The sequence below is a fragment of the Nyctibius grandis genome, chromosome 6 (assembly GCF_013368605.1).
Source record: "Nyctibius grandis isolate bNycGra1 chromosome 6, bNycGra1.pri, whole genome shotgun sequence".
In the NCBI taxonomy this organism is placed as follows: Eukaryota; Metazoa; Chordata; class Aves; order Nyctibiiformes; family Nyctibiidae; genus Nyctibius; species Nyctibius grandis.
Window position 1 is genome coordinate 31217215 of NC_090663.1, and position 71168 is coordinate 31288382.

The window sequence follows — 71168 nt, forward strand, 5'->3', positions numbered from 1 at the left end:
GAGGTAGACTGAAAACTGGCTGAATGGCAGGGTCCAGAGGGTGGTGGTCAGCAGTGCAAAGTCTAGCTGGAGGCCAGTGGCTAGCGGTGTACCCCGGGGTCAATGCTGGGTCCAGTCCTGTTCAACATCTTCAATAACGACCTGGATGATGGGGCAGAGTGTACCCTTGGCAAGTTTCTTGATGACAACAAACTAGGAGTGGCTGATACACCAGAGGGTTGTGCTGCCATTCAGAGGGACCTCGACAGTCTGGAGAAATGGGCTAACAGGAACTTCATGAACCAGGACAAGTGCAAAGTTCTGCACATGGGGAGGAACAACCCCATCCACCAGTATATGCTGGGGGCCACCCAGCTGGAAAGCAACTTGGCAGAAAAGGGACTGGGGTTCCTGGTGGACACCAAGCTGAAGATGAGCCAGCAACGTACACTTGCCACAAAGAAGGCAAATGGTACCCTGGGCTGCGTTAGACAAAAAATTGCCAGCAGGTCAAGGGAGGTGATCCTTCCCCTTTGCTCAGCACGGGTGAGGCCACACCTCGAGTACTGTGTCTTATTCTGAGCTTCCTAGTACCAGAGACACCTGGCCATACTGGAGAGAGCCCAGCAAAGGGCCATGAAGATGATGAAGGGACTGGAGTTCCTCTCCTATAAGGAAAGGCTGAGAGCTGTGACTGTTCAGCCTGGAGAAGAGAAGGTGCTGGGGGGATCTTCCTAATGTATATAAATATCTGAAGGGAGAGTGTAAAGAAGATAGAGCTAGACTCTTTTCAGCAGTGCCCAGTGAGAGGACCAGAGCTAGTGGGCAGAAATTGAAACACAGGAGGGTCCATCTGAACATCAGGAGACACTTTTTGGCTGTGAGGGTGACCGAGCAGTAGCACAGGTTGCCCAGGGATGTTGTGGAGTCTCCATCCTTGGAGATACTCAAAAGGTCCTGGTCCTGGGCAACTGGCTCTTGGTGGCCTTCCCTGAGCAGGGAGGTTGGACTAGGTGACTTCCAGAGGTCACTTCCAACCTCAACCCTTTTGTGATTCTGGGATTTCTAAAAGCATATGCTAAAGAAAATTCTGTAAGTGACTCATGTAATGCTGGAAGAGAAGACCAGCCTAGTAGTATTTAAATGTGGTGATATTTTGATCTGAGGGTCTATTCATGACTGTAAACACTTGTGTTTTTCTTACTTTTTAGAAGAGTGTTTCAATTATTTGACTTGTAATGAGCTGTCTTGTTGATCTTTTTAAAGCAATAGTGATAGTATCTAAGCAGAGCAGTAGAAAAGCTGCTAGCAATAAGACATGAAAATTACAGCCTGAATGTCCATAATGCAGTCACAAATGTAGTTTTTAAAGGAGCCGCTAGTTAATCTTACTGCTTTGTATTGCTTGAAGAGTTACAAATCTGCTTTTGAATCGGAAACAGACTTGAAAGCTGACAAAGAGAATAAAGAACACATGTAGGAGATTGCACAATAAATTTTTTTTAATATTTTGCACTATTTGAGCTACCAGTCCTAAGGCTCTTGACTTACATTCAGCTTTAAATAATATTTTATTTACGTTACAATTAGAATATTATAATGTAGAGCCCATTCTAGAGAAGCAGTTCGTCATTACGTTCATGTTGGTGATGAAGGCTGGGATTGTCTTCGCCAGTTCTCAGAGTGTAGCCTGCTGCTTGTATTTATCAGAGAGGGTGAGTCACAGTCTTCTGTACCATGAAAACTTTAATACTATCCAAATAGTTTCTGATGTTAATTATATGTAGGTTAAATGTGAATGTCTTTATATTCAGGAGTTATTTTCCAGCCCAGTTATCAGTGTACTCTGGAAAGATGGAAATGCTTTGTACCTACAGCAAACAACTTGATAATGACCAAAGTATCATAAATACGTGTTTGAAAATGAGAGCTTTGTTTCATTCCGATTACTGTATCTGAAGTTCTCGATCTGCTCAAGACTTCAGTATTTTTTCCTGTACTGATTCACTGTATGAGGAATACTGTGTCCTGTCAACCCCGGAGCTCAGCACGCTGTTGCCCCCTGAGAAGGGTGTGCCCAGACTATTGCCAACATCCTCTTGGCTGCCTCCATATGCTTCATTTATGAACTCATACAGCATACGCTCAGCCACCTTTTTTTATTGAGCCTATTCTGTGACTTGGTCTGTTTACCTGCTATAAACTGTGATAGTAACAGAAGTCTTACCTGAACATGAGTTTTGCTACCTGAAGTTACTGATGAAGCTAAAGAAGTTTCAGCTGCTCAACAAGAGCAGCTGAAGTTATGCCTCTCTGCAACTGTAACTTATATGTAGGGTAAAAAAAAAAAAAAGGTGGTGTCTGTATAATGTACACTTATGCCCCTATAACTGCAACTGGTTTTGTACTAGTATAGGTATTGTAGAAAATTCTCAGTGACCAAACCATCTAAACTAGTGAAGTTTTCAGTGCAAACAAGATATAGTGGATTGGTATCAACTGAAATGTAAAGAAAAGTGAGTGGATAGAATCTCCGAGGGAGTTGGTGAGTGGGAGACTGTGTAGCTATTGTATACAGAGGGTGTGGAGAAAGAGGATGGATGGGGAGGAGCAGTGTGAAGAGTACTGCTTGGAAGCCACAGAAAATACAAAAGGTTTTCTATTAACTTTAAGAGCGATTGCTAATGAAGTGAGGAATTAATATGGAGAAGCAGCTGAGTGTGTGGGTTTGAATGAACAAGTGATAATAAGAGTGTCTGGAGTGATCAGTAGCAAAGGAAAGGTGCAAAATCAGGCAGAAATCTGAAGGTAAGTTTGAGACAGAACATCAACAATATTCTGACAGTAGAATGAAGTACTTTGTCACATGTTAAAAATCCCTTGATGAAGGAGCAAATTTATTTTCTCCGATGAGAACAGCAGATAACCTTTTTCTGTAACTTTATGGCATAAAGGGAGGCTTAGAAAACTCGCAGCTTCTCACGAGCAGTGTATTGTCTGCTTTGCCACTGCAGCATTCCCATGGTCAGAAAAAAGATGAGAAAATTATTTTCCAATATATGTTTTGAAAGTCTGCTGAACTGTAGCAGAAGCAAATGACAAAACATTGCTGTGTATGAGACACCAGTAGAGCCACTCAATTTTTTTTTTTTTTTCCTCATGATCCACGAAGTTGGCTTGCTTATGTAGTTAGATTTCTTGACTTGTTAGCAGCTGGTACCCAAAAGGTGGCAGACCACAGAGAGGTCTGTCAACACAGGGCTTGAAGAATCATACGTGCCATGAAGAGCAAGTCTGCGCTTTTTTATGTATTCCATTTTTAAAGTTGCTTTGGCCACAAGTGGCTTCTGTGTATAGTGAGCTTTACTGAAAGCTGATTACGGGTGCTAAGAAAAGCGCTGGTGGTGAGGAAATACTGTTCTGTTTCCTGCTCCTAGTGGCTATCTAGCTGTTTCTACAAGGAACCACTCTCAAATTACCTGGTTCTTTGCTTTTAGACAGCCTCTAAAAACACAGTTGGTCTTTATGTCACACACTGTTCTCTGAGAACAACAGCCTTAAATTCAATAGAAGCCAAGGCATTACGTGGGTATTGAGACTATAGGGATTAGGGGAGAAAAATCACAGCAGAACAGGGTATTACATTTGCAGATGTTTATATAATCAGGGAATGAGTTGTACTGGGAAACGTACTTTATTTTAGAGTTACTGTATTTTTCACGTTTCTGGGAATGCTGTGATTTTTGCAGATTTGAGTGTTTTGTCATTTAGTTCTGTGTACTCAGACTGTACAAACAATTTGGGACAGTTAAATGTGTAAAACTTTCCTGTGTTTGAACAACAGAAAACAAAATCAGACCCTTAAACTGATGAGTAATTTGATGACAAATTATCAATTTCTTCAGAAGATTATTCCATCCTTGGTTCCTGAGCAGACTCCTACCAAAGGAATGAAGCCAGTACCTGCTTTTAAAAAAACTTCTTAGTTTAGATGTCACTAAGTCCTGGAGCAAAAAGAACAGAAATCTTCCAAGAACTAATTGGAAAGCAAGAAGAGCTGTGTGAATGACAGCAGATTCATCGCTTGTAATTGAATTACAGATGTTACTGAGTGCAGTTATATGCAAATACGGCTGTGACCTAAATCAAATCCATGCAACACCTGCCCATAACTACCATATAATCTATGCTGATCTATTCTGAGTTATGTTAGAGATTTTGAGAAAATCAGCCAGAAAAAAAACCAAAACAAACCAATAGGAGATCTAAGCGTAGGTGACTTGGCTCAGTAAATATATAACTGATAATTGCGATGGTAGATGTGTAACAATTATTTAAAAGGAACTCAAGGCCCTAAAGAAAATATTTTTCAAAAGATCAAATAATATCACTACTGGTCTCCTTCAGTTGCTTTTACTTGCCGCTTAAGTATTTTGCAATACTTTTTTTTTTTAGTTCCAAGTACGTGAAGCTAACATAAATTATTAGCGTCTGTCAGCATCTCCTTGTTCTTTCCTAGCTTTCTCTTTAAAGATTGTTCCAAAGATGTACTGTGCCATTGGACTTACTCCTCATCTGATGGAACTGAAATGTGTTCCTTCTGTTCGGAGTTTATTAGTGAATTAATTGTGTCTTCGTAACAGAGTTTTCCCAGAGTTGCTGGCCAGCCTCCTGCATTTTCTGGGAACTTGGGGCTGTTCCCCTTTGTGATGACATTCCCCTTCAAGGACTACATCAATACTACTGTGTATGTTAAAAGGGCCTTGGGCCATATTCAGAGAAAACTTTCTCTTACATTTGTTATCTTTTGGCTTAGAAAAAGTTACTGTATATCAAGCTATTGATATTGTAATACAGCAGTTTTGAGCTGCTCTTGATTTGCCCCTTTCAGTAAAATTCTGAAGTGGGTATAGGATCCTTTTTTATAGGGAATTATAGCTTGGTAATAGTAGGTTGTCTTTTTGTCAATTACCCTGCCTGTGTCATTACATTTGCAAACTAGAGGTGATGTCCCATCAGTAGCTAGATCTCCATAACTGACTTTTCTGCAAGGTTTGAATTCTATTCTGTTTCTTTGAGAAAGAAGGGTTTCATTACTCTCGGTCTTGCCAAGATAAAAGTAATTTTTTAGAAGTAATTGAATACTGTTTGGACTTTATGTATCTTTGCAAAACCGTGGGAATTCAGAGATACTTAATCCACAAATGTGGTTCAAAAAGCAGAAGACAGTAATATGTACTATTTCACTGTATAGGGTGAGTCCCACAGGAAAACACAATAATAGTAATAATGTAATGATAATTTCAGTGTTACATTTATTTTGGACAAAGAGAACAAAGCAGTGCATATCGGAGGCAAATTCTAAGGGAAACTAGTATCTTAGTACCAGCAATAATGAGAAAGTAAATATGTATTACTATAACTCAGCAAAAGCTTTATTATCAATTATAACTACTGAGTAGTTTACTCATTTGAGTATCCTGGAGTTGTTTTTCATAAAATCTGTTCTTGTTTTTTTACAAGTATCCTTCTAAACAAAAGTCGATGGCTTCTGGTCTGAATAACCCTTTGAAATTACCATGTTTTTAAATTGGATGGATCCAGGCTTTATAGATCTCATTGTCAAGTCTAGTTCAATAACTTGGGTTTCTGAAATTAAAGACAGATAGTTGTACTGAGGGGGAAAAAGAAAACCAAAACCAACTCATGATATTTAACAGTTATTAAAAGCTACACACTTCATTTTAAGCCACAATCATTTTTGCACCTACTATATGACATAAACACCGTGGGAGCTTAGTGTTACACTTCTGTGTCTCAACTGTTGAAGTTTGTTCTCCTGCTTTGCAAAACATTAGCAAATCCATCAAATGCTCTTTTCTTCTGAACAATAAAACAGCCCTGTCCTAAACTGCTCTGACTTTTTTGACTGGGTTTTTCACTTGAATTTTGGAGGTTGACAGCTGTTGTAGAATTGTTCTCCAGTCCTGTCAAAGTAGCATCATCCTCTGTCTTGCTGGAATCAGTGCTTTCAGAGGTTATATTTCCTGTAGTTTTTTGTGGGAATGAACATGAACTGTATGGTGTGCTTTCACTGAAGAAGCCTTGTGGGACTGAGAAGGAATATACATTCTCATCGCTCTGATCCAGTTGGAATTGATCGTCTGTGTTGAAGACTGATTGTGTTTTCCCAGAAGAGTGAAGATGCAGCAAATCTGCCGTAAGATTGCAAGACTGTGTTTCTTCGGGCAGACTGCAGTTGTGGGGATCCTGTAATTCTGTGTATTCTTCACAGTTTTTCCCATTAAAACCTCTTTGCATTTTATCTGCACAAGCCTTAGTTGTGTTCACCTGCTTCCCCTGTGGTAGCAAATCTTCTTTCTCTGTAATAACCGTAAAATGTTTTTCAGCCGTGTGTTCAGGCAGAGATTGAAGAGGTGATTCGTTGTTGGAATGCAGCAGTGATGTTCTTTTAACAATTTCATTCAAAGTAATATCAATGGGAGCAAAAAGAAAATCATTGTCCTCAGATGTACTCGTGTTTCTTCTTAATGTGATATCCCCTTCACCATGGTTCTTGTCAGAGGAGTTCCTCTCTCTGTGCTCATCTGTACTTCCCTCTGGTGCATTTTGTTTTAGTTCAGTGGGACTGAAGCTGAGGGAATGCTGTGGTTCAATGGGAAGCTGATAGAGCTGCAATTCAGTCTCTTCAGGGGTGTTTTCTGTATCTGTGTCGTACGTGGGAGAATGTTTTAACGAAAGTAATGTATTACCAAAATCTTTACTTCGATTGTGGAGAGAATCAGAAATTGAGTTCTGTGCTGTTGACTCCGTGTTTGTAAAATAATCAAATGTATCAGGAACTTCTTGACTTGAGGAACTAATTGTGTCTGAATCAGGCATGCTTACACAGTCACTACATTTATCAGCGTATGGTGATGCTGTTTCAGGCATGATGGTATCTGCTCCATAATTAATAGTGGTTTCAAAATACATGTTGTTCTCCTCTTCATTTTCCCCAATATGCTGAAGTTCAGGAGCGATGTTTGGAGGCTCTGGCAGCATTGAGAACTTCTCAGTTCCACTGTTTGTATCGGCTTCCTCTAGTGACGACTGACAGACTGGCAGGTTGTCACTAATATCAGGTTGTTCCAGGTCAAAGTCTGCTAAAGAACTACAGTCACTCATTGTGAATGGAGTCCCTTCATCTGAAGAACTATCGCCAAATATATCTGCTGAAGCATCTTTTTCATTTGTACATTCCGTTTTACTGTCGTACTCTATGAGAGGAGAGTTTTCTATTGTTTGGTAGACACTTAAGTTCTCAATATTTGTATCTCTCTTGCAGCTACTGGGTAAAATAAAATCTCCCACATCACTGGTTATATTTATGTTCCCATTTAGACCAAGTTGTTCATCACAGCTTTGCCTTCCAGGCATAAATTTTATAGTGCTCATGGGTTCATTATGTGAAACGATACCTTTTCTTTCAGGAGAATCTAATGTAGCCTTTGTGATTTCAGACTGCAGCAGACCAGAGTTGTTGCTTACCTTGCTGTTCCTAGAATCTTGTGCAACTGTACGTGTTTGTATTGTGGAAAATGGAAAGCCAGTTTCTCCCCTTAAAGATAAATCTGGGTCTGAAGAGTCAGTGTGATTTGAGTAAGAGTCAGCATTCAGCCTCCTAGGTATGGGACGGAACCTGCTCTTCTCTGAGTCTTCATTATTTGCATATTTTGAATCTTTGCATAATGAAATGTTGTTACTCATTAATTTTCTTGGTGTTATTTCATTGCTGTTCTTGTCATCTGTCCTTACAGAAAATAGTCCATTATCATCAACATTTATATTTTCATAATTGTCATTACTAGTTTTGATGTCTGAAAACACTGGTTTGTTCTTCACATTGATCTCATTATTACTTTGTTTCTGGTACTCTTCTTCAGTATTTGGTGCATGTACACTGCCACCAATGACATTTTCATGCAAAGTATAAGTTTCTGTGGGAAAAATGCATGTGTTTCTTGAAGAATTCTCATCACAAATGAACAAATTACGCTGCGTATTTCTTGGTTTGCTTGCAAGGCTGTCTCTGCTCAAGGTTCCATCTGAAAAAGCTTGATTAGAGTATGTATGTTCTGAACCTGAATTTTTGTTCCTGCGAATGAGTCTCCACAGGCTCACAAGGTAGGGTCTAGCAAAAGCACCCAGACAAAAAGCGCAAACAAACGTAATGAGCACTGAGAGGCAGAGAGCCAATGCAAAGTCTTGCTCTGTTCTTCCTTGTCTAAAAACAGTGTTAGTGTCCCGGGCTTTTCTAACCAAAAATGTTGAAACCCTTTCTTTCATCTGTATATTGTAGATGAGATATTTCTTCTTTGTTGTATTAAAAATACACAAATATAACCCTTCAGCAGTTTCCTCAGCATTGTGTATCACTAAATTATTCTCTTTATCCAGTGTCATATGAGGAAGACTATTATCTTTTGAAATTCTGCCTTTAGGTGTCCACCAAGAGACTCCATTACCTGAAATAAAAGAAAATACAAATGAAATCTTTCTTGAAAGTATAGGATACTTGGTTTGCAGGGTCAAGTTAGTTCTATGAGAACATACTCTGACCAGTCTTTGATAATTTTAACTCTTTATAATAAAATCAATTTTCTTTTTATCCATCCATAGTCATTTTACATGGTACCCAGTATCTGTTAAACCATCCTATATTTCCCCCCCACATGTAAAACACAGTACGTATGGGGTCCTAATAGCAGACTTTACAAGAAAAATGGCATGGGTGAGGGAGGAGGTCACTGAAATGATTGAAGTATGTTCTGGGTCATAACTAGAAACACCTGCTAATCTCCCTCGTGGAAGATCCCTATTTATAGCCAGCCATTCTCCAGCGTGGCTATGGTCACTGCATGCAGCTATGAGATAAAACTTCAATAGTTAACTGTCAATGTTTCAACCACTGTGCTTTTCCTGCCATTACTGCTTTGACTGCAGCAAAAGGTTTGAAAACCAAGGATGTTTGTATGTACCGAACAATTGTTCCAACCTTTAGCTAGGGTAGGCCATGGCTGGTTGTTGGTGTTTGGCATTTGTTTCAAGGCTGTATGTACGCCTTTGCCTTTGGATCTGCTTGCGTTCCCAGTCGAGTTTTTGTGCAATCCAGTGTGTTGATTTGAATCCCATGATTAGAGTTTCTGTGACTTTCCTTATTAGTAGACAAAGCAGGTGGCATTTCTGATAGACCCTGCGTATTTTCATTTGGGGGTAAAAAAGCCTTACCACCTCAAAGTGCTATTAGTCCATTAGAGTTAAACCATTTTGCCTTATGGCACATGATAAATACATCTTCTACTCTAACATGCATCTTCTACTCTTAGTTTTCCTTCTGCATGAGAGGTCTTAGCTCTGTAGATTTTGTCACTTGTACTTCAAGTGTTCTGAAATGCTGAATTCATTTCCTAAGTAAACTGTGTGCTACAGTAGCTGTACTTTTTTAGAAGAGAGATAAATCCTTTCCCTTGCAAATAAACTTTCATTTCATTTTGCTATAACTGAATATTAGAAACAGTATTGTATGCTTCTCGTTTTTTTACATGCCCCAGAAGTGTCACCCCACCATTCCGTTCTTTGTTTGCATTCCAAAATTAACTGATAATTTTGCAACATACTAATTGAAATTTATTTGTGTATAATTTGGCATCACTTATTAGTTTAGTGTAAGGAAGGAGATGAAGACTTGTTTTGGGAAACATGACTTTCAAATATTCTAACCAGTATACTACTTTATAATGAAATAGTTTGCATGTTAAATTGCTGTTCAGTTATTTTTAAACAGTATCTTTATAAATCCACTTTTTAAACCACATTTCTTTGATCATTCAGCATGCATCTGGATTTTAGCAGCGTATGGATAGAGTCCCTGTTTTACATACCCCTTGTGTTGTCCAAGTCACAGTTCAGCACTGATGTCTTCCCTGTTGGGATTACAGCACTCTTGAGCAGAACACTCTCGCTGCAGTTTAAATGCAAACTTGAAAGATACAGCAGAGGTTTCTGTGAGTTGTTGGCAGATTTACTGTATGAAATACTCAATTGTTTCCTCGTGGAGTCAAAACCAAAATGAAATAAATGTTTGAAAGCATTTAGTCTGCAGTTAAATATCCAGGCATTATTTGACAAACCCACTTCAAGTTGAAAGAAGTTCAGACCGATTAAGATCTGTGGTAAAGGGGTCACCAGAGCATTTTCACGGAGATCCACGACCTATTTGGAAATAATTCAGAAGTAATTTGATAAGCCTTACAATGGAATCCTAACTGCAATATCAACAATAACATTTATTTTAGTATACAAGCACTTTTGCAGTTATGGGAACAATACATCTGGTTAGGATTTCAAGAATATTGTTCTAAGCTTTTTAATTTAAATGAAAAGTTTAAATCATGGTGTATTTAGAATTCTCCTGTTGTAGACTGCCTCTGTGTGAATGGGAAGCCGCAGGGCTCTCGCCATGGAAGGGATAGGGGCAGAAAAGGACATGTGTGTGTTTAAGCCAGTTATGGATTGGTTTGTGGCATAGATAAATGGTGAATTTATGGTTGTATTTTATATATTTACAAGTGTGTGTGTTTTCCTATATATGAAAAGCAAATATATATTATATAAAAATGATTATTTTCACCCATTGCTTTAGATTTTATAATTGTATACTAATATAATAATCAAAGACCAATATAATAATGCTGAATAGTTGATAATTAATATCTTTAATGGTGATTAACATAAAACATTGAAGCATTTGTAATATTGCTTTACAACCTGTAATTTGTTGAGATCCCTGAAGGCGTCTGGATGAATTTTAGTTATCTTGTTGTTTAGCAAGTCGATGTCCTTCAGCTGTGAACAGTTTTGAAAATCATTCAGATCTATCTGCTGTATGCCATTGGATGACAAGCGGACAGTCTGTAAAGATTGCAGCAGGCCTAGTCCTAGGAAGAACAAAACTATTTTACATTTCATGTGCTTGTTTTCCCAGTTGCGTCAGGTGGCTTTTTACAATTCTTTGCAACAAAATTCCTTCCATTCCTGTCTATTGCAAGGAGTGGCTGCAGGCTTTGAGTTACTATGCCTTTCCTATTCAGTGGTTGTCCCATTCTAAAAGTTGCGTAGCATCAACAGCATGCACATTAACACATTCACTATCAATGCATGTTTTAAAAATTCACGTCTCCATAAAAGCAATAACATTCCTTTGTGCTATCAAAATTATTCCGACAGTGATCTCTGTACTTTGAGTACGCTTCTCTGGAGAACTGGAGGTAGGAAAGGAGGGATGTGAAAAGGGTGGAACACAGTTTATAAGATCTAGATATGTTAATAGTAAATAAAAGATGGAGATGCAAAAGGGGATACGGTATCTCCTATTCATTGCCATCTGCAAGTTCACGGGAGCTTTTCATATGTGGAATTATTTGAACCACACTCATAGGATGTAAACCTGACTGAAAACAAAAACGTTGTTGCTTATGCCTGCCTGCTTGTGCATTATGAAACATGACAGTGTATTCTTCAGCATATCCTGGTTCCGACAGCATCTGTCTTGCATAAGTAGCCCTTTTGAATGCTGGAAATAACCTCATGTTTCTTAGGGGCTGTGCAGGCAGCCCCCAAGCTCCAGCCTGCAAGTTCCAGTGGGAAGGCAGGTGCTTGAACACTCAGCATCACCAGTTTGTAACACCTGAATGTCACTCTCAAGTGATTTTTGATCATACAACATTGTTGAGAAGCTACTAGTTCTCCTTAAAAATTTTGCCCTTGGTGTCATCTGGTTTAGTGGAAATCTCTTATTCCAGTTCACTGTTCTGTTTGCTGAGTAACTGATCTCTGGGTTTATTGTGAAAAGCAGAAAGAATGATTCATTCCTGCTGTGAAACTAGAGGTAGCTGACAGGAAAGGCATTCAGAAGTTCTGGCAGTTCTTCAATTCTTCCTTGCACCTGCATGAAGAATTGTAGTTTGGATGCTTCCCTGAAGCTAAATTTGTGCCAAAAATATACACGGGTACGGCAGCAGTGGGCAGCAGCCTTGCACCTGGGGGGGTGGTGGTGAGAAAGGTTTCTCAGTGGCCAAACCCCTCTGCTTTAGAACTTCAGTTTGTGTTTTCCTACCAGAGCTTAAAAACTAGAATGTTAGTGAAGTGTTTTGGAGGAGGAAAATAAAGTTCTGAACATGTATTTAAAAGAATATGGGATCTAAGTATAACTTGAAGTATAGTGGTACAGTGCATAGCAATTAGACTTTTAACATCTAAAAATTGAGTCTCTTACAGAAAAGGGTTGATCTGTCTGACCCACTGAGGCATCCTATAACGTGTAGTTATATTTATCTAAACAAATAAAATCGGCATCAATGTATTTTATAGTGTAAGCTTTTCTATACTGTTTATATGGGAACCTTACAGATACTACAAAATAATTAAGTGAAACCATTTCCTGCATGCCAGAGAATTATTTAGTATCAAAAAAGGAGAGAAATAGAACTTTGAGGACCCTGTGTAGGTGCAAAATTATCCCCTTTGTTTGACTTTGTGAGGTAAGTGGGGTTTTAGTTTGCTCCCCTAATATTTTCAAAATCTAGAGCTAATGAATTTGATGATGTTGTCAGAGATCAATTAAATTCAGCAAACAATATATAGGATAGTGTTGCTTGTACTGCAGCTTCTGCTTCATTTAAACACTGCTTGGACAATCTGTTTATGAAGATAGAGGCTGTGGTAAAGGCTACGATGCCTAACATAGTTCAGTGACTAGCTAACACTTTCTAAGTCTATCGAGAACCTACAGCCCTCTCTTATTACCAGAAGGTGTAACTTTGGTTGGGTGTCAGATGGCATAGACCAAAATTGTTTTGACTGAACAAAATGTGTTTTCCTGAAATACTGAAATTGGAGCAAGTTTTATTTAAGAAGAGTATTCACTTTCTTCTGAAGAGTAATACGAAATTAATTATCCATAATTTTCTTGATGCTAAGGTTCATGACTGGGTTGTGGAGGCTCATGTTTTTCCAAAGATCCTTACTTCCCTTTCTATACAAGGAAAAATACTGCTTGGGGGTCTCAGAGGATAAATTTGGTTATATTTGACTGACATGAAGGCATTACGATTGCAAAGACTGCAAAAGAAACCCCAGCCTAATCCGAAACAACCCATTTGCTTCAGCCTCTGTATTTGCACGCAGGTGGAACTTTCCCTCACCTTAAGCATAACTAAATGAGAGTCGCATTCTGAATTCAGCAAGATGCACCAAATGATATTGAAAACCAACTTACCCCCTGGGAGTGAGGTCCTTAAAGGTTTTCAAAGCTTACCTCTTGGAACTGTATGAAGATTATTTCTTTCAACTAACAGTACTTTCAAAGCAGGCAGGAGACGACAGCCTTTTCCATACTTTTTAGAACCATGTGCAGGCGTAGGTGTGTCCAGTGTGAGGGCGTGGATGGCATTACCATTGAGGTTTAGAGTTTCTAAAAGGGGTAGATTTCTAAAAGTAGTTAAGGAGAGTTCAGAAATCAGGTTGTTACTGAGATTCAGGTGTTTTAGCATCCATTCTTCATTTTTTCCTTCAGTGCACACAAAAGTTTTAATATTATTGTAACTAAAATCAGCTGTTATTGCTGTTTGTGATACATCTTCTGGAACAGTAGATATTCCGGTAAAAGAACAGTTCACTGAAAACTCCCCGTCCCACCTGCAGTCTGAACGGTGATGTGTATCAAGAAGAATCCGCTGTGACTTGGTTCCCACTGATCCAGGAAGATTAAAGTAAAGGACCACAGCTATGACACTCAAGTGAAGTTTATCCATAGTATCTATATGTAAAATGTAAAATTATGGTAAGTTCAACATAACAAGGGTTAAACAGAAAGCGGAAATACCTTGACATTAAAAAAAAAAAAAATCAACACCAAACAATACCCAAAGCATTACCAACGTTGTGCCTTAAACGTAGTTTTGGACTCTTGGGTATGTTTCAAAAAGAACATTCATAAACTGGTAACCTTCCCTCTCCCTCCACCTCTCCCAAAAAACAGTCCAAACCTTTTCTTTCTTTTCCAGCCCTTCAGTCGAGAAACACAGCTTCTCAGGAACTCGTGAACTAACAGTGGAGACTTTTGAACTCTGCTTCATGTATCATACACAATTACCACTGAGCAAAGTCCACCAGATATAATCCATGACGAACAGATGTGGAATCATTTTCATAACTTACAGTTAATAAAATACTAGTTTCCCTGTCAATAACACAACAATGTATTTTTTATGAAAAACTATATTTGTACAAATAATGCTTCTGAACCACAGCTGCATGTTAGAATTTATTGTTGCATTTCAAAACAAAGATTAGAAATTCAATTGTCTTTCACCTATTGAAACAACCACCACCTTTATACATGCTGAGAACTCTTCACGTGTAAGTTGTTTCAAAGTACCCAGTACGGTATTTTACACAGAGGCATACAGAATGTACTTTAAACACACAGAATCTTAAGTGCATCTGTGGGATTGAAATAAATAATGTGCCACACAATGTTTTAAATACATAGAGAAAAAGGTACCTTAGGCAGTTAGAAGATAAACAACAAATAAATGTACAACACAGGGCACGTGTGGTGCCAACATTTCTCAAACAAACTGTGTAGTGAAGGCAACCAAATATATTAACAATACATAAATAGTGGCTAACAAATTCATAATTTATTCCATTTGCTATCTGTATGATCAGTTTTGCTATGTTTTGACAAAAAATCCACACTTCAAAACCAGTTCTCCAGACCATGATTTCAGAGTACCTTGTGACAAATCTTTCAACTATGTTGCATACACTATTTTAAACAGAACTCTTGATAATTACAAGAATCCAATACTAGCATATAGGCCTGTCAGTACTAACCAAAGAGCTTTAATATGCTCGTGTGTAATCTACTTGACCGAGGCAGTATGTAATTTTCAAGATCTATTTCAGCTTCAAGGATGCTGCTGCTTATATTTTTATAGGTGTGTGTATGTATATATATAAAGTGACAAACTTCCATTAGCATGAGTGAAAACTCTAAAAATGTTATCGTTTATTTCCTTCTCTTAACTGTAACAGATACAATTGGGGCACTACTTAGCAGCAAAGATGTGTGCATGTTTTCAGCAAAAGGTGTGTTGAAGTGGTTAGTAAATATTAACTGTAGTAAAACAATGAAGTTCATGAAGGCAGTATGCAAAATGTTAGCACTTTCCCATAATCTTCAATGTGAGCAATTCAATGGCTTTTGCTACATTTTATTCTGTTTATTCAGTTTTTGTTAGAACAGCCCCACTGCTGTTCACCCCCCCCGGAAGCCCAACAACTACTGGGCATCAAAATCTGGCTTTACCTTAGAGCAATAGGGAAGACATGACCCCTCTGACCTCCCAGTGTGGCGTAATGCCTGACCTAAAGATCCCCCTCTAGAAATCCCTTCCATCCATACACATCCTGCACGAGGACTTACTGACTTCTAGTAAATACAGCAATTGGGACCTTAGATATGAAGTTCTTGTTGCAGCAGGAGCTGATTTGTATTTTGTGGACTTCCATGTACTGAGAGCGCTATAAAACTAAAGATAGTTTATCTATCATCTTCCCATAACAAATGACCAGTTCTGAAGTTAATGTGTAACATTTGCACAACTTTTAGGAAGAGAAGTGTGTGCTCATCTAGAAAAACTTGTCAAAAAAACTACTTGCAAAGTCACCTTTGTGGCCTCCGTTATGGAAGTTACTTGACACTACTGCAAAACAAAACTACTTTAAACTGAAGAAAATACCTGGGGAGGGAGGAGTGGGAAACTTATTATGAGCTGGTCTATTTTTAGTACAGAACACCTTACCTCTGCAAAAGCAGTTACAAGGCTGTAATAGTTTCTGTAAGGTCCCAGTTCACCATAGACACAGTTTCACTGCTGACAAGTTCAGGTACACATGTATTTACTCTGCTGTCACAGGATTCAATACCATCACATTTAGAATTATAGACCTGCAGTTTAACTTCAGAATTTAATTCTGAGGTTCTCAGTAATGTATCAGTACTGACATTTCTGGGGAAAAAGAGATCTGATCTCAGACACTGCTGCTTACAGTCATGCCTCAGATTATTACCTGTTGAACAAAAGCACCCAGGACAATACGTTTTGTTGGTAGTGAGCAAGTTGTAAGTACATATTTAAAAATGTACTTCTAATATAAACACATTTTTATAAATACTTCGCATAAATTAAGCAACTGTAGAATCCCTAAACTGCACAGATAGATAGAATGGGAGCTCAAGCAACACTTCAATAATAGCAAGACTATTTCAAAATGGAAGTTACATTTCCACACTTGATATTAAATTGCAAATATTATTTGTGCTAGCATATTTTCTTCTTTAACTACATGATAATATATGGCAGAAATAATGCAGTATTTTAAAGTGAATCTGCCGTTACCCCTCCCTTAGTACACATATGGTAAACCACATAATTTTAGGGGAACTCATTGTATCAACCTTTGGCAAGAAATGAAGAGAAGACAAAAATTTGCCGCTTTGGCCATCCTAGGCAAATCCACTTCCAACAACAAATCAACATTCCTGTTGAGGTACTTCAGATCACAGTTGTGTTCTCAGCAGCCCTCAAGGTCTTGGAAGGTAGGACAAAAACCTCCTTTAAAGGCAACTGAAGGCAGACAAGATTGTTGCTAAAATAACCTTCTTTAAATATATTCTACTGATTCCAATTCAGGAAGGTACTTCAGTATGCATGTAGACTGAAAGCTTCCTAGATCAGTGCCACTATTACAGCTAACAGGACGATGACATAATACTGCTGAACGTAACAGCCCTCGCTTAAAAAATATTCTGTAATAAATGTTAGTATAAACTGCTGTAAAAACAGAAATCCTTGAAGGCATGCAATTACTTCATACAAATATATGTAAACACTGAAGAGAAGTCTCCTGGTAGTGGTTTGTGTTTTAGTGTGTGGCTCCACACGGATTGACAGAAGTCTGACAACCCATGTTATGACCTGTCACCTGAACCTTGAACAATGTCCCATCTGCACACATACAGAGCTTGAAACGCAGCCAGTTGCCGTTATTAAACTGTTCCCCATAAGAAGAACTTGGCAGTCGCGATGGGCTGACCATCACCGTTCCATTCAGGATAATACTGTTTTCCTATTGAGAGGGAAAAAAAAAAGTACAATTTCTAATTTAAACAAGGCAGGTTGTTTTTGAAAAAGACAAGCTGGTTTAATGAATCAATGATATCTTTAGGTTTAATGAATCGATATCTTTAGGATGGCTGTAGAAATCAACAGAACAAAAAAAGTACATATGACAAGGTTTCATTTTCGACTTAAATTTGTGAGCAACGCCTATGAATTTCTCAATTATAGCCAGCAGTGTACTTTGCTATTGCAGTGGTAGATCGATATTGAGAGAGACAGCAGTAGTGTGGCTTTTCACTTGATAGACCTATTAGCAAATGCAGTAAATCTAAAAATATGTACATGAAATGGGAATCAGTGTTCGAATTCATACATGAAATTCATTCACACATTAAATAAAAGTGCATGTACCTCTATTTTTTATTCTTTAACCTTTTCCATCATTCTGTATGTTCTGCAATATTAACAACATCCAAAAATCTTAAATGAATGCTGGCAAGTCTTGCTGCGGCAGCACAGAAGGTAGTGCTCCTAACTGTATGCTCTGCTCCTCTGTCAAAGGTTGCTGTCCCCAGTAAAACCTCCAGAACAGAAGATTAATTCCCTTTGGTATTTGTTTCAATGCAGAGGCCAACAGCTTAGCTTTAATTGCATTGTGGTTTTTTAGTGTCTTCATAGTAGTAAATCATTGTTACCTGAAAACTATTGAACCACTAATTAACAGCAAAGTAATAATCTACCTTTTAAAAACCTTACTAAATACGCTGATCGCAACTGAACTTTTATGCATGACTACTTTATATAAAATTTGAATCCATATAAAGCTACATCAGTCTATTATCAGCCTGAATTTGAAACTAAGCTGTTCAAAAAATGCTGATTTGAAATACTTACTGCTTTAAGTTCCATGTTACCCCCCATTCGAAACTCAATGGTCTTGCCTGTGATGAAAACACCTTCATTTCCACGGACAATAGCACGGCCATCAACCTTTATGTTTAGATCACTGGTTGCATTGCTGGTAATCTAAGAACATAAAAAAAAGTGTATTACAGATCAATTAAAATGTGCTGCTTGGGTTTGTCTGAGTAACTTTAATTACCTTACAAATATTGCTACACAATTTAATAAAAACCTTCAATGCACTTTCTGCCCTTCTCCCATTATGCCTATAAAGCTTCTGCCCGTTTCCACGTTAGCATTTGAAAACAAGGATTACTCAGTTTTGGAAGGTACGTAAAATACTTTATGTTTGCATATCATTTGTGATAAAAATAACAATTCATGCGACAATTTTATGGAATACACAGTTAACACTGGTAGCAAATATAGGCTTCCTGTTAGTAGCGACTATGTAAACTTACTCCTCTGTTTTCATTTAATCTGTTCCTCCTATGTATTTAAAGTTATAGTTTTTTATTTTTTCTGGAGCCTACTATTTAATTGTTAGCCTGCAGAGGAAACACAAAGAAGAGCAAACTAAATTCTCTTTTTTGTTTGTCCTTAACAGGATTGCTCAATGCTTCCTAAGGCACACTCAACCCTATATAAAACCACTGATACTACTCTACTAATGTTATACAAAAGAACTAGAGGCTGTAAAGCCTTTATTGTAAGTGATGATATGCAAGAAAGAACTTTCAGTATGACCTTAAGATCAACATTTTAAATGTACGCACCCCAATATTTAGGTTTTTTACTTTTCTGATAAAGCGTATTTAATGTAGAAACCAACTAAGAACTTGTTTCACCTAGAAGCCATGAACTGACATAACTCCTATAATGCTGTCATTGTTCTCTACACTTTTACTCAGACTTCTGAAATTCTAATTGTATTAACGTTTATCTCCAATAGAAGGAAAACGGTACATGAAGTTCTGGTAATTATTTTTCTAAGTTCTCACTAGAAACAGCAGCTTTTCAGAGAAATTATATTTCTGAAACAGTTATTTAGGCACACACAAATGGATAAACGCTTAACAGACGTAGTTGGCATGGTGTTCTGGATATTACACTCATTTAATGATGTCAGTTTTCATTTCTGTTCTAATTTTTAGGGTGAGTTATATTTTCAGAGCTGCATTTTTAGCTACGTTTAGTCAAATGTCTAAATATGCTTGAAAGATTGTATTAGCAAACTTTGTTCTTATTCTACAACTACGGCAATTCTGTAATGAGCTTTTAGAAAAAGCAAGAGGTGGTTAAAAGGGACATACCCTCTCTGTAGAGGCCTTTTGTACATTCAAGATTTTCACTCCATTTGGCAGATGAAACTCATGAGTTTCATAGTCTGTGCTGAACAAGGTATTTTGTGTCCGTGGGTCAACAAATTCCATGCCAATATCACTGGTAATAGAAGTTTTGTCTTTTTCCACACTAAGCTTGGTTGTTCCTTGCTGAAATACAATCTTCAGAAACAAAGTAATTAAGTTAATGATGTTTCAAATATAATGTTTATTAATAACGTGAGTGTAATTCCATAGGGTTGCTCACAAACTTTCAATTCATGGTATAACTTACAGGCTGATTATTTCCAGTGATGACCAAATCTTCATTACGTCTGCCTCCTACAGTGCTTTTATATAACGGATGTATAACGCCCATGTCAGAAACTTGCTTAAACCGCAACAAGCCACTCTCATGGAACTCCATACTGTCGCAACCATTGGGACCGATTCGAATCACTGCCCAGATAACTAGAGTGATCTGAAAGAGAAACACACATTTTCAAAGATTACTTTGATCGTTTGGATCTTCCCACAACAAGTACTGTATTAACTAGATGTTTTATTTGAAATAATTATTAATGCTAGTGTCTAAGTGAGCTTTAGGTGTGAATTTACTTTAGTCTGTTTAATTCCTACCGGAAACATCAGAACACATTTAATTATGAAAAGCATTTTACATGATTTTTAGACTAGTCTGAAATGGTAACCAAAATAATTTGTATATATATAAAATATACATATATATATTTGCAATTAAATCAAGTCCATAATTAAATATTTTTCCTGTTTAAGGGTAACCATGGTATCATTAGCTAAACAAATTTCCTGAACAAAGTAGCTCAGCTCAGGATATACTTACCCTTGAACCACAAGAAAGCACCTTCACAGGTGGATGTCCAATTATGAAAAATAATTCATTACTTCTCATTGATCAAGCAAGAAAAAGGTGGTAATTACAACAATGAAGGTTTAAAGTGCAGTGGCTGATTAATTCTGAATGCTCACGTGCAGCTCTGTTATTATATGTAAAATGTTCCTGGCGTAACAGTTTATCCTGAATGCATTTGTACTGCACTAATAACACTTTGCACATTTGCTGTTATTGAGTTTGGGGAATGGGGAGACACCTTCAAGGTTCCTAATGCTGTGTTGCATAAATGGTAGGTTCCTTGCTGGGACCATGATAACTGAAATAATCATGACTGAACTTATAAGATTCTTCCATTTAGTCTTGCTCAGACTACAAAAGAACAAAAAAGAAAAGAGAAAAATGAGACATCTCCTTCAGTACATTTTAAGTCCTTCTCAGCCACACTGGAATAAGTTTTATTTCTCTAATAAACCATCAAAATTACATCTGTCCTACTGTTGCTTACAGTCTAAGTATTATACTCACAATCAGATTGATCACAGCCAAAATGAAAAGAAGAACAATCACACAAATGGCCAAGTTGCCTTTCCTGCCACGTAAGCCTGTCTTATGGAGACGGTCTTCATCAATTGGAATGTATCCCGCTTTGAAGTTGCTATTGTGCTCCTTATTAACATTCCTGCGTTCCACAGCCTTCTCTCGCATAGACTTCTTCACCGGGCCGTTAGAACTTTGCTGTAATACAAAGCATGGATTAGCTGTTACAAGGCATGTAAATCCACCGAAGTGACATTCATGTATGTATGCAAAAAATACAAATTGGAATTGACTAGTGGAATATATTAGATACTATGTTCAACATTATATTTCAGTCTGCCACTCTGTACTTACAGAATACACATTTACAACCACTGCAATCTCTGCTAAAGCAATGACTAAAATGAAAATCCAGATATTTTCAGGTAATATATGTTTTTATATCTCATTTTTATCATGGCAGATAGGAATTATTAATGACATTGCTGCAGTAAAAAAAAATCAGCTGTAAAGAACATCAGATTTATATCTCTTGGGGACGATACAGGACATAATCCTGCAGGTCACCTACCAATACACAGGATTTTAGTTCCCTCCATGCTGATGCAGATAGACTCTCCATGAATCTATCCAAAAGGAGTGTGGTGGATACAGTTTTTAGTTAGTTTGATAGCACAGGGTTTGCATTCACAGAATCACACAGAATCAACCAGGTTGGAAGAGACCTCAGGGATCATCGAGTCCAACCGTTGCCCTGACACCACCCTGTCAACTAGACCATGGCACTAAGTGCCATGTCCAGTCTTTTCTTAAACACATCCAGAGATGGTGACTCCACCACCTCCCTGGGCAGCCCGTTCCAATAACCCTTTCTGAGAAGAAATTCTTCCTAATGTTCAACTTTTATTGCTTGCACGCAGCATTAAGAAAAATACCGTAAGGCTTCAAACCTGGCATAGGGAACCTGGCCAGCCGAGCTTTAATTTAATCACTTGAAGTTACTAGATTGCACGGGATAATCCTGTCAATGCAACAAATTAACATGTAGAGGAAACTCTTGTGGATATTCATAGGGACAATAAACCTTTTGATGTATTTTTGTAACTTTGTCCAAAATTTTGTTCCACCTCCCTTGAACAGAACAGGTAGGCATTTAAGGGTTCAATTCTTCAAAGAATGGGCTTGATCTTTTTGATGGGATTAAGTTTCCTCATCTGAAATGAATCCTGAAGCTGCACCTTAAGCTTACTGCACTTGCATGTGTCTTTACTGCTGTAACGGGTAAAAATGTCTTGTTTTCTTCTGTTGCTGAAGTACAAGGAAATGGTATTGAGAAAGGTCCTTGACCCGAACAGGTTTACAGAGGGCTTCCTTGGTGATGTTCTGGAAGCCACTCTAACCCTGCACAAAGTCAGAATTGGCTAGGCAGGGAAACAGAGAAGAGGTCTGTGCTCTGAAAATTTTGTACAACAGGACAGTATCTTGTCCTGAGGACAGCGTGTTCTTGAAAGGATGTGATGGTGAGATAAAACTCCAATGTATTCTTTTCACCTGGTAAGGCAGCACAACAGAAGACAGCACCAGGACTGGAGAACACAGCTGAAATGGTGATTGCTGAAACAAGTGCTGGAGCATCCATGCAGAACTAGGCAGTGCTTCCTGAGGCACCTGAGACTCAGCAATCTGGGGCTTCCTACCCACTGCTGCCACCGGCACACACGCACTCTGTCTGATTAAAAGTCCTGTGGAGATGCAGGAGCTCCTGAAAGATGAGCCCTTGCACCGCTCTGTTCTTTTCTCCCCGGCTTGCACGGTGCTGACAGAGTCATAGAATCGTTTTGGTTGGAAAGGATCTTTAAGATCATCAAGTCCAACCATTAACCTAGCACTGCCAAGTCCACCACTAAACCATATCCCTAAGCACCATGTCTACATATCCTTTAAATACCTCTAGGGATGGTGACTCCACCACTTCCCTTGGACAGCCTGTTCCAATGCTTGAGTCCCCATCCCACCCCTCCAACTGGGTGACAGTGCCACCCCTTCTGACAAATTTAGCTTTCACTCCCGCGTGAGATGTCGGATGCTGAGGCTGAGCCCGAATATGAGCTTCAGCCTTATTTATACACTGCTGCTGAGCTACCAGGCTTGTGCCAGCATAACAAGCCGACTGACAGCGCAGTCCTATAAATACCAACCGCACTGACTGGCCGCTTTCCGCATCACCAATTAGTGGCAAGTGCCTATTTACACAAGACGGTTACATTCCTGCGCAGAAATACCAGAACACTTTATTTTGACATCAGAAAATATTTTTCTTTGTCAGAGATTTTACGTCTGCGGGCTGGACAGCGCAACTCCGGGCTGTGAGGCGCCCCCGACGGCGGGCCCAGGCTGCCTCTCCCCCGCCGGGCGGCCGTCCCCGCAAGGCAAAGGCCGGCCGTCCCGCACAGCGCTGGGCGCGGGGCGGTAACGCCGTCCGAGCGCCGCTTCTCCCCTCCCGGGCTGGCGCAGGCGGCGGGGAGCACGCCCCGGAGGGCTCTCGCACCACACCAGCCTCGGCAACCGCCGCGAAAATGGTGCCCCCGCCCGAGCGCCCGCTCCACGAGTAGCGCCCCTCGGTCGGAGCGGCTGCTCGGGCGGCTCGCCGCGGCCCCGCGCGCTGCGGGGCGGGCTTCGCTCGCTCCCCCCCACGCCCCGGCAGGGACGGCCCCGCCGCCCCCCCGTGCCTGCGCCTCGGCGGGGACACACCTGCTCAGAGGCGGCCGCCGCCATCTTCCTCCTCCGCCGCTGCTGCCGCCGCTGCGGCGGGGCCCGCGGGCGCCCCCTTGTGGCGCGGGGAGGGAGGGAGCGAGCTCGGTGCCGCTGCGCTCCGCTGTGCGAGGCGGGGCCTCACCGCCGGCTCGGAAACGCCTTGCCAGGCAGCGCCACCTGGCGGCCGGCCGCCGCGCTGCGTTACCACAGCCGAGGCGCGCCCTGCCTGCGTTGCCGTGGTACCGGGCGCGGCCCACGTCGCAATCGCGACTATAAAGGCGGTGCGAACGCAGAGCCGCCCGGAGCAGCGCGCCCGGGCCGGCGGTGCCAGCTCCATCCCTGCGCCGCCTGCCCGGGCCGGCGGTACCAGCTCCATCCCTGCGCCGCCCGCCCACGGAGGGCTCCCGGAGGGACGGGACAACCAGCTCAGCCCATCCCAACGCCGGGAGCGAGCTGACAGCCGGCCATGGCCGACAGCTTGAGGAGGCTGGTCGGCGCGGAGAGCGGCCGGGTGCTGCAACAGAAACTGGAGAGCTGGTACCGGGACTACGAGGTGGGCCGCGGCCGCCAGCGGAGGGTTCCGCGTCTGCTGGGGGGCTGTACGGCGGGAGGCCCGCTTCACCCGCGGGCTCTCAGGGGGCGGGAGGCCGCAGGCAGCGGCGCGGTCGCCGCAGTGCCCGGGCCGCGCGGCGGTTTCCGCGGTGACGGCGGGACGCGGAGCGGCAGCGGCCCCCACCGCCTCCCGGGAGCGCGGGCGCCCTTAGCCCGGCGCAACTGCGACCTGCGGCCGGCCGCCCTGCCCTGGGGAGCGGGCAGTGGCCGCCGCTTGGGGTTCAAAAGGCCAGTTTGGGACGCTGACCCGCACATGCACGCAGTTCTCACGATTTTAACACCCAGTGCCTGTAGCACTCACAGCTTCAGCTGTTTTTTTTTTTTGCCTGTGACAAGGTTCACTGAAAGCAAGGACTGGAGGCTAAAAGTGATATTTGGGCTGAGTCTGGATCAGAAAAGAGTTTTATGGCAAAGACCAGGAGATGGAAGGACGGCGGGTGAGGGTGTGCCAAGAAGGCATTGCCTGTGGCCTCAGAACAGTCGGGAAAATGTGAGGAAAAAGGGTGTTGAAAGTGAGAGCTGGGTTATCCAGCTTCCTAGCTCTTCTGGGTGGGAAACCTGTTAGAGCTGAGAGGCTGCTGCAAGGCAGCACAGCTGCCGAAGGGCTTCGGAAGGGGGGAAGCAGATGTGAGGAAAGAGTTTTGGGTATGGGTGAGGAGAAGGCTGCAGATGGATGTAATGGAATGCACGGAGGAGGACGAGGTAACAGGAGACTGAAGAGGCAAAAGAGTGGAAGCAGAAGAAAGGGTGTAAAATTAGGGAAAGATGAGATGAAGGGACCTGAGATTTGACAGTTGTGAATTTTCTCAGTGGAAAAACTCGACAGAGTTCTCACTCTTATGTCCCCAGGTTTTATTAGCTTCAGGACACTGATAGCTGATTTGGTCATGAGCCTGTGAGCATCTGCTGTGTGAGAAAAGGTGCTCAGTAGAGATGCAGCCTTTTCAAGGGAAGTCAGATATTTTTTACTTTGTTATGTAGGAGTTACAGCATATTAATAGCCAGTGTAACTCCCTGCAGGATTCATGGCAAAGGACAGCTTTAACGAGGAGTTTGAGGGTAGCTATAAAGCTACCACAGAATGCAGGACACCAGAGGAAGGAGGACAGGTAGGCATTTTAAAATATTGCAAATGGATGGTGGAGGCAGACCTCGTGAGGGCTGAGCAATAGTGGGAGCTGAACTCTCGTAATAAGTGAGGTGGGGGTAGTCTCTGAGGCCTTGGGAAATGAGGACTACCAGTTTCAGGCTGCCATTGCAGAAAAGAAGGAGCTGGCAGATGGAAGCACCATGGGTGTTATGTCAGTGTAATGAGCTAGAAAAATGCACTTTGCAGTGGTGTTCTGGTGGAGGTTGGCAGGGCAAGACAGTGCTCCCTGAGGCCAGAGGAAAGCATGTTCCAGCAATCAAAATGCAAGCTGACAGCAGCATGGGTGGGAGTTTTAGCTGTTTTGGAAGCTTGTAAAAACCATATGGAACCATTAAAGCCTGAAGACCTAGAAGGTGATCTATGGGGAAGATGATATGCAGGTTACAGATAAAGATTAAGGAAGCAGGTACAAAGTATGTGTTCTCCTGGCAGGGTCAGTAGCATCCTGGATAAATTAACCCCGTCAACTCCTTTACAGAATTGCATTTGCTGGAAGTAGTGTAGTTTTGCTGTTCTGTTGTTTCCTAGGCATAATGCTGGATTTTGCCCATTCTTCAGTAGTATTTGTTCCAGTTGGTAACTCTTAAAAATCAGATGAAGTTGCATGGAGGCATCACGTGGCTGTTGACAAAGCAAGATAATAGCCTCATATGTATTATTTCAGCTAATATGGAAAATCAGGTTTTGGACTAATATGTTTTTTCATCCAACAGTCTCCTATCTTATTATTTTAAAAACTCTCTGTGGTGAAAGAGTTTAACATAGATCCACAATTATTATGATTTTTCTTTTAGAGATATTTGTGGTTGCATCTTCTTTATGAATGGGGAAAGGAGTAAGTTTTCTTAAGTAGTGAATTAACTGGGTGATAGAAGTCCTGATGTCCTGTTTGTTTGCATATTAACAATGTGAACTTTTTAAAGATGAGTGTTCTAGCAGATACAGTAAGAAAAGGTTGTGAAGATGTAATTATAGGCGGGGGGGAAAAGTAATGATCATAACGGGAATAATTCTAAGTAAGAAAGCACAGGTAAAAGAATTAATACACATTAATTTACAGATTAATTCGTGTGATCAGAATCTGAACTGCTGCTGTGAAATAATAGAATTGAACTCTGCGATTCAAGGGCAGCTCTTCACAATCCTCAATGAAACATCTCGAGAAGGTAAATCGGTGCCTTGTCTTATTACTAACACATTTCACATGTGTCATCTTTTTAAGCTCTGACTCCTTCTGTAAGTGCTGTCACAATTTGTTAATGTATGTATTTTCTTAGGTGGGCATTATGCGGGTGTGGAAACAATAAAAACTCGTCTCCTGCCATGGCTAGGGACTTGTTTTTCCTGTCCTATTTCAGGAAGGCTCTTTGAAACCAACCTCTCTCTCACTCAGGTATGTAGAAAACTTATTCTAAGGGAATAGAATGGTGTGAACTTATACCTGCAGGAGAACTTTAATGACTTTCTGTTAATAATAGCCTCCCTCCCTGACTTTTGCTTAATGAAATATGTACCTAGTTGCGCATGGAGTCAACTATGCTATTTGTCTTTCTCACCTTACGTTTTCTTTGAAAGGGAAATCAGAGGTCATTAAAGTTACTTTTGGCCTTCTAGGGCTTATGCTGTTTCACAACAACGAGTGACAGTACAGAGGAATTTTCTTTGTAAGAGAAGCTATGTTCTTGTACTGCTTTCCTTTTCTAAGTAAAGAATTGTGCTACATTTACGTTTGCAAAGACATCATAGAAGTATTTATGCCATACCTCTACTAGTAAAAATCTAACACTATGTGAAAATACATGTGAAAGCTGAAATTGTGTATAAACTCCATGCATTTATCTGTGAGCTCCTTAGATTTTTTTTTTTTGATTCACAAAAAAAAAAAAAAATTGTTTGGTATCTGAGCATTATAATACCTCCAGAGGGGGGGGGGGGGGGGGGGGGGGGGGGCGGGGGGGGAAAGTGCTCCTGTCCATCGTGATACCACCACATGCCTGACTTGATATTTGGAGTTAGTATGTATTTGATATTTACTGAAGGGGTTGTAGGGCTAACAGTTTGGTAGAAAAGACAGATCTGCTGTGGCTTTGTGCTTTGAAAGAAAATAAGAGTGGTGGTTGATGGGGGAAAATATTAAAGATCTTGAGATTTGACAGTGACGTCTCCATGTTCTCTGACTTCTCATTTTTACACCTCTTCTGACAAAATATTTCACAATTAAAATAAGGACAAATGAAAAGTGCTATCCCTTAAGAGTCAGATTCTAGGGTATTGCAGGAGTAGGGTTCTGCCAAAGAAACCCAAAATGTAAAATAATGATGTTATTAAATGACAGTACAGCCGGTACACCAGTTGTGGATTTGCCATTGCACGTGACATTCAAAATTTAAAGAAAAGCCTGCTGCACAGTTACTTATTTAATTCCAGTGGTATCAGGCAAATCTATAGGTTGTTAAAGACAAGCTACATGTGTAGTAGTGTGCTCTCTGGAATGACAATAGTTGCCCCCTCTGTTCTAATAACTTTTTCTTTTATTTTGTGTACGTGAATTCCTAAAAACTTGACTTGAGCTGGTGATACAGTCAGTCAGAAGATGACTAGCTAGGAAAAAAAAACATACAACACATCCACAAGAACACTTTGTTCAGATGATGTGTATACAGGTAGTAAATCTGCATACTCAGACCTTCCATATTCTCTGTCATGAGGTGTAAATGAAGTGAATATTTTTCCTAGTATAATTGAGTCTTTGTTTTCTGTGTCCGGAAGGTATTGCTTATGGCTCTAGAAGCTATGCAACTGCTTTTGTTTTCAGTTACTTTAGAAACGGTCCTTACTGAAATGTTTAGAAAGACATGTGCTAATGACGCTATACTACATTGCTGAAGGATTCTGTAAGGTAGAACATTCAAGCAGTGTGATTTTGTGTTTCATTGTAGGATTCAATTGAGAAAGAGCAGCAGCTGAGAGAGCTGGCCAGCAATCAGACTTTTCAACTTCAAGAGCTGCAGAAAGAACTGACTTCAACTTGTCTAGAGCTCAGCCATGTGCAACAAGAGTAGGGCAACTAACTGTGATTCTTTTTGTTTGTTTTTCTGTTTTTCAACAAGCCATATTTTTCTCTTGACATCTAAATACTGATGGAGATTTGTAAAATGTTTCATTTCTGGCTTAAAATCAGAGCTTCAAAATATATCTAGGCTCTGGATTGTCCACGTGTGCCCAAAGTGGGGTACAAACGATATGGTCATACCTATATTCATAATTTGAATTGGTAGGTTTTGCTTTTGGCATAGGAGTTGGAAAACATGCCAGTGTTCTAGGCAAAAGCGTTTTGTATAGTGCATGACCATCCCAGCAGAATTATAGTCAATGATCTGTTGCATGCTGAGCAAACCTTGATAAAAATCAATTGAGTAGCTATAGTGCAACAACACTTATTGAAGGACCTACAACATGTCATAATGTTATGGTATGTAATTGGTATGTGAACATCTAAGAAGATCAAAGCCCACTGTGGTAAGATGGAGAAATAAAGACAGACAGATTTTCACATGAGTGACTATGAACAGTTTTTGTCTAGTTGCATAAAACACATTTTGTGGAGTACTGTAGTCTCAATATGACTTAATTGCTTCAGAAGGAAATTTGTGCAGTTAGTGCAAGTTCCAGGCCATTTCAGAGGTAGCTCTGAGTGACAGATACTTTCTCATGCATCCTATTAGCATGAGAACAATGAATGTTCACAGTCCTTGTGTCAGCACAGTAAGTGATATAATTAAATGCTCTTGTTGGGCTGTGAATGCACATTGCCGGCTCACTTCTAGTTTTTCATCTATGACTGTCTCCAAGTCCTTCTCCACTGGGCTGCTCTTAATCCATTTTTTTCCCCTCTGTACATATCCTGGTGATTGCCCTCACCCAGGTGCATCACCTTGCCCTTGGCCTTGTTGAACTTCATGATATTCACATGGGCCCATTCCTCAAGCCTGTCAAGGTCCCTCTCAATGGCATCTGGTCCCTCAGAGTATCAGCTGCACCACTCAGTTTGGTGTCATCCACAAACTTGCTGAGGGTGCACTCAGTCCTGCTGTCAATGTCATTAATAAAGATACTGAACAGTACCAGTCCCAATACAGACCCCTGAGGGACACTGCTTGTCACTGATCTCCATTTGGACATTGAGCTGTTGACTGCAACTCTTTGGGCACAGCCACCCAGCCAGTTCCTTATCCATCAAATCCATATCTCTCCAATTTAGAGACAAGCAGACACACAGTTGTGTGGGACTGTGTCACAGGCCTTACAGAAGGCAAGGGAGATTATATCAGTTGCTCTCCCCTTATTCACCAATGCTTATTAGTACCTGTTGTATTTCATCTTGGATGAATGCAGGCATTCTAATTTTTCACTATCAAAAAAGTCTCTTAGTCAACTCTGAGTGAGTTAAAGATCAATGCATCCCCCTGAAAAGAAGAAAGAAGACAAAAAAGAAATCTTGTGATCTCATATCAAAAGTGACAAGGTGGGACAGAGAAGGACCCTACAAAAGTTGGAAGACAAAGAGAGGTTTTTTTGTTCTTGGCATTTCAACTGTTTTCCCCAGATTAGGTAATCTTGCAACATAATTCCAGCCTGGAAGGTTTAATAAGCAAAGGAGTTGTTTTCTGTTGATATTTCTAACTGTAGAGAAAAATTATGGGAGATGGGTGGATCTTATTAATGTATCTACCTGAAGGGAGGGTGTAAAGGAGACAGAACCAGGCTATTTCCGGTGGTGTCCAGTGACAGGACCAGAGGCAATAGGCACAAACTGAAATACAGCAGGTTCCCTCTGAACATCAGGAAACACTTTTTTACTGTGAGGGTGACTGAGCACTGGCACAGGTTGCCCAGGGAGGTTGTAGAGTCTCTATCCTTGAAGATACTCAAAAGCTGTCTGGACTTTGTCCTGGGCAACTGGCTCTAAGTGGCCATGCTTGAGCAGGGGGATTGGACCAGATGACCTCCAGAGACCCTTCCAACCTCAGCCATTCTGTGGTTCAGGTATATATAAAGGTTGGTTTAGGGGTGAGGCATGTCATCCTATACTCCTGTGTGGATAGAACAAGATTATTTGATGAGCAGGAGAAAAGTGTTGGATGGTCAAGGTGAGAAGTAGAAGGAGAGTTATTCACTAATACAGACTGGAATGAGTGTGTGACAGTTTGCAGTGCATGAAAAAGTCATTTTGGCTAGCTTCTGTGAGAAGTGGGAGATCAGCGGTAAAGCTTTTGTACAGTTTTGTGGATTGCATTTCTATGTGCAGTCAGGTCAGAGAGGTGTTGGCTATGGTTTGCAAAGGCAGAAGTCTGGAAGGTGGAGGGTGGGGAAGAGGCAATTCAAGTAGAGATGAAGTCATGTGTGAAAGTTTCATAACTGATCTGTTCAAGGTGATGCAGTGTGGAGTCATGATTGTGTAGTTATTGGCAGGCAGGGGACAGGTGCAGGAGAAAGAATTAATGTCCTAAAATACACCATCTGTAGACAGTGAAGTCATTCTAAATGCTGTCAATTGTTGAAATCGATGGAGAAACTGGAATTGAGTCTTAATGAAAAATAATGGGTCATAGCAAAATAATTCTGTTATTGCGTAGTCAGATATGACTTTTTATAAGCTATTTGTGTGCTGATAGTCTGCACAAAGACCACTGTGATTGTTTTTGTATGTTAAATTAGTATGGACCTGGTCTGCTTAAACAGTCAGTTTGTCATGTTAAATTCTCTGGTAGAATCTCTGCCTTTACCATGAAGGTTATTAATTTTTCTTGCAGTCTGACAAAAACCCAGTTGGCTCTTGAAGACACAAAGACCCAATCAGCCACTACTCTTTTGGCAGCAGAAGACAAAATAGTTCAGCTAAAAGCAGCGTAAGAAAAATTGAGCCTTGGGGTATTTGTGGCAGAAAGTCAGCATGCAGAGACACAGTTTGTCATTTACCTGAGTGAGTTCTGTTTATTCTACACTATCCTATGCTATAGCAAAAGATAAGTCTAGCTCCTTAACATCCTGTAGCCTTGTTTCTTGGTGTTAGAGAGAATTGGCATAAGTAGATCCATGTGAGAAGAACCCTTATGGCTGAACTACTATGCTTTTTTCTTTAGGATAGAGGAAGGTTTACTTTGAAGCTAGCAGCCTGATAGCATTTGAATCTTGTAGATGAAGTTAAGTAGGAGAGAAACATACTCTGCATATAGCTGGAAACCATTGTTTGCAATTTGCTATGGTGCTCTTGGAAGTAGCATGCGTGTTAAATAAGACACTTCAGTTTGTCTATCTTCAGATAAAGTTCTTTGTATGGCTTTTTCTTTTAGACCATGTTTGCCAAATCCTTTTGCCTGTCTGCATAGAAGTAATGGCTATTGATAATGTCGATGTCACTGGTTTAAAAATGATTTTTGAGTTTCTAAGTGTGTTGGTCACATCTGGGAAATTAATCTGGATCAGTAAGGGTGCAGCTGGGGGACCTACATTTCCATTTCAATATAGGGGTCCTTAAAACTAATTTCCTTTTGTGGCTTGACCTACAGGCAGTTCTAGGAGCAGTAATAATTCTTCACTGTTATGAAATGTAGCCCATGTCTTTTATGGTTTTTGTTGGGTTGTTTGTTTAGGTTTTTTTTTGTGTGTGTGTTGTATTATCAGAAACAAATACAAAGGTAGTTGAAATTAATTCCAACAGCATGTGAATTCTTGTGATAACTGACATTTCAACAACAGAAATATAGTCATACTTGTTAAATAAATGCTTGTAGCCTTTCAGCTAAATAATATTGCTGCTCTTAAAAATGGAGGAAACTTGACTTTGCTGCTTACACTGTAGGAAAAGATGTAACTGTCCACGAGTTTATCTTTCCATTTAGGGCAACTGTGAGGATGAGCTACTCCTGATAAAGATAAGAAAACAAAAAACCTCAGGTCATTAGAGTTTCTACTTCCAATATCAAGTTGAATATCACTTGTTCATCTCCAGATGTTTATCATTGCTTCTAGAATAATGTTAATTGTCAGATTTCATGCATGGACTTGCCTAGCAAGTGTTGATCACTTTGGATTTTAATTTTTTGGATGGCTACCTGGGGTATAAACTCATATTCCCATAAAATGGGCTCTTTTGATTTGTTAGGTGAAAAGTCGCTCATATAACTCCTTGATTCTTAGATATAACCTGACTGCTGTCTTCCCGATTAAAACTATCAGTAGGGAATAAAGCATCTCACAATTCCCATGTGTAGGTCTTAATGCAGACTAGACAGAAATTCATGTTGCCATCTGTACTACTGACAGAAGAATAAAACATTCCTGTCTTCCCGTGAATTCAGGGTTGCCATAATCTCCACATACTTATGGTTCATGTTCGCTCTCAGTTTAGTTGGCACTCTACATTTGCATCTTCTGCCTGGGTGTTCAACTTTTGATTGAAGTGAAGGTGATATTTTTCATGTTCTGTGAATCGTCTTTTCAGAATTTGAACCCTTTTAGTTGGGTGAAATCACATTTGCCTAGTCTTCACCTGCCTGTCAAAACCAGAATCCTTCTAAAAGTACAGGAAGTGAGATTGGGACTCATCTGTGACACTTAGGGCAGGATGTTTTTTTACACAAGGAACAGTTTGCCAGGAGAGTCCCCTTTGCATCTTTGTAAACTTGTTTTTTGAGACTCTTGGAATAACCGATGATCTCATTCCGCTTGTCTGTAGTTGTCTGTCTTGCATACTTAAATCAAAGCATGTTTTGCAAGACATCTTGGTCTCCTGGGCTGTTAGAGCAAATGTGGTCTAGACTCAATATAATTAAATTCTATAGCCAGTACAAGCTTTTGTTATATCAAGATATTAATTTTAACAGGATTTAGCTATTTGCTGCAGAATTATGAAGGAAAATACATTTTTTTAAAATTAATAATATCAACATTTAAAAGTAACTGGAAGTTCTTCAGGGGAAGACAAAAAATAAAGCGTACTAAAAACTCTTGTTATATGCAGACTAAACAAAATCCTATTAGTACTATTATAAATGGAAGCTTACTACTAGGGTGCTTAGACTCGTGCCAAGGTCTGATCAAACTTAACAAAGCCAGGTGACTCCCTTTGAAGTAAATGAGGTGAGGAGAACTTTTCTTTCTTGATCTGCTGTACAGAGGACCTGTTCTATAGATTGGCAGGAAGAAATTTTGATAAACATGGTTGTAATTAATAACAGCCAATATGGTAGCTTGAATCGGTTACCTCAAGACCTTGTAGTGTCACTGTTGCAGTGGGCTCTTAAAAAGAGGCTAAACAGGCATCTGGCCAAAAATTACATAGGTGGAGTTGTTCTTGCCTTGAATTCCAAGGCAATCTGACTGAATGAGTTGAGCTTAGCCCAAGGACATGGGGGACTGTGATGGACTTTATTGTTAATGAATTGTTTGAAACTGAAGGGTAACAGTGGGCTTCTTTATCCAAACAGCATTAAGCAGATACTTGACACAAATTTTCAAGGCTGTTGTATTTTCTCCTGAGAAACTGGCTGAAGATGCCTATTTTATTTTTAAATGGTTAGATGGTGGGGTTTAAAACACTAGTTATAGCCTTATAATAAAAGTTGGTTATAAAAACTGTTCTGATTTTTCTAAGAACTATATTTTGCCTTGTTTGTTCCCATTATTTTTTGGTAGCATCTACATCTTTTTAACCTTAACAGAAAGATGAAAATTCTCTCTTCAGATTAGTATTTAGCAGCAGAGTGAATGAATAATAAAACAGGGGAAACTCTGAATACTGCATAGATTTAATTAGCATGGAAAGGATTAGTGTTAAGGCTTACAAAAGTCAGCACTGGTAATTCATAAATGTGTCTGTCTTAAAGTTGTTTTTTTCCTTACAAAGAAAGAAATACTCATTTTCAGTTGTGGCTTTCCTTATGTTTGTGACTTACCTATGACTTGTGATGAACAATGAAAGATGCAGGTATTTCTGCTGTTTTCAGTCTGTCATATGCTCTCCTGGTTTGTTTGGTTGGTTCCCCCTGCCCCATCCCCGATAAGGGCAGACCAATAATTAAGCATCTTTTTGTATTTGTAATCTTTATCTGCTGTCATCATGAAAAGATGAAAGCATTGTGGATCTCACAGCAGTGAGACAAAGACCATCAAAAATTGCTTTAAAACTTTTTGAAAAATCCCCGTGAAAATAGGGGTAAATAACAAAAAGAAAATAATACAGAAGTGAAATGATTACTTTTTATTTATCCTTTCTGTTGGATAGTTATTAACACTGCATTGTCTGTCTGCAATGTCTATCTTGGCAATTTAAGGAAAGCCTGACTAGCGTGTTGTATATTATATAAGGTTTTTTTAACTTTTTTTTTTTTTCCCCCCTGGTACATAATGGTTTTCCCCCATCTCTATCTCTAGAACTTGTCTTCCCAAATCTACTATCCTTTCCCAGTTGTTCTTTATATTAGAATTCTTTAGCCCTCTTTTACTACTGCTCTGCTAGAAGACCTTGTGGGAGGAGCTGACTAAGGATGTCCATGGAACTGTAATAGTATCTGCAGTTTTTCCTACCCAGATTAGGAGGACAGTCTTTCCTCTTAGCAGATGTGCTGGCCTTATTACCTGTGGTCCTTTCAGTCAGCCTGCTCCTTAAAAACGTGGAACAGGAAGCTTGTCAATTGATAGGTATTACAGCTTTCATTGGTTCACATCCTTAAAAATCTCCCCAGGGTCCTTCAGTGAAGAGAAGGAAGGGCAGACTGAATGCCTCTAAAATGAATAGAAAGCATCATTTTTTTTTTTCCCCTCCCTCCTTTTGGAAAGAGGAAAGCAACAGTAATACCTGTGTTAGGAGGGAAAGCAGAGATGTTGAGATACTTTCTAACGTTAAATAAGAGTAAAGGACAAGATAAACTTGCTTAACTGGTTGTCTGCCAATGTTTAAGAAACACTGCTTCTCTTGGGGAGAGGAGAGGAATCATTAGCTTTTGGTATTATTTGAATAACATCATTGGTGATATCCTTTGACTGACTAATATCAGTCAGTCAAATATTAGTGATTATTTCTTGCTAGGACAAGGACCCAAGGACCTGGTATAAGAAAAGGACCCAAGGACCTGGTGTAAGACAATAGCTAGAGTCTTAAACTGTAGGAAGGAAAACAGCTGGTTTAGTTAACATCTTAAATATGAGAAAGAAACCAGTTTCTTTCTTAGACCTCATCATCTGAGCTAGTGCAAGGACACCAAATGTTAACCAGTGATCTCTCCTGTAACGTAAAGTGTAGTGTATCCAGTCTTCTGCCACAGTACACTTTTACATTTAAAGTGTAATTAAGAGCATGCTTTTTTTTAAACTCTTGCTTTCCCTGTATTTCAGCATAATGAGCTTGCTCAATATTTCTCATCTTTTTCGGTTCTTTTTGTTTGATTATGAGGATTAATTGATAGATGGTTTGCATTGGTAGAAGGACATCTTGTGACTAACTTTCTTCTGTGTGGTTAAGTCTGAAGACTTCCCGTGCCCAGGTGGAGGATGGCCTGAGGAAGTTAGATCGTCTGAATGACTGTGAGCAGCAGATTCAGATACTGCGGGATGAGGTTTCTATCCTGGATGCCCAAAATTCTGTTCTCCAGAGCAGGTAGAGGCATTATTCAGAGAAGTCACTGAGTCAGAGGAATTGTTCATGTTGGATAGCATGAATTCCCTCCTCATTTTAAACTAAAGTATAAACAAAAGCTAAGCTTTTGTACTTGGTTATGAAGGAGCATAAACTCTTTAACTGATTTTTAGTGCCCAAATATTTTGATTTCAAGCAGCTATGTTAAGTTTCTGGCAAAACAGCAAAGAGAGCAGCTTTAAAAAATACGTTGAGAGCAACTGTACAGGATAAAAAGAGATGGTTAGGTTTTTGTTTATAAATCCTGTTTGAATACTGTACCATTACAGGGTAAAACTTGTTATATTCTCACTTGTTTGACTTTACAGCTCTTCAATGGTACTGAGAGAGGAACAAATCTCCAAAGTATTACTAGTTATAAATGTGCTCCCCCAGAACAAAGTGCTTGGCTGTACACACTTTAGGAATTACTTTGATTTTATTACTAAGGCTCCAGCCCATAAAATATATTGACACAAATGCGTTCATATTAGACTAACCAGCTGCAGCTTTACTTCTTTAATTATGTTGGCTCAAAATCTCAGTTTACCCTGGTAATAATTAAATTGACACAAAACGCTGTGCACTAGGCAAAAGCGTCTGAGGATGATGAAGTGACTTCAGGCTTCTTTACATGTCTGTCACAGGCTTGCACGGAGCTGCTCTCCTTCCCCAAGGCACGGTGAGAGCAAGTCACCTAGTCGACTTCCCCTGAGGAGCTGCTCACCTGGCCGAGCCAGGCATACAAACACTTCGCGTCGCACCAGCCTGATAGCTCGCTTTGGTGACATTTATGATCGAGGACGCTTGGATGCAGAGACCCTTTTGAGGACATACATCAGCGACATGGAGATGGTACAGAGGATAATATACATTGCAGCTGTGGTAAGAAAAAATATTTCTTGTTTTACAGGCCAGAGGTGTTTTATAAAATATTATGGCTGGATTGGATTAAATGATGTGTAAATTAGCATTTCTGTGAAGCATGGAGATGAAAACTTCTCTTCTTTTTTACTTTTTGGTTTTCCTTTCTTTCCCTCACACTTTTACATTGAACTCTCAACTTAGTGTCCTTTTCTGACCGTTCTGTCCCAACACTAGAAACAGGGTCAGTGATCTACAGTACAGGTGCTCAAAGGGAGCAAAGGTAGCTGATTTTTGCACTAAACACCACCACCTCATTTAGATGAATTCTTTTGGGAATACTACATTCTAGAAAGCTAAAAATCTTTCCATATCATGCTTCCCTCTGCCTGTAGCTATGTGCTTTTCTAGTTTTATTGGGTCCCTTGAAATTACCTAGATACCTCACATTTAATATGAGCTCAGACTGAAGAAATTTGTTTTCATTTTTCTGTGCTTAATCTTCTTGTCTATAAAATTGATGTAGTACATACCTGTGTCAGAGAGGCAGTGTGTCTGTTAATCTGTGTGATCCCAAGCTGATTTTTTTTTTCCTCACAACCGTCATTCAGTTTACACTCTCCAATTCAACCTTTCTTCCCAATAGACAAGAGGTGCTCCTGTCCGACATATTAGGCTGTGGCACACAAAATGTTATTGCTGAATTCTGCTCTTGATATCTTTGAACATGGTTCCATTGATCGTGGGTGTGTGATGGAATCCTACGTAAAAATAGAAGGTTAGGTGGGAAGATTTTCAATCCTGTCTTCTGCAATTAAATCAAGTATAGTTTATTTGTAGAAGTCCTCCCAGATGAGTACTATTTTTAACTTTCACTTTTACAGCAGCGTTTTGTATTCCTTCTTACAATGATGATACTAGGTTAAGTTCGTCCTCTCAGATAATTGATAAAAAATTAATCTCAGTCTCCTGTATTTAACTAGGTGTTCTTTATGCTTGCAGGAGTCTTTTCATGCAGCAAAGATGGCCTACAGGCAGTTCAAAATACGTGTAAGAGAGACTCTGTCTCTAGGTCACTCAGGGCCTGAGTCACTTGAAGACGCTGTCCTGGATTACATCATTCGCCATGAGGATCTGTATGATGTTCAAGCCAGTGTCAACGTAAGTCAAGGGCAGTGGAAAAGTGAAGTGTTGATCTATTTCAGTAGCTAATAAATTTGGAGTGTGTAAACTAGAAATGCACTGTAACCTGAAGAAGGAAAAAAGTTTATTGCATGGATTTTGTGTCTTGTAGCAGTTTATTTTCCAAAATAATATTGCAGTAAGGCACAGTAATCACTTGTTTTATTCACCTGTGACGAGAATGTCTCTGTCTACTATAATAACATGTTTGGCAAGATACAGTGTAACTGTCTTAATCAAATAAATGTCAGCTAAATTTAATATTTTTCTTAAATCCGTGCTCCATTGGAAAGCTGCATCTCCTAAGATCGATGTCAATGATGTAGCTCATACTTTATTTCTAAAATAACAGCACATTCTTTCTGAAGCTAATATTTTCTGGAATAGCCTGAGACAACATTGCTGGGAGCTGCTTCTATGATTTTTAAACACAGAAAGCAGAGAGGCATATTTAGGAGGGATTTCCATACTTGCCCGTGAATAAAAGTGTCAGTGAGTTCAAACTACCGAATTGTGTTTATTTTCAGGAAGTAATTCGATCCATGAACATCAACCCAAAGATTTCATTTCCACCAGAAATTGATTTCATTGTGATCAGTACTTTGATTCGAGAGTTGTGCCGTGTGGCTTTTTCAATGCAGACACTCGTTCCTCCTCTTGATATTGCCTTTGGTACTGATGGAGAACTTTTCAGTGAGACCAAGTAAGAGCTCTTTATTTTCAGTCAGATTCTTACTATTAAAAAAACAGTCAGGTTGTATAGTCTACTTATTTCCTAATTAATATAAAGGTTTGTGATTGATGCTAAACATTAATTTGGGGCAAATATTCCTGGTCTGTAGTGAATTTGGTACGTCTTTAAGGTTTATGATGGTATATAAATGCCAGGATGTAGACCAGTGTTAACAGCTTTTTTTAATGAACATGAGAGCAATTTTCTGGATAAACTTCAGTCTCTAGAGCATATTTAATTTATCCTTTAAGAGGAAAATTATCATCACCTTTCCTTTCCTTGTTTAGTCTCTATCTGCCTCCAGTGTTTATAAAGTGTGTGCATCTTTGTTCCTCCTTTCTGGCCCATTTTGTAAAAGTCATGTTTACTGAGATCTGGCAGTTGGTGCCTGATACCAGGATCATCAATGTATGTGCTGTGACCTCCAGGCTGTGGCTGCTGTACAACATATGGATCTTAATACACCCCCATCTCTTCTGGTTTAGAGCTGAGCAAAAAGCAAAATGCCTTCTAAAAATGGGAATTTTGTTTAAAATATGCACACCATAACATAGTTTTTCTTTTTTCCATCGGATTAGGGCTGGCTGCTTTGTTAGCTGGCAGAGAACTGTAGGGTACTTCCATGCCTTCAAGAAAACTAATGGGATTGTTAGCTCCAAAAAAAATACTCTCAAAAGCAAGAAAAGCCACACCAATAAGTAGGTTTTTAATAATAACTTGAAATAGAATGGAACCCAGATGGGGAAGAGCTTGAGAGGCCAAGGAGAGCAATAGAGAAGATAAAAGTAGCCCTTGAACAGGAGCATGCAAAGTCACGCATGACTACTTAATGATCCTGTCCAAATGCTGGGCAGTTAGCTATTTGGTACCTAAAGGTATTGGCTGAATTAAGAAGGTGGCAATACTATGCTATAGCCTTGGGATGCTTTCTCCACCTACTTGATGTGTGTGGACTTCAAAAAACAGATGTAATGTGTTTGTATGTGTTGCTATGGGAGACATATATATGCACATCCATCTGTATAGATAAATATATGGCATATATATGTTTACATGTATGGCATGTATATGTGGTACACAGAGATGGAGCAAAATTTGTAGAAATTAAAATAGCTCTGTTAATGATGTGTGATACCATTCTATAAAAGTGTTGGCAAACCTCATTGTACCCTATACCTTCCTCCATGCAGAGCTTCATGCCTCTGTTTACAACATTGTTTTATATAAATTGCTATTGAATATACATTACTAATGTATAGATGCATTGCTATTTTTTATTGCAGTTATTTGGTATTTGTTTTGAGTTTGAATCCACAAAACCAGACATGTATATTCAGCCAATATTGCAGACTTAGGGCGGTAATATATATCTGGTATGTTAAGAGGCCTTCAAAATAAATTTTCTTAGCTAAAAGGTCACTGTTTCATTATTAGTATCTGAGGATCTTGCTACTGAAATTGCCTCTTATGTCTCATAAGATACTAGGATGTAACTTTATAGTTAGATTGAGTATTTCTGTAATACCCTTTATAGGGGTCTTGTTTTAGCAAGGTATTTGATGAAGATGGGATGACTATGTCTGCCAAAATGCCGCTCAAGAGATTTAATCTGTCAGTGGACCCAAAGACCGTGGCTTGCATGGGTCTTATGCAAGAATATGGTCTAGTGGCCTTCTGAAGTGTGAGATGGCTTTATTAGAGTGTCACTCAGTATAAGTAAACAGTATATTCTGCTAAGTCTGTCTTACAAATGCATTTCTTTTACAGGTTCTGTATTTTTGTGATACAGAAATATTGTCAAGAAAGATGTTTGAGCTGTAACTAGTATTCTGCTTTTTATCAGCATTGACTTGAAGCATCATGTTTATCTTTTGGCACTTATATGCAGACATTTCTTGTACTCTATGTTTCAACAGGTACCATCGTAGTTTTGACTCTGATTTCACAGTTGCCTTGGTGGCCTATCATATATGGCCTGCTCTGATGGAAAATGATGTTGTAATCGTGAAGGGAGAGGCAGTCACAAAAAGAGGAGCTCTGGTACATACTTTTGTTAAGGAACATGTTACGGGAAGTTATTGGATTTAAACACTGTTCTAAAATTTAAAAAGATAAATTCTTGATTGTTCCCTGTATGGCTGGAGTTGTATATGTAAAACATCAGTTATGTTTTAGTGCCTCATCCTGTATTTAGGATGAATAGTTCCATTTGCCTTAATCTATTCATTATGCAGATGTATGATTGTTGGCAGAGACTGTCCTAAGGAGAAAGTTTACTGTGTTTCCTCTCTGTCCTCAAGCCTTGTCCTCCAGCAAGGCAAGTTTGCTTGCTGAGTTTGTCTTTATTAAATGCACTCTCTCAAAAGAGGTTTGTCAAACTCTTCTCTTGTAGTGGTCTCGCAGAAGCAGAAGTAGAAGCAGAAGACACAACCGTAGCCGTAGCACCAGTCCTTTTCTATCTCATCATGTAAGTCCCATCTGAATGCTTGTAGTATAAACAGCATCAAGTATTTTAAACTGAGATTGTAGGCAACCTTTTAAAAATGCTGGTGTGCCACATGTGCATTTTAACATTGGGAATAAATGCCATTGCTGGGTCTGGAAGGAGGTGAAGCTGAAGCGATAGTTATTGCCTTGTATAATTATCAGTGGAGATACTGTACGAGAAGTAGATCATAGTTAAATTCTCAGAAGTATCAACTGTGGCTCCCGGAATGCTTTCCCCGTACTCCTCCTTGCTTCAGTACCCTTCTGAATAACTAACTGCATCATCTGGAAGTGTATTGGTCACCTTGCAGTACATATACAGCACATGGTCCTTGCCTCCTGGAATTAGTAGTCTAAATTTACACTCTAATGCCTCAAAGGAGCAGAAAATCAGTGTAGGGTGGGAAGAACTGAGGTGGTACTAATAAGGCAGCAGCAGCGGCAGCGGCGGCAGCGACTGAGGTGAGTGCGGGGCGAGGGCGAGATCGGGATGTACCGGGTGGTTTCTGTACTCGGGGCCACCCGAGCAGCAGCCCTGAGTCCTGTCTGGACCCAGAAGTTCCCGGCAACGAATCAGGAGAGGAGGGGGCGTAGCACCACCCCCTGTTGATCGGGTGATAAAGAGCCTCTGGGAGGGTACAGGGCGTGTAAGCAGTGACTGTGAGTCAGCAGTGACTGGGTGTGTCCCGGGGCGGGGAGGCCACAGCCGTTTGCAGCTCTTTGGGCAGGGCGCTGACTCCTTCCCAGTGCACAAGGCGAGGAAGGCGCCAAGGAGCTGTGAACCAGGGGTGTCACCAGGAGGTATTTCCCAGCTCAGTGAAAGAACAATGGTCTCCACCCGGCGTAAGAAGACCAAAATGGATGTGGGAACTCAGCCAGAGCTCCCACGGAAGGAGGCAATTGTGCAGGTCGCAGGCTGCAGGGAATGCCACAGCGTCTCCCTGGTGACAGGCGGCTGTGTGCGCTGTGAGCAAGTAGATGATCTGCTCGGCCGAGCGGCACAGCTGCAAAGCCAGGTTGAAAGGCTTCAAGCCGAAGTAGAAAGGCTTAGGAGCATTCAGGAAGCTGAAATGGAGATAGACTGGTGGAGCCAGGCTCTGCCTTCCCTGCAACAAAAATGGGAGCACCTGCCAGAGAGCTCCCAGGATCGAGGGACCCCTGTACTCTGCCCCTCTTAGGTGGAAAACAGTAACCTAAATGAAAGGAGTGAGTGGAGGCAAGTCTATGGTCGTGGCAAAAGGCGAGTGCCCTCCTTGCCTACCTTGCCTCCACAGGTGCCTCTGAGCAATAGATATGAAGCCCTAGTGGAATACAGCCGGTCCAATGGGGATGTGGTGGAGAGGCAACCTATATCAGAGGTCCCACCACAGTCAGAAAAACCTGACAGGCGTATAGCTACCTCCTCCACAAGGAAGAAGAGAAGAGTTTTAGTGGTTGGAGACTCGCTCCTAAAGGGATCTGAGGGCCCAATATGCAGAGCTGACCCCCATCACAGGGAGGTCTGCAGCCTGCCTGGAGCCCGAATCAGGGATATCACCAGGAAACTCCCCAACCTGGTGCAGGCCACAGACTACTACCCCCTGCTGATCTTCCAGACAGGTGGGGAAGAAGCTGCATCCCGTAGTCTGAGGGGGATGAAGAAAGACTACAAGGCCCTAGGATGGTTGGTGAAAGAGTCTGGGGCACAAGTTATTTTCTCCTCCCTCCTTCCATTTTCGGGTGATGATATGGGATGGAATAGTAGGATTCTCTCTATTAACGCCTGGCTACGAGACTGGTGCTACAGGCAGGGCTTTGGGTTCTTTGATAATGGCTGGTTTTATAAGACACCAGGCGTGACGGTAATACATGGGAAAGGTTTATGTCGTAAGGGCAAAAGGGTTCTGGGACAGGAATTAGCAGGGCTCATTCGGAGAGCTTTAAACTAGATTCGAAGGGGGATGGGGTAGTAGCTGGGCTTGCAGCACTGGGGCAACGCTGTAGTATTGTCATAGACCAGGAGGCCTCCCATCCCCCTGGGGTGGAATCGGTGTGCTCAGCTCGCTCCCTGAGATGCCTGTACACCAATGCACGCAGCATGGGGAATAAACAAGAGGGGTTAGAAATCCGTGTTCGGTCAGGGGGTTATGATCTAGTGGCAATTACAGAGACTTGGTGGGACGCCTCGCATGACTGGAATGTGGTCATGGATGGCTATGTCCTGTTCAGGAAAGACAGGCCACTAAGGAGAGGTGGTGGAGTTGCTCTTCATGTGAGTGAGCAGCTAGAATGTATTGAGTTCTGTCCAGGGGCGGATCAGGAGCGAGTTGAGAGTTTGTAGGTACGAATTAAGGGGCAGGCTGGCATGGGTGATAGTGTTGTGGGTGTCTATTACAGGCCACCAGATCAGAATGAGGAGCTTGATGAGGCCTTCTGCAGGCAACTGAGAGCAGTCTCACAATTACAGGGCCTGGTTGTCGTGGGGGATTTCAACTACCCTGATATTTGCTGGGAGGCCTACTCAGCCAGCCATCCTCAGTCCAGGAGGTTCCTGCAGTGCATGGATGATAACTTTCTGATGCAAATGGTGGATGAGCCAACTAGGAGAGGAGTGTTGCTGGATCTTATCCTCACTAACAAGGAGGGTCTGGTTGAAGCGGTGAAGGTTGAGGGCAGCCTTGGTTGTAGTGACCATGAGATGGTGGAGTTCAGGATCTCATGTGGCAGGAACAGAATATCTAGCAGAATCACAACCCTGGACTTCAGTTAGGGCCAACTTTGGCCTTTTCAAGCAATTGCTAGGGGAAATCCCATGGGACAGGGTACTAGAATGTAAGGGGACCCAAGACAGTTGGTTAGCATTCAAGGACTGCTTCTTCTGAGCTCAAGATCAGAGCATCCCAGCAGGTAGGAAGTCAAGAAAGGGTACCAGGAGACCTGCATGGTTAAACAGGGAACTGCTGGGCAAACTCAAGTGGAAGAAGAGGGTGTACAGATCATGGAAGGAGGGGCTGGCCACTTGGGAGGAATAGAAGTCTGTTGTCAGAGGGTGTAAGGAGGCAACTAGGAAAGCTAAGGCCTCCTTGGAATTAAACCTTGCAGGAGAGGTCAAGGACAACAGAAAGGGCTTTCAAATACATTGCAGGTAAAACCAACACTAGAGGCAATGTAGGCCCACTGATGAATGAGGTGGGTGCCCTGGAGACAGAGGATAAAAAGAAGGCGGAGTTACTGAATGCCTTCTTTGCCTCTGTCTGTACTGCTGGAGGCTGTCCTGAGGAGCCCCGGACCCCTGAGGCCCCAGAAGAAGTCAGGATAGAGGAGGAATCTGTCTTGGTAGATGAGGGCTGGGTCAGGGACCAATTAAGCAATCTGGACGTCCATAAATCCAGGGCCCTGATGGGATGCACCCGCGGATGCTGAGGGAGCTGGCGGAAGTCATTGCTAGGCCACTCTCCATCATCTTTGCTAAGTCGTGGGCAACGGGAGAGGTGCCTGAGGACTGGAGGAAAGCGAATGTCAGTCCAATCTTCAAAAAGGGCAAGAAGGAGGACCCGGGTAACTATAGACTGGTGAGCCTCACCTCCATCCCTGGAAAGGTGATGGAACAACTTGTCCTTGGTGCTGTCTCTAGGCACATCAAGGATAGGGGGATCATTAGGGGCACTCAGCATGGCTTCACCAAGGGGAAGTCATGCTTAACCAACTTGATAGCCTTTTATGAGGACATAGCCCGGTGGATAGATGATGGTAAAGCTGTGGATGTGTTCTATCTCGATTTCAGTAAAGCATTTGACACGGTCTCCCACAGCATCCTCGCAGCTAAACTGAGGAAGTGTGGTCTGGATGATCGGGTAGTGAGGTGGATTGTGAACTGGCTGAAGGAAAGAAGCCAGAGAGTGGTGGTCAATGGGACAGAGTCCAGTTGGAGGCCTGTATCTAGTGGAGTCCCTCAAGGGTCGGTACTGAGACCAGTGCTATTCAATATATTCATTAATGACTTGAATGAGGGAATAGAGTGCACCGTCAGCAATTTCACTGATGACACAAAACTGGGAGGAGTGGCTGACACACCAGAAGGCTGCGCAGCCATTCAGAGAGACCTAGACAGGCTGGAGAGTTGGGCAGGGAGAAATTTAATGAAATATAACAAGGGCAAGTGTAGAGTCCTGCATCTGGGCAAGAACAACCCCATGTATGAGTACAAGTTGGGGACAGACCTGTTGGAGAGCAGTGAAGGGGAAAGGGACCTGGGGGTCCTAGTGGACAGCAGGATGACCATGAGCCAGCAGTGTGCCCTTGTGGCCAAGAAGGCCAATGGCATCCTGGGGTGTATTAGAAGGGGTGTGGTTAGCAGGTCAAGAGAGGTTCTCCTCCCCCTCTACTGTACCCTGGTGAGACCGCATCTGGAATATTGTGTCCAGTTGTGGGCCCCTCAGTTCAAGAAGGACAGGGAACTGCTAGAGAGAGTCCAGTGCAGAGCCACGAAGATGATTAAGGGAGTGGAACATCTCCCTTATGAGGAGAGGCTGAGGGAGCTGGGTCTCTTTAGCTTGGAGAAGAGGAGACTGAGGGGTGACCTCATTAATGTTTCTAAATATGTAAAGGGCAAGTGTCATGAGGATGGAGCCAGGCTCTTCTCAGTGACATCCTTTGAAAGGAGAAGGGGCAATGGGTGCAAGCTGGAACACAGGAAGTTCCACATAAATATGAGGAAAAACTTCTTTACGGTGAGGGTGACCGAACACTGGAACAGGCTGCCCAGAGAGCTTGTGGTGTCTCCTTCTCTGGAGACATTCAAAACCCGCCTGGACGCGTTCCTGTGTGATATGATCTAGGTAATCCTGCTCCGGCAGGGGGATTGGACTAGATGATGTTTCGAGGTCGCTTCCAATCCCTAACATTCTGTGATTCTGGGAAGGTATGTGAAACCTTAGCAGAGTTCTGCATATGGTATAGTTACACAATATTTTTAATTATTTATGTAAAAATCATGTGTATTTTCCTAATTGCTAGCCCATCTTATTAAATTGACATAGGTGCCCTCAACTTAAAATGTATTATTGAAAATGTGAGAGGCTTTGGGTAAGACTCACTTTGTTGTGTGTGTGCAGGGTGTGAAAGAGAAAGTTACGGAGTTTGACTTTGTAGCAGTGGAGCTGCACCAACAGAGTATCACATGCAAATTTTCTGAATGTTGATGGGTCCCCAGGTGCCTTTCTTGGGTACAGTTCTTTAGTACACCTGGGTTTCCTTTTCTGTTTGTCTTGCAGTTGTCTCGAAGCCGCAGTCCTTCACCACTTAAGAGAGGAAGCCCAGGTAAGTGGGCATATTAGTTCATAATGAGTCACGGTTTTCACATTAAACCCTTGAATGACTGAGCAAAGAGACAAAAAGGGAATTAGCAGGGCTCATTCGGAGAGCTTTAAACTAGTTTCGAAGGGGGATGGGGCTGTAGCTGGGCTTGCACCACTGGGGCAACGCTGTAGTAATGTCATAGACCAGGAGGCCTCCCATCCCCCTGGGGTGGAATCGGTGTGCTCAGCTCGCTCCCTGAAATGCCTGTACACCAATGCACGCAGCATGGGGAATAAACAAGAGGAGTTAGAAATCCGTGTTCGGTCAGGGGGTTATGATCTAGTGGCAATTACAGAGACTTGGTGGGACGCCTCGCATGACTGGAATGTGGTCATGGATGGCTATGTCCTGTTCAGGAAAGACAGGCCACTAAGCAGAGGTGGTGGAGTTGCTCTTCATGTGAGTGAGCAGCTAGAATGTATTGAGTTCTGTCCAGGGGCGGATCAGGAGCGAGCTGAGAGTTTGTGGGTGCGAATTAAGGGGCAGGCTGGCATGGGTGATAGTGTTGTGGGTGTCTATTACAGGCCACCGGATCAGAATGAGGAGCTTGATGAGGCCTTCTGCAGGCAACTGAGAGCAGTCTCACAATTACAGGGCCTGGTTGTCGTGGGGGATTTCAACTACCCTGATATTTGCTGGGAGGCCTACTCAGCCAGCCATCCTCAGTCCAGGAGGTTCCTGCAGTGCATGGATGATAACTTTCTGATGCAAATGGTGGATGAGCCAACTAGGAGAGGAGCGTTGCTGGATCTTATCCTCACTAACAAGGAGGGTCTGGTTGAAGCGGTGAAGGTTGAGGGCAGCCTTGGTTGTAGTGACCATGAGATGGTGGAGTTCAGGATCTCATGTGGCAGGAACAGAATATCTAGCAGAATCGCAACCCTGGACTTCAGTAGGGCCAACTTTGGCCTTTTCAAGCAATTGCTAGGGGAAATCCCATGGGACAGGGTACTAGAATGTAAGGGGACCCAAGACAGTTGGTTAGCATTCAAGGACTGCTTCTTCTGAGCTCAAGATCAGAGCATCCCAGCAGGTAGGAAGTCAAGAAAGGGTACCAGGAGACCTGCATGGTTAAACAGGGAACTGCTGGGCAAACTCAAGTGGAAGAAGAGGGTGTACAGATCATGGAAGGAGGGGCTGGCCACTTGGGAGGAATAGAAGTCTGTTGTCAGAGGGTGTAAGGAGGCAACTAGGAAAGCTAAGGCCTCCTTGGAATTAAACCTTGCAGGAGAGGTCAAGGACAACAGAAAGCGAATGTCAGTCCAATCTTCAAAAAGGGCAAGAAGGAGGACCCAGGTAACTATAGACTGGTGAGCCTCACCTCCATCCCTGGAAAGGTGATGGAACAACTTGTCCTTGGTGCTGTCTCTAGGCACATCAAGGATAGGGGGATCATTAGGGGCAGTCAACATGGCTTCACCAAGTGGAAGTCATGCTTAACCAACTTGATAGCCTTTTATGAGGACATAGCCCGGTGGATAGATGATGGTAAAGCTGTGGATGTGTTCTATCTCGATTTCAGTAAAGCGTTTGACACGGTCTCCCACAGCATCCTCGCAGCTAAACTGAGGAAGTGTGGTCTGGATGATCGGGTAGTGAGGTGGATTGTGAACTGGCTGAAGGAAAGAAGCCAGAGAGTGGTGGTCAATGGGACAGAGTCCAGTTGGAGGCCTGTATCTAGTGGAGTCCCTCAAGGGTCGGTACTGAGACCAGTGCTATTCAATATATTCATTAATGACTTGAATGAGGGAATAGAGTGCACCGTCAGCAATTTCACTGATGACACAAAACTGGGAGGAGTGGCTGACACACCAGAAGGCTGCGCAGCCATTCAGAGAGACCTAGACAGGCTGGAGAGTTGGGCAGGGAGAAATTTAATGAAATATAACAAGGGCAAGTGTAGAGTCCTGCATCTGGGCAAGAACAACCCCATGTATGAGTACAAGTTGGGGACAGACCTGTTGGAGAGCTGCGTAGGGGAAAGGGACCTGGGGTTCCTAGTGGACAGCAGGATGACCATGAGCCAGCAATGTGCCCTTGTGGCCAAGAAGGCCAATGGCATCCTGGGGTGTATTAGAAGGGGTGTGGTCAGCAGGTCAAGAGAGGTTCTCCTCCCCCTCTACTGTACCCTGGTGAGACCGCATCTGGAATATTGTGTCCAGTTGTGGGCCCCTCAGTTCAAGAAGGACAGGGAACTGCTAGAGAGAGTCCAATGCAGAGCCACGAAGATGATTAGGGAGTGGAACATCTCCCTTATGAGGAGAGGCTGAGGGAGCTGGGTCTCTTTAGCTTGGAGAAGAGGAGACTGAGGGGTGACCTCATTAAAGTTTCTAAATATGTAAAGGGCAAGTGTCATGAGGATGGAGCCAGGCTCTTCTCAGTGACATCCCTTGACAGGACAAGGGGCAATGGGTGCAAGCTGGAACACAGGAGGTTCCACTTAAATATGAGGAAAAACTTCTTTACGGTGAGGGTGACCGAACACTGGAACAGGCTGCCCAGAGAGGTTTTGGAGTCTCCTTCTCTGGAGACATTCAAAACCCGCCTGGACGCATTCCTGTGTTACATGATCTAGGTAATCCTGCTCCGGCAGGGGGATTGGACTAGGTGATCTTTCGAGGTCCCTTCCAATCCCTAACATTCTGTGATTCTGTGATTCTGTGAAAATAACATGCTAGTCTTTGACTCCAAAATACTTGTCCAAGTCTTATTTTTAAAGTGGATAGCGCCTTTCTTTTCTGTGTGTGGAAAAAGGCTGAAATATCTGACTTGGAGGAGGGCTTGTTTTTTCAGTCTACTCAGGCCACTGTCATGAGTTCTCTCTGCTGGTTGCCTTTCTTGTGGCCAGTTCTATACTGAGTAAAAGTTGTTCCTTTCCCCACACCAGAGACAGTTAGCTGCATGCCTGCTGTCTCCATGCCTTTCGAAATCCAAAGAGATAGCTAAGTAGCAACCGTGAAGTGGGGGATTTCAAACAGTATGAACGTGTGCCCATCTTGAAGCCAAGCCAATTTAGACATTTAGAGAAAAATAGTTGTACTGAAATGTGTCTTTTTCTTCAATAGGGCGTTAAATTAACTGAACATGTTCCTGTGATTCAGTACAACTTCACTGGTGCCTTTTCTCTTCAAGAATACCTCAAATCCTGCAACAATGTGAATGGCAATTGTCTCTCCAAATGGAGTTTGTGTTTAGTGTGGTTTGTAGAATTATAGAAGGTTTATTCATAATTTTAGAAACTAATTCAACCCTTCTGATTAAAAAAAAAGTACATGCAATACAGGATCATACTCATTGGAAAAATTTGCAGAGCACTGAGGAACCTGTGCTGTAATCCTGCAGATGGAATTATTGCATCTAGAATGTTTTCCACAGATACCAAACGATGCAGCTTACCTTGATAGGATGTTTAATATAACCTAAATGGTGAATGTTGCAGAATGTTGAGGTTAGCTGTTACTTGAAAACAATTTCATTAATTGGTGCTTATTTACAATTTTAGAAAACAGCAATAATCTTAGGATGTGCCAGTCTCACACAGAGTCCTTTTAAATATGTCCTTGCGGTAAACAGAATTTTCTAACTACAATGCAGAAGTTGCACAGAACAGCCATAAACTATATACTCCAGCAATCCCCAGGGCTTTATTGACATTTACTTATGAAAGCACAGCTTTAGCAAGGCAGTAATAGTCCTGGTTTAATTCATTGTTACTTAGAAATTAATGTCATAAAAATTTGTAGTTTGAGACTTGAAGTATTTTGAAAGTGTGCTACTGAGTATTTGTAGGCTTGAAATATTTCCTTGAGGTGGCCTCTTTGGTATCACTTTTAATGGATTTTCATACCAGACTGAGAGCTTAGTAATTCTTGTGAACACAGTGAAAAAAACCTGCCCAGTTGTCTCTTATTGTCGGTGTTTATTAAGTTTTAAGTGTAAAAATTAGAGACCTGAAGAGATTTTATTCTGGCAATTTAAATAGTTTGTTCCTCTTGTAAATGTTTATTTTAATATCAGCATTTTTGTTTTCGAGAGAACTGATACTGTCTTTCTCTCAGAACCTCTTCTGTAGGGCCAGCCTTAAATACAAGCCACACAAGTGACTGCCTGGGGCCTTGTGCTTTTACATAGAAACATAGGTTTTATCATAATGGAGCTGATGCGTAATTCACCAAATCCACTGTCTCATTCCAGTCAACACCTGATGCTTCAAAGGTATGTGGTGCTTTCCCCAAATTCATCTCCACAATTTTGGAGTACAAACAATCAGAAGGAGGAAAAATTCCTTCTGCCTCCTCTTTTAATCAGCCTATGCCCTGGAACGTGACATTTCAGTAATACTACTGTAATAACATGAGCAAAAATATTTTTATTAGTTCTGAAACTATTTAGTCCTTGAAATTAAGTTACAAGAACAAATTTTGTGTCCCTTTCCAGGGATCTTGTGCAGATTTACACATCCATGCTCTTTCTCTCTACTTCTTGTGTGGCTTAAGACTTTGGCACAAGGCTCTTTGGCACAGGTTTGGATTTCAGGCAGATTTTAACATTGGTCCCTGTGAGCTATGGGTCAGCTGTGATTACTTATACAGAAGTATTTTCATTGGAATTAGGCCCATTAGTAACCAATGAGAGTGAAATGAGGTCCCATACATAGAGCGTCATTCACAGAACCACTCTGAATGAACTAAGGGGCATATGCACATTATGTGGTGTACTTTCTTGTTATCTAAGAAAGTCACAAGAGCAAATGCAAAGCAATATGTTTGCTCTTCTAAGAGCCTGATTGTTGGTCACAGGTATGGATCTGGGCTTGAAGTAAAACTGCGTATTTCCGCACTGACCTCATGACTAAAACCACCACAGTTCTGGAAAAACAGCACTTGCAACTTGTGTGGCAAAACAAGATTATTAGATATCCTGAGTATGGTTTTGAGCAGAAAAATGAAGAATTTTGAGAAATCTTATAGTTACCAAGGGCTAAGGAGAGGTAGGTTTTTAAAAAATTAGGTATTGTATGTTTCTCTTCTGCATGTAATTACAGAGACATTTCTGTGTTATTATTTTGAGTTGAAGTAAGTTTCCATACCAACTGTGAGAAAACGAAGACTACATCAAGAAAGTATGTTTTTCTTGACAAGCGTGAGAGGCAGAGTAGTTCCAGACTTGCACACACCTGTGATGCCACTATGAACTAATATTCCCAAAGATCTAAAAATGCCATAAAAGACAAATTCTCAGTGCTTGGTGGACCATCTTATCTTGCTCCTCCAGGAGGTACCTAGAGAACTAGTTAGTCTCAAAGTAAAAGAGAAAACTAATGAAATGACAGCCAATGACTTGTTTTGGTAGTGAGAAAGAAGCTCTAGGGTTGTTTGTTTTTTTTTTTTGCATAATGTTTCAGACCAGAGCAAACTGTTTTCAGCAAAATAGGAAGTCAGTCCACAGCATGGTAACACTTAATTAGTTAAACAAACCCTACTCTACTCAATTGTAGAGTCTTTTTATAGGAATATACTGTTTTGTACTGGTTGCCTGTGCAGCTTACTTACAGCTAGTTAAATCTATAGGTCAGATAGATTGCTTTTAGTGTCAAGTTAGATACTAATAGCTCTTGTGCTTTTTTTATCCACTTGACAACACTGCAGAGAATGCATACCAATAAAGATTATTATATCGAATTAACCAGCAAATGCAAAATAACTTATAAAAAGGGACTTCTATAATTGCTTGTAAGACCCTATGAAAGAGCAGATCATGAATGTGAAATTGATGACTTGATATTTTAATAGGAGTTTTTAAAATCTTAAGTAAGATTTTTTTTTTTAATTTTCTTTTTTTTTTGATCTGAATTACAGGCCTGCATAATACCACACTTGTAAATACAGCAAAGCAGAAACAGTAAGGGTGGATTACAGTAGGTGACAAATAAAAAAAAAAAAAGCCAGTAAGGCTTCTATGACAAGATAGTTTTAGAACAGCATGATCATGATTGAAGTGTTAATACTAGGAAAAAGAAGGCTAGATTTTGAGCTAATTTAAACTCTTTGCAGATGGACTGATGAAAATGAGACTGCATGGGATGTAAAAAAAGCACCATCTTTGGGCCAAAGTGTTCATGTAGAACAGCACACGTTTGTGAGGGATTTTGAGATTGCTGGAGAATTTCTTCTGCATGTCAGCTTTTTAAAGGGTGATTATGTTTGTCTCAATTCAAAGACTGTCCTGGAGTCAGTCTAAACATGTGGATGTTTTATCACCTATTTCTGGGAAAATATAATGTCATCAAAATATCTTCAATCTTCCTTCTTCAATATTTGCAGCTCAATAACATAGAGACTCACTCAGAGGTAGCAGATACTGAGGGTAAATGGCTCAGCTAAATTTGCTACTGCACAAAGAAGATTTAAATTCAGAAATTATCTTAGATTCTCCCAGCATCCTGATAGGAGAAAATAAGTTGGGAGCAGGAGGTTGATGGAGTCCTCCCATCTAATCTGGTTGGCAGTGAGTTGTGGTGCTGATTCAGTCTTGTAGGAGGCTGTGGAGATGAGCTGTAAGCTAAAGCAAAAATACTCTACAGCCTGAAAAAAGTAAAAGTGAAGGCCAAAAATTATCAAAATGCTCCCTGGAAAACATATACCTCTACATCCTCCAGGATTTGAGCCTTTTAACTTTACTTTTATGTTGCATGTATGTACTGCAAAAGTTTGTCATCCTGTAGAAGTGCCATCAGAATTAAATACTTACTTTCAGCTTGATGTAACCTTTGTCAGCTGTTTTGATTGGTGTTAACTACACAATAATTTTCTTAATGTAGCATTAAACAGTCAAGCTTTGTATTAAAGAAATGAAAATGTGTTTGTTATGGCTTGCAGCTATATTATCATATGTTTTAAGTTTCAGTACTATATTTCTTTTAGTCATATGGCATACTAATCAAGTGTACAAGAAATGTACATTTCATTTTATGGTTGAAAAGTTAGAAACAGATTTTTGAGAGTTTAAAACAACACGTATCTGCCAGACTCTTGCTGATATACAGTGTGTTGTTTATGTGGAAGCTGTACCTTTCACTTGGTAGACAGAGCACAAACATAGAGCACTTGGTGTCATTTTGCTGTTAACAGACAAAAGCATGAACGCAAATGAAGTGGGTGGTGTGTTTACACTTTCCAATGGCTTTGAGAAGGCAACATTTCTGCCTTGCAAAAACACAATTCTCAAAGTAATGTTACCTGTTTGAACATAAAATGTCAGCATAAAGGTGCTGTTTACCACTGTTAATATTGCTTCCTCTGAAATTATTTTTTCCTAAAGGGCTTTAGCCTGCATTCAGACTTCTTTGTTTTAAAAGAAAAAATTTATAGAGGGATCACTTTAGGCTAATTCCTTCTCCTCACAGTAGCTGGCATTCAGCCTTTTCCATCAATCACATCAAGCAGATGTAACACTTAACCTTTTAAACTGTATTCACAATCTTCAGTGAAAACCTGTCTATGTTGATGATCCATGCACCCCCAAAACAGCATGGACAAGACAAACACTTATTATTTGGAAGCATCATCTTTTATTCACAGAAACCGTTTTGCCCTATGAAATTTTATACAGTTTGTACTTTCGATGGCTGAATTGTTTTAGTTTAATAAAAAATAAATGGAGTTTTAAAAAAGTGACAAGTATTTTTCCAAGTTTTGTCTCTCTTCCGATAAAGTGTGGTTCTCAGATACAAAGTTTATTATATAAAATGACTATACTAAATTTTTAAAAATATTACAATATACAGTTTTCATGTTAACTAGCTTACAACAGATTTATCAGAATCTTTGTGACGCAAATATAAAATTAAGACAATCTGATGGGCTATTTTATCAATTTTTTCTGTGTTTCCTAGGGCTAAGCTTTTATGACTGCTTTCTGGGTAACTTGTTCATATTGTCATACCGCATATAGTGCGTGTTGTGTAGGCAGACTTCATTTTCCCTGTACCTTTATGTATGCTTTATGGGTTTATGTGTCAATCAGAAATTGAATGTTTTATTCTTTAAAAGCACTTTACATGCTGCAAGTAAGTGCATGATTACTATTCAGGCTGAGGTGAGTTGCTTAGGTGAGGGCATGTGAAGTATTAGCTGGTTTACAAAGTCCTCCGCAAGGCACACTGTCAGTGCTTTCAACTTTATCCTGAACATCACACCTTTGCTCAGAAAAGGAAATGCAATTATTTCTACATGCTGCTGTAATTTGGGCAGGAATCTACCCAACTAAAATCAGACACAGATAAAGCTGTGCCAATCCTTTAACATATAAATACAATTAGTATTTTCACTTCCAATCAGTGACCTGCGGAGCTTGTGGTTTAAATGAAGTAGTCTTCAAATTCTTCATCTATTAAATCAATGAAATGCATATGAAATTTTGAATTTAACCATTTTCAGTTGATTAATACCAGTTAGTACCATATGTCTTTCTCACCCAGACTGGAATTTCAGGGATGACTAACTACAATCTAAGTAACATGTTCATTTCAATTAGTCTGAATAAACAGCATGTTTTAATCTAGTGCCTCAAAACTGTATTGTAAATTGGTTATTTTGTTAAAGAATTAACAAAATACCAAGCCTAAGATCTTAGTATCTTACACTAACGGCACCTGACCTGCTCTGAATTTAGCTTAAACCAAATTAAATCAGATCTCAATTGCTGGTTTTGCAAATGGACATCTGATGCTAAACCTCAAGGTGACATCTGTTCTCTGGAAGCTTGTGGTCTCTTTTGTTGATGCTGCTGTAACTGGGCTGGCACAGTTTATCGAGAGTTGTGATTGATAGATTGTCCATCACCGTAACTTTAAGCTTGGGGGTGTGTGTTTGTCTTACACGACATGTATAGCAGTCCAGGGAAACAGCCTTGTACAGGAAGATGAAACAGGTAGGTATGACAGTTTCTTCTCATTTTATAATACTGGTATTATAAAATGCAAATATGAATTTTATAATACTGGCAAGAGTGTACAAATGATAAATGAAGGTAATATTTTACCCTTTTTCCTGACACTTGACTTCATGGTAATGCTGAACCAACAGTGTTGTGGAAGTACCAGCCTGAGATTCATTCTTGAGCGTGTCTTGAACCACTGAGTGCAGGCTGCAAAAGGAAACTTGCTGTGAATATAGGATCCTATTTAATTCCTATTTCTGGTTAATATCTATCTGATGGCTCCAAAACTCACCACTTTTATCAGGGATCTAAAAAAAACCTGTGCTGGGATTTACCCTTATTTGCTTACAAAGAAGTAGGTTGACCGCAGCCCAGGTGGGGTTACAACCTGCTGTAATTTTGGCCAGAGAGCCCTTAAAGCCTTTGAGGGATCATGGCAGACCAGTGTGGCAGTAGGAGGAGAAGCCTTGCAGAAAAGGCTGGAGTCTGAAGCATGCAGCTAGTTTCTGTTTAACACCTGCTTTGTGTAAAAGGAATCCACTTTGGGTTAATCAGTTCCCTTCACCAAGGAGCCATACGCATGGAGCTCACTGGAAGAAAAGGCCTTCCTCTTGGCATGCTTCTTCCACTGCTGATGGAAGAAACCTGTGACTCCTTGTTTTCCATCTGTAAGACAGATGACATAGACTGAAGGAAGAAGCCATTAAAAAGGTAAAGAGGCACAAAATCAGGTAAAATGGACTGAAAATGTCTATAGGAGAAGCAAGGTTGAAATGTGGCTGGCAATTTGTGTGTGTGTGTGTGTGTGCAGCGCATGTGCAGTGGACCTGAGGACTCGTGTCATGCACTTACCCAGCGAGGCTGGTCTTGCTGGATAACGCATAGTAGCATCGCTCTGCCTGCAGGCAGGGTCGGAGCTGGGCTGGGTGCTCTCCCTCCTGCCTACAGGACCCTCCTGGCAGGATTCAGGGCCTGGGCTCTCTGGGGCTGTACCCGAACAGGGGGCTGGGGCCATGGTTTGTAGGAGAGCAGCTTGGAGCAGAGCAAAAACCTTACAAAACTTTACCACAGCGCCCAGAAAAGGCTAGTGAGCATTTTAGATGACAGTTTAGGTGCTAAACCGAAGGAGCCAACTTAAAAAAAAAAACAAAACCTACATCTATTTTTTTCTTGAGCAGATGTTTGTGTGAAGAAAGGCTCCAAGCTTCTTTGCCCACCAAAAGGCACAAAGCAGAGTATTTCCCACGAGATGGCACTATTGCCTTACGCACAGAAAAAGCAGCTTTTAGCTTCAACTGCAGTTTTGAAAGGTGATTGCCAAAGTGAGGTTTGCAAATACATGTACAGATGTTACAGATTGGAGCAGTATCAACAGACATCAAATGGAGAATTAGCTTGCTGATTGAACTGTTAGAGGTTGCTGCCTGATAAAGATGTGAAAAATCCTGATGTATGGGTGATGAGATGAACATCACTCTCAATCCATTATTAGAGAAACTCATTTGGATTTAGGTTTTTTGGAGGACAATTTTTCAAATTAATGTGGCTCTCTAAAGCGAATGGTATTTATCTGGTCATGCTCTGACCGATATTTTAAAGAACTATTACTTTAAAAAAAAAAAAAATCCAAAAAACAAACCCCAAACTGAAAATCACATTGAAAATTAACTATTTTTAATATTTGTCCATTTTTTGTTATCCTAATTCTTCTCTAGTTCAAGAAAATATCAGCTTGCAGAATTGTTAAATTTTGCATGATTATTCAGTTGCAATGGCTGGCTGGCAAGTTGCTCCAGTATTCCCTTTGTCTATGAGTGAAAGAGGTGTTTTCCTAATAAATTCTGCAGAGCCTCTGAATTAGAAACATATTCCCTGCCTTTAGCTGCACCGTCTGTTGACTTTCTAATCAAAGACAGGGTCAATCGCATCTCCTGAACCATCAGGGTAGAGCTGGAAGGAGCCCTGCTGTCACAGCAACTGCTTTGGATAATCATATTCTTAATCTCTTATTAATTGCTGTTTTAAAAACAAGTTTGTTTTGCACCATGCTCTATCTCGTACTGCAGCATTGTTCCAGAATTTCACTTCTCCGATGCTTGGAAATTTTATTCTGGTCCTCAGCCCAAATTTATTCATTTCCAGGCTATATCTCTTTGTTCTTTTGCCAGTATAATTCTCTGTCTTCAGAAGTCTTTGTTCCCTCCTTCGGTATTTGCCCTACTGATGAGAGCAATCATCTCTTCTCTTAGTTTTTGTTTCTCTAGGCTAAAAAAGCCAAATCTTTCCATCTCTGAGGAGAGAGGCTCTTCATTCCCCTGATTATCCTGTTTGGGTGGCCCTGGGTATATTTCTGTTTCAATCCATCTTTCTTGAGCCCAGATGACTAGAAATGGTGCGCAGGATTCAGACAAAAGCTTTGTATCATACGTTTATCAATTTCATTGTACCATTGTAGCAACTCGGTGGGAAGTGGCTCAGTATCTGTGATCAAACAGTTGTTTCAAACTGATGAATCTCTTTCCCCTAGAACAATTCATCCACCCACTTTTTTGTGGGCTCTTCATTTTCCATCTCTAAATGCCTTTCATATGGGTGACATGGTTATTTAGAAATTTGGAACTTTGGACAGCCATTTGCATGTATACTGTGACAGTGGTGCCTGTGGATGCCGTAATGCATCATGGTGTGTTCCTCTATTACTAAAAACTACTGCAGGGCGGTGCCTGGCGTTAAGTTGCCTGAGCGGAGTTTAAGAACCAACCTTATAGAGTTTTAGTAGCAATAAAAGAAACTGCCTGGAGCTTGATGTTATGAAGGAAAATATCTTATTTAGCTCTATTTATATCCACTTAGCCAAGAGAAGAAATAAATGCTAAGAGTGTCACTATAAACTTGTTGAAATATAGGGTACCATTCAATGGACAGAAGGTCTCTGTCAGTATTAACAGAATGAAATAATAGAAATTCCTTATGAAAAGAATGTAATTTGTCTATGTGATGGTTTGCAGCACGAGCTTAAAATAAAATTGAAATATTTTATAAGTCATTGTCCTGGTTAGGCCCAAACCAGGCCAATTAGTCTTAAAGAAACCAAGGTCACTGCTAAATTCCTCACTGCTTATGAGTGAAGAGCCAAAGGGGGGTCGCACCTGCAGGGAGGAGCAGACAGGGCAGGTGACCCAAGACTGACCAACAAGGTATTCCATCCCATACACATCATTCTCACTTTCCTATTTATCACTAACACACTGCCTCCTGGAGGTGGGGCCCAGGAGGGAGGGGCCCTCCTGTCTCCCACTGATTGGTACCAGCTTTGCCAATTCTCCAGTTAAAAGCCTGCAGGTGTGATGGCAGGGGGAGCTACTGCATTTTCCCCTCTGCCCGTGCTGGCGGGAGCAACTCTGCCTGAGGAGGATTTCCAAGCTCTCGATCTTGGTTTTGTATATATTTGTATATATTTGATTATTTCTATTATTATTATACTCTTTTTCATTACTATAGTTTATTAAAACTTTTAACTTTCCAACCCGTAAGTCTCTCTCCCTTTTCCCTTTCCCTTAGGGTGTGTGGGGGGGGAGGGTTAACAGAGAGCATCTGCCACCAGGTTAATAGCCGGCCCAGCTTTAAACCGTGACAGTCATCTAGCTCCTTACCTTTTGATTGATCAATGACATGGCTCTCATTTCTTGAGAAATGCTTTTTTTTCTCAGTCATCTTTGTCCATCTCTTAAATTTGCTGAGGGCCATCATAGCCATCTCCACAATACACGTATGTCACTTGTCACAGACATAATACCCCTGTGAAAGTATTTTCTGCAATGCTTCTGGATTTGTGCTGTTTCTCTGTAAGTCCTGGGCCATCCAGAGCTTTAAAGTCTGTTCCCTTGGTTGGATGGAACTTTCCCTGGGCTAGGGATGATTTGGTGCCATCACTTCATGTCTGAACTATGCAACCAGTAATAGCCAAGCAGGCAACGTGCACGGGGCTGCCTCTGTCACTGAAAGAGCCTGTTAATGCATCTAAGCCTCTGTGCACCCACAGGATGTGGTTATTGTCCCCAAGGTTCTTCCTCCACATTTCACCTACTATACAGCTCCTAGCCTCTTGCAGGCTAAAATCTTTGGGGCAGGGACAGTTTCGTACCTCTGCCAGTGCAGCAGGACTGGATTTTGCAAGCGATGTGTCTACATAGCAGATGCAGCTTTACTGTTATCGCTTCTCGGTGCAACGTGCTCCCCTGGTCCCGTGAGATGGCCGTGGACCCATCTGCCTTTCTGTTGCACAGCATCAATTGCTATCTGTGCCCAGGCATTGTGCAGTTCAAACAGGTCCGTCATCTAGTATAAATAAAAACAACCTGGGCAGCTGGATGTTTAAATGCACAAATTCCTATGAGCAATAAAGGCAGGGAGGGAGGATTAGAGGGAATATGATCAAAAGGCAGATTCCTGCTACACAGAAAGCCTCCCTAAATCACCCAGGAAACATAAGTGGGCCTTTGAGCGTTTACCCGCAGCTAATTGCATGCATTTCCCCTATTTTTGAACACGCTTGAAAGTAGCCTCCTCTTATCTCCCTGAAGCACAGGGTGCATGCAGGGATTGAAGCTTCTTGGGAGACTCAGCTGAGCCAAGGGCAGGAGGTTTTTCACAAGGGCCATTCCCCTCAACTGCTGTCTAGGAGACTTCTCAGAACCTGAACAGACAGGCTGTTCCTATCATCTGTGTTTTGTGTTGTTTTTTTGTTTTTGTTTTTGTTTTTTTTTTTTTTGTTTGTTTGTTTTTTTGTTTTTTTTTTAACCTGGCCTTGTAATAATATCAGATAAATGAAGACTTCAACGAGTGGTGAAAGTTGCCTGAGAGAAATTGCTTTTGGCAACTGTTCCTTCTAATTAAAATGAAAGTCTGAAAAGCCTCAGTCTTTGGGAACAATTAATAAAATGCCAACACTGGATAAGATACAGATACTTCTTTGTGCCTATTAACTGCTTCCTACAATTAGCATGTGTGTGTTCAGCCCAGTGCAGCCTGACCCTGGTGAGGTAGGAAGGAAGAGGTTCTGATTAAAATGGGGGCTGCACCTATGGCTTGCCCTGCTGAGCAGGCCAGTGCTTCCCCACCTTCCTGCTAACAACGATAAGAATAACTAATAGAAAGTTTCAATCCTGAGAGACTCGCAAACTGTCCCCAGGACCCTGCAGTGGACATCAAGGGACGTCATTCTGGTTGCTTAGATCCAGCAGCTACAACATCTCTGTAAGCATTTGGATGAATGACCGGCAGAAATAAAGAGTAAAAGAAGGAGAGATTCTCCTGCTCTGGTGTCCAAGGTACGAATTTTCCCACTGGGGAGTTAAATGCTGATCCAGAGTGGTCAAAGACACAGGCATGCAGGACCTCCACGTTTTGTTTAGAGTTACTTATCTCTCAGCCTGTTAAATAATTAGCAGTTGTGATGCCAAAATCCTGAGGAAAGCTGTCCTTTCTGCCCCCTGAAGTGCCAGCTGCAAGCCCAGGATGCTCGTGTGCCCTCAGTGTGGGGATGGGGCGTGCTTCACCTCCGGAGAGCTGAGGGCAGGCAGCTGGCGGAGGTCCTGGGGGAGGCTCTGCACCCTGGGGTTTGGCCCGGGGACCTCAGGAGCTATGTCCATCCTCTGTCCCAGCTTGGGAGACCAAAAGCACGTTGAGAAAGCGCTGAGCAGGAGCAGCAGTCAAGACCCATGTGTGCACATGCGTGCAGGGGGCAGGTGTATCCCCCAGGAAAAACCACGCATCCAGGAGGCACTGCTGGATTTACGGCAGCCCAGCAGTGGGAGTTGTGCCCCAGGAGCCCTAAAACCCAAGAGACAGGGCTGTGAGGGAAGGTGTGCAGGCAGGTGCCTGGAGGAAGGCTCTGGAGGACAACCATGGATCGGCACGTGGGGAGGGGACGTGCTGGAGCCTGTGGGACCCAGATGAGGCAGAGACAGGCAGAGGGGAAGTTTTGAGCCTATTATCTTCATATGGAGAATGCGTGAGCCAGGGGTGTAGGAGAGCTGAGGATGCACATGTGTGTGCATGAAAGGGAGAGGGGCAGGGAGCAGCCAGCCTGCTCGCCTCAGAAACAGCAGAGGCAGGGGGTCAGGCGATACCTCCTAAGTAAAGTCAACTCTAAGTAATGTTTCAGACAGCAAGCAGTGAGAGTTGAAGATGACAGATCAATGTCATCATCCAGGCTGGGGGTGCAGACCTCACCCCCTGACAGCTAAAGCATGGGCATATAAGCTAGTGAGTACTTAAGAAAATAGAAGCACAGCACAAGAAAAAGGAGCCAGTTGCCGTATCCATTCCAAGCAGGGAGAAACGCTGCTGCACATAGGGGCATCTGTGTGTAGGATGGGGACCATGTTCTGGGGACGGCAGCCCCCCAGGAAGACCTGAGCTATCCCCGGAGGAGCTTAGGTGCCATGAGCCATCTTGCCTTGCCATCTGGTTTGCAGCCCAGGCAGATTTCCTCAACCGAGGCTCAGGGATGTGTAGAAGAACTGCAGTCAAGCAAGCCACATATAGGAAAGTATTCCCAGAATGTATTTAGCCACTGCCACAGCCTAATGGTTTCAGAAATGACTGCAGAGTAGCTGTGCTGCTCCTCTACTGCTGGGCTTTGGTTCAAGGGAGGGATTTATTCTGGTTATGCTATAGCTCAGGGTGCTACATAAGCCTGTTTTTCCGTTGTTTTGTGTGCAGGAATGAGGGTCTGGGCCTAAGGCTGCTCTCTGACTAGGCTCATTCCCAGAATAACTCCTCTCCCAGCCTCCTCTGCTCCCCAAGAAAAAAAATTCTTAATCAAATATATAAACACTGGCAACTTTCAGGTTTGTGTTTATTTCTGAGCCTAATTTAAATGAACAGCAGACATTTTATGGGCTTTTCCAAGTGAACCTACAGGGGCTTATTTGCTTGGGTCTGACTTTCTGACAGCTCTCTACAAGCCTAATCAAAAGCAGACGTACTCTCATACAAAGCAGACTAAGATACATTCACACAGCTACAAAGAACCAGGCTAAATGTAGTAAGTCACAAACCACTACCATGTCACCAATCATTCAGTCATGTGCATTTACTGCACTTGGATTTTGGAACAAGGGGTGCATTTGTTTTGTTCCCATTGTACAAGGAAAGTTGTAGTGGCGAGGAGCCGAGTAAACATGCCTTGTGTCTAGAAAATGCCCCACATGTGTAACATGGAGTTTGTAGCTACAACACAGAGCATGCCTCTTCGCTCCTCTACCCACAGGCGGGAATGCTGAGTTGGTGTCTCTTGAGGTGTGGTGTACCCAGGTCCCTTAGAGGCTGCTGGCAGGAATGTGTTCCCTTCAAGCTGCACAGGACAAACTCTAGAACTAAGCTGGATTTAAGGGTGATTTATCTTTATCATCTTTGCAGTTGGTTATTCTTCAACACACAGGCCATATTTCTGTAATGTTCCCAAGACTTCCTTTATTTAGACAAATTCTGGATGAGATCAGGTAGAGAATACTTCAGAGACACTAAATACTTAAAATTTCTTTTTGGAGATTTAAACACTGACCTCTAAAGGAAGAGGTCTTTTTTCTATTTCTAATTATCCTACAGTGTTCCCATCACATAATATCACCTCTCTCCGTACAAGGATGTGTTCATGTTCAGTTCCTGACATCTGGAAGAAATTTCTCCTTATCTGGCCTGTGCATTTTCAAGTGAAATGTGAAAAGAGGTGCTGAACTGATAAAGCAGGGATGGATGTACCTTTGGGCTGGACCAGATGGTGAGGTGCTGCAAAGGAGAAGGCGCTCTGCCCAAAACAAGGATGAAGGGAAAGAAAATCTGCAGGACTGAGCCAAGCTGGAGGAATGGTAAAATCCTGTGCCCCTTCAGGAGGTGTGGGGCTGTTTAGCGTTCCTTCGCCTTCTAACAAAGATGTTAAGTTTGTCTGAAACTGGAGAGACTTCAAGTAGCCTTGGATTGTGAGTTTTTCTGTCTAAGTTAGCTTTCAGTGTTTCTAATTTCTCTGTTAAACTATTGCATGACTGAAACTCTTACCTGTTAGAACACAGACAGCATTGGCCACGGCTTGTATGGTCCACCTGGTTTCCTTAAACCGTTTTGTCTTTCAGTAACGATCAGCTATTCCATGCTGAAGCCAAGGTTTAGGACTTGCTGTATTGCCTTAGTGATTTTAGGGTTGATGATGATTGCTTTTGCCTAAAAAACCCACATTATTTGCAACTACCGTTGCAATTTCTCTAGAGGAGAGATTTCAGCTCATGGGCTGAGATTCCTTCAAACATCATGTTTGTCCAAAGGGCGAGTATTCATACGGGGCTTTGAGATCCCCTCTCTGCTGACTCCCAGTGATTTGGAAAGAAATGTCTGATGCTAGTGAAAAGTTGTCTTGTCTGACTCTTTCAAAACCAGCACCTGTTTATTACCGTTGTGCAGAACACATCCAGTGGGCTGTTGGGATTTAGTGGTATTTCAGGTCCATCTGGCACAGGATGCAGGAGAACGTCCCTCATGAAGAGTGGTAACAGGACCAAGACATGGAGTTGCAGCATCTCCTGTGTAGTCATGTTTGATCATGAAAGGGTGCTTTGGGAGGATGTACAACTCATAACAAATACTTTTTGGTTTGTTTGTTTTTCTAGTGACTTGCACTAAGTGGAAGGTGAAGAACAACTTCATCTGTGTGGATTAGACTGGGATATTTTTTTTTCCTGGATACTCTTTTGGGGTGTTCAGATCTGCAGTTTTGATTCAGGGTCTGTTTAACTGAGAAATTTTGTGGGGTGTAATTTTTTTGTTTGTGCTTTTTACTTTGTACAAAGCCAGTACACAGACAAATGTCATTAACTGCACGGGCCAGGTATTCTGTCTGAAGTAATTATTTTTCACTGCTCTCTGAAGAGCATTATCACTGTTTTTTTTTTTTAATATGTTGTAGCCATTTGATATGTTTTCCAGGTTTGGTGTCTCTCAGTGGAATGCATTACAGTATAACTTGCTTTTAGAAGGGTGGATGACTATAGATAAAACATTATCTTGCTTTAAAAGCATGGAAGTGTCTTTTGTTCTTGCTTTTATGAGTAATATCCAGTTTTGGCATAAGAACACCCATGCAGTGTAAATCAAATGCTTTTAGATACTTAGACTTTTCATCATTTTTCTAAAATGCAGATGTGTTGACATTTTCTGAAACCACCTTTAAAGTCTTTTAGGATGGACCATTTATACTGCATCACTTTTTAGTCTTTCATTTTAATCTTTCAGCCTGTCCAGTTTTATAGGTGTCATGATGACTCTCGGAAACAGAAATTTCTGTTTTTTTTTGTTGCTGTTATAAAGAGACAAAGTGATAGTAATAGCTGACTGAAAAATATCAGAATTTGGTAGGGTTTTTTTACCTTTCTGTGCAGAAGATGAAATAATTGGAACCCTCTGTATGGCTTTTTAGCAAGACTACTTTTCACTCTGGACAAGAAAAAAGACTCAGACAGAAGCAATATTATACTCTTTTATTGCATAAATTTTAGGGGCTGTTGCACTGGATTGGAATAAAATGCAAACTCTTTTCTAAGAAATTATTATTAAAATTGTTATGCATGAATTGGGTCAACATTTGAAGGGTCTCACCAGGGACTGATTCACAGCCTGGCTGCTGGTGCCTTCCCGTCACTTGAGAGGCCAGGGCAGTATAGACAGCAGAAGACATTCTTACAACTGTACACTGAATTCTGTATCATGCAGGCTCATGGAGTGCAGAAAGCCTTGTTGAAGAAAAGAAAAGCCATTTTCCAGGAATGTTGAAAGAGTGGCACTCAGTATGTCAAGGGTTTCATTTGCAAAGTGTTGGCTGGGTAGGATATCTACAAAAATGGGTGCACAAGAGACTATTCCACTTGCATGTGCCCCTGGACCCCAGAGGACCCCAATGATTTTTGCCCTTCCTTTCTATGAGAGGAAAAAAAAAGGCTCATACAGTAAAAATATTAAATCAGATTACATTGAAAAAAACAGATCTGTGTCATTTGGAGAGAGCAGGTTCATTAGTGAAGGAGGGAGGCATAATAATTCACAAGATCAAACTCATAAAACCAGCAGCCTCCTGGACTGGATTTAGCCATTCCCTTACCCAGTTACTTCTCATGGGAAACCCTGATCCTGCTGAAGAGTGCAGCCAGGCAAATGAAGTGTGAGTGAGTTTGCCTCTTGCCAGCAAAAGCAATCATTTATTTGTCTCATTTGAAAGCAATTTTGAGATCCTGTCTGGGTAGGTTTTTTTCCTTCTTGTGTAAATAGTCTTCTCCTTTCCCATTGTACCAAACCTGAGTCAGAATATCAAAATTCAAACTCAGTGTTATCAGTGCCTCTGATTATTTGTGCTGCTGTAAACACTGCTTGGGTGCTATGTGTCACCCACAGGTCACAGCCTGGTGATGACACAATAGGTGAACTGTCTAACTGTGCCTTTTTCATAAAGGGTCGGTTAGTGAACAGTAACAGTAAGAAGGTTTTCTTCTGGACACAGAGGATCAAGGTATGTGTTTTTTGGACTCTGTTTAGACATAGCCTAGATGTGCTCCTTGGTGCTTGGCAGTCACTGCATTTCTCAGCTAACTCTATGATAATGATAATATTAGCAAAATTCTAGTTACTGGTGGTGCACAGCAGCTTTCAAATATACAACAATTTCCTGCTTGAAAAGAAGGAGATTCAGGTATGTTTTTTCTTTATTGTCTTACTAGGAGGATTGTCTTACTAACACATCTTTAAAAGGAGGAGAACAGAAGGTGATACATGCACAGACTGTATATTTGCTACCTCTCTCTGAGGGCCAGCAGATAACAGCAAGATGTAGGTTTCACTACTGTTATGCTTTTTTTTTTTAAACCTGGATACTACGCCAAAGTTTTCTTTCTTTCTTTCTTTTTTTTTTTAAAAGTAAGGTATATGTAGGGGGAAATTGAAGTTTTCTGCTGAGTTATTTCTTGCCAAGCTTTTTCAGCTGCAGGATATAATGAAGGCCAAACTCTTTGGAACTTATTAGGACTGTCAGTATAACCAAGGGGAATTGCACAATAATGAAGTCATGAATCTATGCCGTAGCGCACGTGTGTAGCGGATGTCTGTAGCCATATATATGTTTATTATGCCAGGGTATTGTGGCATGCCTCCATATTTTTCTTCAAATGCAATTGCTCTTGATTGCTGTACGTGTGTGTACATACACATACACACAGGAGAGAGAGGAAAAGAAATATCTCCTCCCCCTACGTTGTCTAATTCTTTGTAGACAGCGTCTGCTCATAATGATATGGTCATTGACAGGCAGATGCTCCAAAGCTGCGTTTAACTGTAGCATAAATCGAGATTTCAACAGTTCCTTTATATTTTGATATGGCACTTTCAAAACACCATGCAATTTGAATTTAGGAAAGACAGAAATATAAATGGTTTCATTTTATCTCATACTTTAGCCTCAATAGTGGGCTTTTTTAGTGATGAATTCCTTTGTCAGGAGCCATGTTCTACAGCACAGCCACAGTTCCCAGTGGAAATGGAAGCTCTGATTTGGGTCATTTGTTCAGAGCTGCGGTTGTGCAAGCTCTGTCTGTCTTGCCTGGTATATGCAATACACCAGCATCCTTACAGTCGTTCCCATCAGGATTTGTAAGGAGGCTTTTGTTTACCAGAAGTTATTAGGAGGAAGACATGGCTTTCACTCAAATAAAACATGTAATGACACTCACAGCCAAATCAGCTTCTACGAAAATAGTTTTAAAGGTCCTGCCTGCAGCAAAACATGTCAGGACATGTGTGTTTGAGTTGGAAAGTCCAACCTGTATTGTTTTGTCTGAAGCCACAGGAGGGGAGAGAGGGGGAGAAGGCTAAATGGTCACAGGAGGATGTTGCATGCGTTACATCATCTTCCCTTTCCCAGTGGGAATCTTCCTGCGGGGACGGTACAAGCAGCAGGTTTCAGGCTGTGAAAGGGAACAGGCCCCCGACCGTGGCTGTTTGGCTCCAAGCTGAGCTCTGAGCCTTGCCCAGCACCAGCCAGCTAAGTCCTGGCTCCCTGTCTTCCTTGGCTCGCCTCCTGCCTACAGCTTGCCTGGCGCTGGGGTAGACATTCAGGATGGGCACGTGGACAGGCAGAGGACAGCTAAGGGACAAGTATGTCCAGTGCTCCCAGGAGCCCGTGCTTCAGCCCAGGGGCTCTCTGAGCTGCTCCACAGAGCTGAGATTAACTCAAAAGTGCATTATCCTGCATAATTCCCAACGGGCTTTGATGGGATGCAGATGGGGAGCAGCTCCTTCTGTGGGACACTTTGCAGCCAAGGACGTGCTCTGGCCCAAGGAGGCTATGCATTGCACGAGATCTTGGACTCCACTCTAAAGTGAAGAAAGGTCAAAAGACTCCCCTCTTTTTAACCTGGGGTTTGGGGCACTCTTGGGTTTTGAGGTTTCACTCAGAAAGTAACCTCTGGCAAGACAGACAGTTTAATTGTAAAGCTGACAGAGTTTTCCAGAGTGACAAAGCTATATAGGACACTGTGGTTCTGTACTGTATAGCTACACAGTACACATGGTGGGATTCAGCTGGGTGAGCTCCAAAGCAACATTTTGTCTCTTATTGATAATTATTTGTCATAGACAGATGAAGGAAACACCCCCACGCAACAAACCCTGGTTAGCTTTTCAAGCTGGGAGATAATTTGTCCATGGTTAAACAGAAGATATTTATAGAGACATTATCTGGTTATACAAAACACTCCAGAAGTTTGTTTAGAAGTGATTGAAATCAGCTGTTACTGAACTGAAAAACCAAGCACACAAGTTAATTCTACAGCCCTTCGTCTGTCTGTTGTCTGTTAACGTAGTGCTTTCTTCTTCAGGCAACATTACCGATTCAGACCAGTAACATCAATCTCCTGCCTTTCATTGGTGGGTATTAGTAATTCAAGGATTAAACTCATCATTGAAGAGGGGCAATTTCAGTGGGTTTTAATGAGAAACTGCTCCAGCTCTTATATTTTAATATATTTAAAATATTGCCATGTTTGGGAAGTCAAGCACTCAAGTATCAGGAAAACCAGTGTAGCCCCCAGCCAAATCCCTCTTTTCTGGCAGGTGTAAACCTAGGCAAAAGCGAGTGGTATGGGAGGTAATGAAGGGGCCTTCCCTGGCAGAGTTCTGCAGGTCAAAATCTGCTGCTGCGTTAAGCTACAGTTAAGAAAATGATGGGGTCAGGGTGCACCAGGCTGTTCTGCTCCCATCCAGCCCCGCTGGCTGCCCCATACAAGCCATGATCACTTTTATTCTCACAGCCCTTCTTCTACCCCTCAGCAAGTTGTGGGACCAAGTACAATGGCGTGTTTTGTACAAGCTGAGTGAGTAGAGCAAAAAATGTTGTTAGGGTAATGAACTGAACATGTCTCGTATGAAAGGGAGCTTTCCAGACGATGCACTTCCCACCAAAGGCAGCTACGCTCCACTGGTGCCCTTCCTCTAGGCCATTTCTGGAGTATATTGTTAACCAGAAGCATTGCTTTGGCTCCTATGAAACAGATCACTGATCTCAGGGAATTTTAATCACTAGGCTGATAAGCACGAAGTTGGTGATATTTTATTTTGGGGTTCTGTTTGTTTGATTGTTTTTCTTCTTCCACTTAAGTAATTACCATTAGTTAAATAGCATGCTTAACTTGGCAATGTTTAAATACCCCAGGATAACCTCTCTTACATCATCCTCTTTTATGAGATACCAGTGACACCTTCACAGCACAACCAAGCATCTGCAGCACTGTTTAATACCTGAGCAGCTCAGAGCTGTGCTCTTCCTTAGCATATTCCCTGGTGGGAAGGTCACAGCCTTGACCTCTAATGGGGGTGTCCTATGGTTTGATGTCTTCCAGTGGTGGCTGTGTTCCTGGGGACATACTTCCTTGACGAACAGAGTGCAAAATGCTTTCATAACAAAAAAATGCCAAAGATGCCTTTAAAATATTTTGATGCAAGGCGTCTGAACATGGGGTAAAAGGAAAACCTCCCCATATTTAATCTCAAAGTCAGAAGTTTATTGCTGATGTTTACACAGATGCCATAGAGCTGGAGCCACTGCACATCTGGGGAGTAGGCGGCTAAATCTCCCTTTCAGTTTTTTACTGGAAACACGGTCAGAGGAGGTTGCCTGACAACATGAATAAATCAACATGTTGTCCACAGGAAACAAGGAGATAGATGGAATGAATCATAAATAATGTAATACTAACATGGAGAGATTATTTCATACCTTTTTTCAGAGGACTATAGTGAATGGTTTGCTGGAAAAATTCTTAGAGAGCTGCTCTAAGTGCACAGTTATGAATGATCTCTTCATCTCCATGCAAAAGGCTGGATAAGCAGGATTCCACATAGCCGCAGACAGAGAGGCAAGGGGAGATGTGGGAGACAGAAGACAACATGGAAAGATCTTTTGACATGTTTTGTCCTATCTTTGGTTAGGGGAGTGAAAGAACAAAGACGTTTTGATTTCAGCAACATGAAAAAATTATTTTGTCTTTTCCATAAAACTTTCCAGATTATAAGAATGAAGAGCTATGCCATATTTTAGTCATCTGCTTTTCCCCATTAAAAAGTTCCCATGTCTTATCTTTGACAAGAGCAGAGTTGCTAAAACTTGCTTAGTCAGAACATCTGAAAACCTACTCCTTCCCAGCATTTTTCTTCTCTGAGCAAAAGCTCTGTCACCCCTCTACTTGCTTGCACTTGGACTTTGAAGGAGAGGTACTAGCCCAAGGGCAGTGTTACCAGGAAAGCTGTGTTGACACTGAAAAACTCAGCTATTGTCAACTGAACAGGCAGTCAGATGTAGCCAGAAGTGCTACTGAGAGGGTGTCTCGGCAGCCACAGTCATGGCTGGGTGCAGTTTTGCCTTATGCTCACACTGGTACCTACTTCATGGTGGGTTTACACTGCTAACAACCTTGAAGTTTGCAGAACATCTTCTGAAAGCACTGACTTGCCAGGTACATCAGGAAGACTCATAGAAGCCCAGGAAGATGGTGACTGGAGAGCGCAAGCTCCTCTTGTTTTCCTAAGAAGCTCCAGCAGGTCCCAGGAAATCAAACCATTCAAGTGATCAGTTCTTGGTCCTTGGTCCTGGTGTTACCACTTTGCAAATCCATTGCAAGCAAGCTGCACAGAGATGCTAGTTGGAGAGCTAAATCACTGAGAAATGCTATTGCAGGAACTTACGACTAGATTTGAATTCCAATTACTTCCCTTTGGATTATGGGCATATTGTTAGGCTTCTGAGGCAAAACGATTAGAGCAAAAAGAAACTGAGTTTTCTGAGTCATTAAGTTGTACAAGCCTACTAAAATGCAAAGCATATGCACAGACCAAGGGAGAATGCATGAAAGACCCTGGGACAGGTACAGCATTAATTCATGAGAACTTCGTCTGCTGTCAGAGTCTCTATTTCCCAGTTTCTGTGTTTGAGGTTTTTCTGTAGCCCATGCCTGCTAGAACACACCAGAGGAGCAA

The 71168-nt window shown here is 41.5% G+C and overlaps 3 protein-coding genes across 3 annotated transcripts; 1 reads left to right on the plus strand and 2 right to left on the minus strand.

Annotated features, from left to right (window-relative positions):
- Positions 1-5291: 5291 nt before the first annotated feature.
- LRRC66 (leucine rich repeat containing 66) lies at positions 5292-14254 on the minus strand. Its single transcript, XM_068403034.1, has 4 exons — positions 13358-14254; positions 10810-10979; positions 9924-10254; positions 5292-8507 (listed from the first exon to the last, which is right to left on the minus strand). The coding sequence occupies exons 1-4, from the start codon at positions 13851-13853 to the stop codon at positions 5797-5799; spliced, it is 3708 nt and encodes a 1235-aa protein (XP_068259135.1). The 5' UTR covers positions 13854-14254; the 3' UTR covers positions 5292-5796.
- Positions 14255-14352: 98 nt separating this feature from the next.
- Positions 14353-23683, minus strand: SGCB (sarcoglycan beta). Its single transcript, XM_068403033.1, has 6 exons — positions 23619-23683; positions 20856-21065; positions 19752-19937; positions 19448-19639; positions 18126-18257; positions 14353-17238 (listed from the first exon to the last, which is right to left on the minus strand). The coding sequence occupies exons 1-6, from the start codon at positions 23640-23642 to the stop codon at positions 17035-17037; spliced, it is 948 nt and encodes a 315-aa protein (XP_068259134.1). The 5' UTR covers positions 23643-23683; the 3' UTR covers positions 14353-17034.
- A 365-nt stretch (positions 23684-24048) lies between these two features.
- On the plus strand, positions 24049-46639 carry SPATA18 (spermatogenesis associated 18). The gene is made up of 11 exons (XM_068403962.1): positions 24049-24174; positions 26444-26549; positions 26661-26776; positions 28323-28441; positions 35906-36040; positions 36706-36943; positions 37925-38083; positions 38632-38807; positions 40754-40877; positions 41230-41304; positions 46577-46639. Exons 1-11 carry the CDS (start codon positions 24088-24090, stop codon positions 46637-46639), a joined length of 1398 nt encoding a protein of 465 aa, XP_068260063.1. The 5' UTR covers positions 24049-24087.
- Positions 46640-71168: the final 24529 nt, after the last annotated feature.

Excerpts from the sequence above, each read along its gene's own strand:
- LRRC66 (XM_068403034.1), bottom strand. The coding sequence starts at position 13,853 with ATGGATAAACTTCACTTGAGTGTCATAGCTGTGGTCCTTTACTTTAAT. Across the intron at positions 10,980-13,357 it reads TCTTCATACAGTTCCAAGAG|GACTAGGCCTGCTGCAATCT; the intron begins GTAAGCTTTGAA and ends TGTTCTTCCTAG. Across the intron at positions 10,255-10,809 it reads GGGATCTCAACAAATTACAG|GTCGTGGATCTCCGTGAAAA; the intron begins GTTGTAAAGCAA and ends ATTTCCAAATAG.
- SGCB (XM_068403033.1), bottom strand. The coding sequence starts at position 23,642 with ATGGCGGCGGCCGCCTCTGAGCAG. Across the intron at positions 21,066-23,618 it reads CGGCGGCCGCCTCTGAGCAG|CAAAGTTCTAACGGCCCGGT; the intron begins GTGTGTCCCCGC and ends TTTGTATTACAG. Across the intron at positions 19,938-20,855 it reads TGGCTGTGATCAATCTGATT|ATCACTCTAGTTATCTGGGC; the intron begins GTGAGTATAATA and ends TTTCTCTTTCAG.
- SPATA18 (XM_068403962.1), top strand. The coding sequence starts at position 24,088 with ATGGCCGACAGCTTGAGGAGGCTGGTCGGCGCGGAGAGCGGCCGGGTG. Across the intron at positions 26,550-26,660 it reads CAATGAAACATCTCGAGAAG|GTGGGCATTATGCGGGTGTG; the intron begins GTAAATCGGTGC and ends GTATTTTCTTAG. Across the intron at positions 38,084-38,631 it reads ATGTTCAAGCCAGTGTCAAC|GAAGTAATTCGATCCATGAA; the intron begins GTAAGTCAAGGG and ends GTTTATTTTCAG.